Raw genomic sequence first — 69,184 nt, 5'->3', positions numbered from 1 at the left:
GACATCCTTAATGGAATCGGCAAAGTTAATACGCATGTGACCTTCACAGACGAACAGCTGCGAACGCTACCGGACCTCAACATCAGCAGCGCCAGGCTAACCCCCGGCCCTCTTATGTCTAGGATCACGAGAAGGGTCGCTTCTCGGGGCTTTCGCCCGCGGTTAGATCATCTAAAAATCAACAATAATAATAATTTATATTTCCGACACGAAAACAATTTCCCCATTGCAAATCGGTACCGATACATTGTTAGACATGCTAGACGCTGACATTATAGAATCAACTAGAGCAGATCAAATCTGTTCCCCCCTCTTAGTAATTCCAAAATCAAACGGTTCACCTAGAGTAATTAGCGATTTCTCTCAAGTCTCTAAAAACTTTTTACACTATCCATTCCGATTGAAATCTATACCTCTGTGTCGGCTAAACTAGACAAAGGTACCGTTAGCAATACAAGTCAGGAAATTCTTTGGCTTCAAGTTCGACGGGGCAAACTATGCCTATAAATAAAGTCCTTCCCATGGTAGCCTCCTTCAGCCCGTATTGTCTCCAGTCCATTATCCTGGAGGCGTGTGCTAAAACTATAAGGAGAGCGAACTATAATGTCTACCTTGATGACATCCTCATCGATGGGGAGAGCAGGATGTCACATGGTCAACCAGATCTCTAAGATGTACCCTGGAGGGTTGGGGTCTTGAAATCTCCCAAAAGAAGTCAATCCTCGACCCCACGCCACAAATAACGTACTTAGGGATGCCCATAGACCTAGAAACCACGATTACGGCAGACACTAACACGAGACGACTGGAGAAATGCCTAGAAGTCTTCAGAAGACATTCATACCAACACCTGGAGCTGGGGCGCCTTCTCGCAGCAAAGGTTCTAGGCGTTGTCAATCATTATGCCTACACAATTACAGGGATGTCCAGGTTATTTTCACCATACTATGTGACATTGAACCAAGGAAATCTGGCACCCATAGTCGACACATACCTCGCTTTCAGAAAGGCCAGTAATATCATCGAAGCCATGAAAACACTGCTTAGGAATAGGTATAAGGCTAATAACCCGGTTTACACCGATGCCTCTGGTCTGGATCCCACATCGGTATCTCCTTCTGGGGATATGATAACATGTTCGTCGCCTTTCACGAAGGATGCCTCCTGTTCAATGTCCCTACTCATGCTATCGAACACATCAATGCCAAAGAGGTTTTAGCAGTGGGGATGGGAACCATCATGGCTCTTCACAAGGACAACCAGCACCCAATAGTCTTCACAGACTCCACGGTCGCGTACTACTCCTTCAAGAAAGGCGGATCCACAAAATACATCTACATAGAGCCTTTTTATATATTTATACCCATCGTCTGCTCCATTCTTACCACTTACTACAGCAAATCTCAATGCCTATTTAAAATTTAGGGAGACGTATTATCGAAAAGACCGACCAGCCTAAGAAATCTATTTTTTTACGACAATGATTTGCTACCACTGTTATTCGCTCTATCTAAGTTTCACCTCTTCCATCGAAAAATCTCCCTTGCCTCCTTGTACTTTCTTCCTTTCTCCTTCCTAATTTCTTTTACTATTCTTTTTTAGACATCCTCTTTTAAAATTTCTTATTCTTTTTCCTAAATTCTTTTTTTAAATTTATCGTTTGTTAATTTGGTCTTATAAAATTAATATTTATATTCCATTACCTTTTCATAATTTATTATATTAGCTTAGCTATATTTACTCAAATAAAGAAACAAATAAAAAGTTAGAAATTTTTTTTTAAAAAACACATTTTACGGTTTTCAATTTTAATGATCAGCGAAACTCCTTATCATTCATTTTATTTATATATTCTGTTTTAAAAACATTTTATTTTTTATTCCATTGGTATACATGATTTTCTTCCATGAATAACTTAAGTTCGCATATAATCTACCCGGGCTTGGCTTGCAAACGGTACCTCTGCAGGTTTCTGATATATACACACATATATATATAGTATTTTGTTATTTTTTTTAAATTAATTTTGGACTAACTATCTGCTTTATAAGTTGGAAGTTGTTAGTTGGCCCCACTAAAAAAATGAGGGTCTAAATATAATTTTTAAAAAATTAAAGGACCAAGTATAAATCTATTAAATTAAAATGGAAATTTAATAATATGTCATTGTTGTTTAACAAACCTGGGTATTTTTTTAGAAAATCTTAAATAATTTATATCGCGCTGTTTTTAATTTTGAGGGGCCTAATTATACCAGAATAGTATTCAAACATCCAGGATTGGGCACATTACTCTAAAAATGTAATGGAACCTTTGCTCAAGGGAAAAATATAATGATTAAGTTACTCGCGTTATCTCAAAAAAAAGTTAACGGTTACATTACCATTCAAAACATAGAACGGATGTAAAAGCTTTTCGCTACATTAAAAAATATTTTTAATCATTCATTTATGCAAGTCATTAAAATAATAAAAAGGTAGTGTAAATTATAAACATACATTAGTTTATTTTTATTTTTTTATCGAAATTAATATAATAACAATGAAATGTTATAATTGTATCATTTGATAAAAGAATTAATTTTTCAGAAAATAATCTTTTTCTATTTGATCTACTAATCAAATATTAGAAAAAGAATAAAGGCCCTCGACTGAAAGGATAGTATTTTTCCTCATTTTAGACGTATCCAATGCTTCGGCAACATGTACTAAAATCATAGTGTATTCTTTCAAAATATTAATTCTTTTTCTTTGAAGACTAAGGCACTGCATTTTCCAAACAGAATGTCATAGTGAATAAATTTTTGAAAATACGTTACGTTCTATAAATAATTAACTGTTATAAAGCTCTCCGATACATTTTCAAATTGATAGAATTTAATGTACCTCTAGTTGTAACTTTTTGCCCAACCCTGCTATCATGAATAGATTACTTATCCTTTGAATATTAGATATTTTGCTGTTAACTTTTTAAATAATACACATTATATTTTATACATTTTTCATAATAAATTTAAAAAATGCTCAAAAATTTATGGTATTGTTTTATAATAACAGGATAAGCACTATATTAGGTTTGCTAAATGACAAATATTCATTATATAATTATTTGCATTTGTTTTAATCTAAATGAATATGCTATAATTAATAAAACTAATGTTTCTCGGAACCATTCATCACCATCGAATTTTTTAAATGCCACAGAAAATCATACTGAATAATGTTTAAAATTCTAAAAATTGTTATAAATTAGGTTTAAAACTTTCCTAAAATTATTTATTGAGATAATAACAGCTTTATCTATAAATCGAAAACGATAAAGTTTTAAAATTTGTTACCTTTGGTATTCTAGAAATATTTAAATTTGTAAAAATTAAAGGAATTTTAAGTATTTTATTCGTCAATTATGTATGGCACATTTAGCTATGTTAGATAAATTCCAATTCATATATAATGAAATCTTAAATAAATTGGAGTGAACTAACCTGCCTTAGTCCCCAAAGTTCTTCAGTTTTTCAGGATTCCGAGCCATACTTTTAAACCAATATTAACCGGTATTTTTTATCTAACCTGGACCTAACCTGAACCCTTTTATAACCTAACTTGAACTGAATCGCTAAAATTTCTTGTGAACCGGTATGAAACTCATGACTTTATGCTTATAAGTGAAAGTTATTAATAGTATAATTGCTAAAATTATCATTTATATCCGAATTGCTTTAAAGATTATTACCAAACAATAATTGATAAACAGCCACTATTTTTATAATGCTTGTATATTGGTATTTTACAACATTTTTTAAATATTTACTTCCTTTATTTATATTTAAATTTTAAAAACACTTTGATGTTTAGTCCAATTCCAGACAGAATGTTTTTCAAAGCGGTTTTTGGGTAATGTTACCAATCTTTTTTCTATTTCCAAACAAAGGATATACTAACTTGACAAGTTAATTTATATAATATAATATTTTTTTTAAAAAAACAGTCCAGATCCCGATTTTTTTAATCAGAAATAGAAAACAAACTGGTTTGATTAATAACGATTAAATGGCCTCTTAAAATGGGGCTCCGGAGTTATTTTTAAAATATAATATTATATAAAAATAATAAATTAGACAAGTTATGATAGGAAATAAAAAAATATCGCTTCTAACATTACCCAAAAACTGCTTTGGAAAAATGTTCTCTCTGAAAATGGCCGTAGGGATCAATTATATTTAATATATATAATATTTTTACCTTAGAAAAATTAGAGATTAGATATATTTTAGTTAATTAATGAATATCTTAGACTATTGGCAAAATCAGAGTACTAGATTCCTATAATTATATAAATCAGCGATCTTTTTTTAAATATACCCAGCGATTTAAAATCGGATAGTTTTAATCGGAATTAGTAGCTATAAAAGTTAAAGTAATATATTCTTAAAAAATCCGGACCTGGCTATGCAAATGGTACCTCTGCAGGTCTCTGATACAAATTCTCTAATGCTATACAGTGTCGGTTCATGTTCTATTTAAGCTTAATAAATTAACGAATTATTATAATTCTAATTAGCTAAGTGAAATTAACAAAGCTATTAAAGGAAAAAGATATTGGAAATATGTAAAAGACACAATTATTTATTATAGATATAATAATACTTACACTCCATTATATAAAATTTTCAATCTTGAATAGCAGCATTTTTATATCAGATATCTTTATAAATTAGAAAAAAAATTTTTTTTATTTATTTAACCTTTTAAATCCATTAAATATATATTTATGAGATAAAATCCTTGAATTCGTTATATTCGAAGTTGTTATGGATTTGAACACCTTTTCTAATTATTTAAATTGAAAATTTTATATCAGTACGTAATTATTATAATTTTTTAATATATAAGATATGGATATAAATGGCTAAGAACTTTTGGATTCTGGACATAGTTCAGCCCAGACAACGCCTAAATCTTTTTTAAAGAATTCGAGGGGAACAATTTTTTAAAATAACGTTTTCCGGGCTTAAAAAAAAGATAAGAAATAGAAAATATAATGTTGTCTCTTTTAATAAAGGAAAACGATAATAATTAGAATTTCCAAATCGATAAGGATTTTTGTTTATTTTTTTAAAACTTCGTTAAAAATTTAATATATATTTTTAAAGTTTTGGGCTGTGGTTAAAAACGATTTTTTAATTCTTAAAATAAATCGGTCCAGAACGGGCTAAAAAACTTGAATTTTTAGCTAGGTTGCTGATAGCTTATGGGTCATATTATTATTTATAAATTTAATATACTTACATATATATACAATTTGAAATACTAAATCATTGGTTGGCTAGGGTTAATTTTGATTATGGACAAGAAAAGTTGGCTAGGTTTAGTTAAGTTTATGGACAAGAAGATAATAAAAATTTAAAAATAAGCTCACAATCTATCCGCTTAACAATATTTATTTTTTTAACCCACCCTCCCCCCCCCCCCAAGAACCCACCCAAAACTGGTAAAATTAGAAGATTTTTAAAAGATTAGGGCATAAAAAAAATAAATAAAAACCCAGACAAGGTATTTAAAATCAAACTCGGGACCAAATTTTGTTTTTAAATCAATGTAAATGTTGATATTATTAACCAGTTGAAAATCTATCGAAAGATTTTTATCTGTTTTATTAAAATCAGAGACCTGCAGGCCCGGCCGTATCTTAATTTCCTTTACATATTCCCTGGCCATGCCTGAAATTAAATTTTTTTTAATACCCCTAGGCTTGAAAAATTTTATTAAAAAAATACACGGGCCGGGCCGTATATTTTAAAACAAATATTTTTAAATTGCCATTATTAGCTATAAAAATTAAAAATAAATTTAATATTTCTTAAAAAAATTCGGGCCGGGCCTGAAATATATTTTTTTTAAATGGTCCGGGCCATGTTAATGGTACCTCTGCAGGCTTCTGATTTCTCTGACTAAAATATTAGGTAGGGCTATGATCCCTAATTTTATCTTTGTATATAAAGAAAAAAAATTTTTCCCGAGTAGCGCCTGTATCTCAGTTGCTATAGATATTGACGAATCACTTTATCAACTTCAATCTGGGTTAGCAGGAAGGACCATGTCTTTTTCTGTAGCCAAACAACTTGGTGGTCCTGTGCCACAGGGTATGAGAAAGTAATAAAGAAAAAGAATGGTGCATTGAATATTGGAGGCGACTGCGTGGTTCCATGAATATAATATTAAAGAAGGTCTTATTTTTTGCATTTTAATAAAATGGGGGGACAAATCCCCCCCCCCAAGCCAAAAAATGCAGATACCGGATATATTTTTCAAAAATATTATTGTAATATTAATTTATATTTATTAATATTTATTCGTATCTCATATTAAATATATATTTAATTACATTTATTATCACATTTATCTACTAAGTTATTTTATCAATTAATTTCGATTTCAAGTTTTCCGGCGTAATATTTACTTATTATTTTCAAATTTTTAGTTAAGTATATTTATCTACCATTTTCAAATTTCTAGTCAAATAATAATTATTTCTGAAACTTCTTGTCCAACAGGGAAAAAGAAATTGCAACCTTGTCCAACGAGATAGAGTCTCTGCCATCAAGCAGTAACAGCTTTTAAGGAGTTAGAAGAGCCAATTATTTGCTATTACTGAAATATCATAATGGCCTGAAAGAAATATTTCCTCAGAAGCAAGAAAATTATTGGATTTAATGCTTATTCCAAATTTTATTTCTCATTAGAATGTATTATTTAATTATACAACTATTTTAAGTATTACTTTTCAAAAACATGACAATGACTTGATTAAGAAGATGAGAATAGCGGAGAGCATTTTATCACAACTCATGGAAATTAGGGCTAATGTTGATGAAGAATTTCATATTTTATTGTTGAGTCATAAGCAGAGCTATACGTGTTTAATATTTGTCTCTCTCGACTTGAAGCAAGGCAAGCTAATCGTTAAAACATTAATATAGGATCAGTAGAAGAGTATATCTTAAATACAGATACATTTATAACCCAAATAAATGAATTTTTAATTCATCATGCAGCACTAACTAATCTGCAAATATTACTTCCACATAAGCCTTCCCAACCTTTTTCAGATGGTGATAGAAAAAAAAATATTTGTTAGATTTTTATCTTATGATGCCTTACTAGCTGAATAACTATGTTTATATGATTAACTATGGATGCTCTGCATTATTTCAAACACATTTTAGATTAAATTCCCAATGTATTAAAAGGGTTTATAAACAATTCCCATTAGTAAACTAATGAGAGAACATTCTCTTTTTTAAGAAGAATAACAGAGGCCTACAGAAGTACCATTTGCATGGCACGGGCCGGATTTTTTTTAAAGATTTTTTACGGCCCGGCCTGGATTTTTTTTAAAAAATTTTCAGGCCCGGCCCGGCTTTTTTTTAAATAAATTATATTTATTTGATTTATATAGCTAATAATAAAGATTTCAAATATAGGCTGTTTTAAAAAATACAGCCCGGATTGGGTGTTTTTTTGAAATAATTTAGGCTCGGCTTGGGTGTTTTTTTAAAAAAATTTCGGGCCCGGCCCGGGTATATATAAAAAAATTAAAATACTGTCCGATACCAAGAAGTACAACATCTGAAAGTAGATTGAAAGGTTTGGATCTTTTGAATATTCAGAGGCATTTGACGACAAACAAGGATGAGATAATTGAAAAATTAGCTCAACCACAACGAAGATTGGATTTTACATTGTAAATATAACATACAAAATGCAATTATTCCTAAGAAACATTTTGTGTAAAGGCTCAAAAAATTCAAATTTCTATTTTGGGTCATTTAAGTGATTCTTTACATATAATATTTTTATAATTCACATTAATTTAAAATTGTGTATTAGAAATAGTTATTGGTCCTAATAAATTTATGCTTGATATTTTTAAAAAACAATAATATTTCTTAAAAAAATTTATTATCCCCCCCCCAGGCCAAATTCCTGCGTACGCGCCTGGTTTAGAAAATTGATATACGTCGACCATTTGCCTCTTTTCGTAAATGTCAAAGAAGAATTTTAAAGAAAAATTAGTATAAGTTTTTAACTTTTAAAAATAAGGACTATAATAAAAAAATTTTAGTAAAATAAAAAGGCATTTTTATAAAAAATAAGTGAAAACCTATAAATATTTTTATAAAAATATAATACATATAAGAAAAGGCCTACAATAAGTGGGACCTAAAGACTTCAAAAGAATTATGACAAAAAAATCCACTTAATAGCTCCCCCCCCCATAGAAAAATCCTAGATACGCATATGTTAAATTCCTTTTTTCTATTAGATTAAAAAAATATAAATAGCTTGAGAAGAATAAAATGTATATCCCGATATATAATTAAATATATATTTATTTTTTTTAAATTATGAAGATTCATTGAAAATATGAGCAGTAAATAAACGAGTCACGATCAGAGGTTTGTAAAAAAAAAAGAAGTCCTGGATTTTTGTCTTAATACCATTTTATGAACTGCTCCAGGTTTCTGAATCGGGTTCCGAGCCGGATTAGCAGGTCTCTACTATGTATTCTTATTAGAGACTTTAGGTAAATTACAGGGAGGGGTTAGTAAAAGATGGGAAGAATGGGGGTGAGGAAAAAGATATAAGCAAGTATGCCAAGATTAGTGACTTTTTAAAAAAGGCTCGATTAAGATTATAGCGAAAATAATATTATGTAAGCCTTGAGATTTTGCTCATAGGTAGAAGAAAGGTTTGGACATCTAATTGCCAAATCTCGAGGCTTACATAATATTACTTTGACCATAATCTCAATCGGGCCGTTTTTAAAAATCGACCTAAATCGGGCCCAAGATTAGCCATCATTTTTTATTTTTTTAAAATTTAAATTAAATGAGTTTTTATTTAAAAAAATAGGATTTAAAAATTTATAATATATTTATTCTTAAGATACTTTTTTAGCCAGAGAACAATATTTTTTTGCGTATAACTATTAAGAACTAGATAGTTCTATAGTTTAGGATATCAGATATTTAATTATTCGTTTACATTTAGTAATTTACTTGTTAATACATAATAAATATAATTATAAATAATAAATTTCCGCTTTTAGCTTTGAAAAACTTCTTTTTTATAATATAAATAAGTAAGCATTTGGTGATAATTTCCAGATTATCAAAAACTCATTAGTAAATTTTTAAATGAGTTGGCGAATATCTAAAATGTGTAGATTTTCGTTAGGTTTAATCTCTAGTACACGTGGACATTCTAAATTTAAAACACCTGATAGTAATTTTTAATATCTTTAGTTATTTTTTTGATTGAAGCTGCTTGATTTATAACGATAATGTCATTCGCTATTTTATGCGTCTAAATTTAAATCTTATATAATTTTTTTTATAAAAATCAAAATATTTTGCAAATTTAGGGGAAAGTAATTCTAGAATATCATTTAAATTTGATTTATAAAGCAGATTTTGTATCAAAATTAAATTTAAAGTTTATAATAACAAAATAAATCATATAAATTTTAGTATTTTTTATGGTATATATATTTATTATATTAAATTTTAAATTCTAAGAGCACCCTACCTCTGTCCTTTTTTTTAACTAGCGAGCTATGAGACTGCTACTAAAAAATTAGCGCGCTATAGTAACGCACTACTTATAACTCAAACTTACTTTGTTAATTAATTAGGCTGCCTATATGAGTAGGAGAGACAAAAATTTGAAATAGTGTGCTCTATTAAGCAACACTTTCATTCTATTTTTTTTTTCTGTTTAGAGAAAAATTTACTCATTCAAATAATATTTTATAGAGATATAATCCTTTAAACTTTAAGCTATAACAATAATCGGATATTTTACAATAATATTAAAAGATAGGGAGATAATGAATGACTAACTAGCCAGGCGTTAAATGGCTATTATAATCATAATATAAAATCAGATTAAGTTAAAATTATAATATTCCTTTTTTCTTAATTAAAACATTTGTATAATTTTAGCTTTTATTTCTAAATATCAAAAATAATTTTTTAATATAAAATTAGAAACAAATAGTTGATACATATCCCGACTAAAATTATCCAAGCTGAAAATATACCCCATCTTGGTTCCTCGGTAAACAGTACCAGGTAGATCAAAAAGTATAATGGTTTTTATATTCGGCTTAAGCTCTAATTAATCTATTAGCCGTAATTCTAGCTAACCTTTACTTTCCTAAAATAATACGTTTTTTGATCCACATCCTTCTTACTTAGATAATCATTTAATACTACTCTTCCATTAAAATTATATTAGAAACTATCATCAACTTGAAGCTTGTATAATCCGGGTTGGGTCCTTAAATTTGGAAATAAAATTTTTATATTTTGCATGAAACAAGGAGCCAATATTTTTTTAAATTTGTTTATAGAATGCTAAAGAAATCGATTGTTATTAATTTTTAAATTTTAGATAAATTTTGACCGGGCGGACAAATAATTTTTATTTAGAGTCTGAATTTTTGTGAGAAATAAGAGAAATTTAGTTTGAAATCGGACCGGGGGGTTCAAATAAAATTAGACCCATGAAGATCAATAATTACAACTGTAATCAATATACTTGGAAAAACTTAGTTTACGCAGAATGTATCTTGACTGGAAGCATTACGAATCGAAGCTTAGATATAAACAAATGAGAATAACCATAGGTCACCGAATTGGTAGTGATCTTGTCACAATGTTTCAAATATGAGTATATATTCATGCAAAAGATCTATTTATCTTTAATTTGGTAATTAATATTTAAACAAGATTTAGTTTTCAAAAAACAGTTTTGCGGTTTCCAACAAATGAAAATTTTTTTCCCAAATTTTGCTTCTTTTATTTTTATAAAAATTTTGCCCATTCTCTGTAAAAAATATACAATTATGAATTCAGAAAATAAAAGATTTATTAAATTGCTTATCATGCGCTACGCTTATTCGATAAGCTTTTTAAACATGCAATAAAAAAAGAGGCCTGATTTATTGAGGCAATTTTTTTATAAAATTATTTTCGATGTTCATTTTTCTATTCTATAAGGTAATAAATTCACAATATTTTATAATTTCATTTTTATCCATTTATTATATTATATAATCAATGATTTATTTATATTTAACAAAGTTTTTTTTAAAAAATTCTTATTTATTATAGATTATAAGATAATACTAAAATGTTAATGTAATAGATTACAAATATAATGGAATAGTTTATATACTTTATTTTCATTTTTTTTATACTCTTTATCCTAAACCCATAGGCACATAATAATAACAAAATAAATTATTAAAATATATTTGGTGGAAGGGATTAAATTATAATGGATTTAGTCACGTTACATTTGTTTTTTTATATTTAATTTGTTATCTTCTTTCCTGATTGACTAAATCTAATTAACCCTGCATTCACAGTTAGCGCGGATTTGATGCGAAGTATATAAAAAGCACAGTGGTGTCTGAAGGGTAAAAACCATCAGCACATCATTTTATATAATATATATTATTAGGATATTATCTTTATGGTAACAAGTGAATAGCGACTAGTAGAAGAAAAATAAATAAGCATAAATGAACTGAATCGCATTATTTTTGTGTTATCTGACAATTTTACCTCTTTCTGGATATAAATTAAATGATTTTATATATTTTTGTTTTAATTTTTCTATATATCTTTTTATTTAATGTTTATAATTATTCGAAAGTTTCAACCTTTAGAATTAACCTGCTAAATTTATATAAATCATATCTCCTTGTGTATGTATTTTATCGCACCTTTTTTAAAATATATTATTTCATTCTTAAATTTCGAAAATAGTCGATTTCTCGATTACTCTAAGGCGACTTTTTCCTTTGGTGGTGCCCAATTTGGATGCGTAAAATTAAAATATTAAAAAATTGATAGGGGAGAAGATTTTATGAGCCAGAGGTTCTTGAGAGCCTTGAAGTTTAATTCTAGAGTGCTCAACTCTATTGATCAATTTTTTAACCAACTATCCACATTATACGTATGCAACTATAAATTTTTTAATATATAATAATATATATATAAATTTTATAACAATATATATGATTTATACCCTCAAAACCAAAAGTAACTTTTTTAAATTGCTGTAATTTATCAAAAATAAGAAAGGTTTATCCAATAATATCGTATATAAAAGATTACACCCTATTCGATATAAATTTATTCTATATTTGAAATTTATTTAAACTACCATAAAATTAAAGTTTAAAAATATTGAGGGTCTAGGCCTACTTTTAAAAAGTTCATATGAGCTTTCGAGCTTTATTTTAAAATTTAGCTTTGTTTATTGAAATTTTGAATATGGTAAAATATTATATTAAAAAAAATAATGCATTAATATATTTAATGAAAATTCTTCCTTGTTACCCGTTATAGAGAAAAAAACTTAGGTTAAATACAAAAGAGATATAAATCAAGATTAATGAAACAACAAGATTTTAAATTGTCTACATCAAGACAATTTTTCAGGAAATAACAAGAAACTATATTATACAATTATCTAATAAATGCATTTAAAATGTTTAACGGGTCTTTGTCCCATGTAAATGGTTGGGCACTTGGACCCTGTTGCAACTTTATTCCATTCTTTATATGTTTAAATTGACAATTAATTTTACTAATTATTTATAATTATTTTCCACTACTCAAAAAAGCCTCATAGGAAAGCTCATCCTTTCCCAAATCTTTTTTTCGAAAAAATTTTATACTGTTAAATATTGGTTAAGCACAAACTGACTTTTTTCTCTTTGTTGGTGCCTGGATACACAAAAAACCCCATCACATCAAAATTTTATAAATACCATTCCTTACAAACGCCGTAGCGGGCAGGGAATCGCCCCTGAGCCGCCAAAATTAGACCGACTTAGGGGCTGCCAAATTTTATTTAAAGTGAATTGAAATTTAAAATAGGTATAAATATTACAAAATTATGCTTAACATTATTAAATTCAGTCTTTTGTCACAAATTATATTTTAGTACAATGTATTGCATATACTCTATTTATTCACGAATCTCACTATGGCGAGTTAAGGCTGCCCATTTATTTTTACCACGAGCCGTTAAAAGTCTTAGCACGGTTCTTTATGCAGCGGATATGCTATATTATATATTTAAATATAATGTTTAAATAGTTTTATGCACATAACATGTCAAAAAGTGCATTGCCATAAGGCCGGGGTTAGGGGGTGAACGAGTGGGGTAAAATAAGTAGATTTTAAATGTCACCAAATTTTGTCTCCTATGCATTTGGATAAAATATTTTTAAAAATTATAGACCCGCAAGGCTGCGCAGAAATTATGTCTTTGGACTTAAAAACAATTTTTGCCGGATCAAAAATATATAAACACAAACCCGAGCTTAGGCTCTAGGCCTTAAAATCAATTTTTAAAACCCGGACTATACCAAAGCAAATATTAAAGTTTACCTGCAGTGCCGAAATATGTTCACACATCCAATCCAGGCCTGTAAATTTTATTGGGTAACTTTAAAGGTGACGCTATCTATTGTTATAGCGGCTAGTTTTCACTTTAGAATTCCTGACGTTGTTCTGGTTCGGTTTGATTCGAATTCTTTCTTTAAAAAAATTTATAATAATTTTTAAAAAATAGATTTTATAATCCTTAGGGTAAAAGTTTATTTGGAATTTATTATTTTAGTATCTAACTAACTATCGGTGTAATTACATTTTACAAAAAATATCTCTTGAGGAAATTAAAATTTTATTTTTACCAGTAATAATTTAATAGAAATATTTTATAAAAACTTTTTTAAAAATTTTAAATTGAAAATGAGTTATTTTTTTGTTTTTAGTACACCATAAGCCATAACTCCATATAATTTTTTTTTAATATTGTGCAATTATTTCCTTATTTGAGTTTAATATTTCTAATATAAAAAAATTACAGGTTGGACTATTTGGTAATTTACAAATGAAATTTCGATCCAATTCATAAAATATTGTCATAAGATAGGTCGTATGGCCCGGCAAGTTTTCTTTGGAAATTTTGGCTCGACCTGTATTTTTTACCCCGCTCGTAAAATATATTTTATATAAGCTGTCCCGGACCTGTCCTGCCTACAATAATTTTTTATGAAAGTAAAAAAACATAAATTTTTCTAATTATCAGCTAAATCATTTTTAACTTCGGCCCACGTTTTTTAACAATTTGCTTGGCATGAAAGTTATATACTAAATATCTTGTAACCTGAGCGTACGCAGCGGGGTAGGGGGGGCTGGAGGACAAATCCCCCCCAAAGCCAAAAAATGCAGATGCCGGATATATTTTTCAAAAATATTATTGTTTCTATTAATTTATATTTGTTAATACTTATTCCTATCTCATATTAAATATTTAATTACATTTATTTATCACATTCATCTACTAAGTTATTCTATCAATTAAATTCGATTTCAAGTTTTCCGGCGTAATATTTACTTATTATTTTCAAATTTATAGCGGCGTAATATTTATCTACCATTTTCAAATTTCTAGTCAAATAATAATTATTTAAACTCCTTGACCAACAGGGAGAAAGAAATTGCAATAGAGTCTTCGCCATCAAGCAGTAACAGCTTTTATGGAGTTATAAGATCCGACTATTTGCTATTACTGAAATATCACAATGCCCTGAAAGAAATATTTCCTCAGAAGCAAGAAAATTATTGGATTCAATGCTTATTCCAAATTATTTTTTTTCTCATTAGAATGTATTATTTAATTATACAATTATATGTAATACTTTTAAAAAACATGAAATTGACTTGATTAAGAAGATGAGAATATCGGAGAGCATTTTATTAGAATTCAAGGAAATTAGGGCTAATGTTGAAGATGAATTTCATATTTTATATGTTATTGTTGAGTCAAAAGCAGAGCTTTACGTGTTTAATATTTGTCTCCTTCGACTTGCAGCAAGGCAAGCTCTTCGTTAAAACATTAATATAGGATTAGTAGAAGAGTATTATAAAACAAATGTCCCCTCTCTTAGATACTTATAACCCAAATAAATGAATGGTTTTTAATTCATCACACAGCACTTACCAATCTGCAGATATTATTTCCACAAAAGCCTTACCAACCTTTTTCAGATGGTGATAGAAAAAAAAATATTTGTTAGATTTTTATCATGAAGATGTTAAAGTATTTTATGATGCCTTATTAGTTGAATAACTATGTTTATAAAATTAACTATGGTTGATATATTCCCAAAAAATGCCATGGATGCTTTGCATTTCAAACACATTTTAGATTATATTCCCAATGTATTAAAAGGGTTTATATATATTAGCAACTCTTCACATTAGTAAACGAATGAGAGAACATTCTCTTTTTTAAGAAGAATAGCCCTGCAGAGGTACCATTGCAAGGCACGGCCCGGATTTTTTTTATGATTTTTTACGGCCCGGTTTGGGTTTTTTAAAAAAATATTTAGGACCGCCCCGGTTTTTTAAATAAAATTTTCAGGCCCGGCCTGGATTTTTTTAAAATAAATTATATTTCTTTTTGATTTTTATAGCTAATAATAACGATTTCAAATATAGGCTGTTTTAAAATATACATCCCGGCCCGGTTTTAAAAAATTTTCAGTCCCCGCCCGGGTGTTTTTGTAAAATAAAATTCGGGCCCGGCCCGGGTATATTTAAAAAATTAAAATACGGTCCGGCCCCAGGTCTCTGAGTAGATTGAAAGGTTTGGATCTTTTGAATATTCATAGGCATTTGACGACATGCAAGGATGAGATAATTGAAAAATTAGCTCAATCACAACGAAGATTGGATTTTACATGTAAATATATAACATACAAAATACAATTATTCAACTTTTTGTGTATTAATTTATATTTCCAACATTTAAATTTTTTATATATATAAATTTTAAAGGCTCAAAAAATTCAAATTTCTATTTTGGGTCTGATTCATATAGTGGTTATATTCACTTTATATTTTATAATTCACATTTATTTTAAAGTTTACCGCCAGTTATTCGTTTAATTTAATTCACATTTATTTTAAAGTTTTTTATATGAAGGTTTATACATATAATTTTTTTATAATTCACATTCATTTAAAATTGTGTATTAGAAATAGTGATTAGTTCTAATAAATTTATTCTTGATATTTTTAAAAAACAATAATATTTCTTAAAAAAATTTTATTATCCCCCCCCCCAGACCAAATTCCTGCGTACGCGCCTGCTTGTAACAGTACAACGCTTTTATAACTCACACAATTTACCAACACAACTCTAAAACTAAAATTAGTAAACTTTCAACTGCAAATTTTATTGGCCAAAAAAATATATACACAAAAAAAACATTAAAAAAATAAAAAGTTGCTATAATTATAAAATCTCGTTTTATACTTTTTTGGGACAAAGAAATCACGAGTTCTACACGTGATATATAAAATCAGGTGACTATTTATAAATACGATAAATATTAAACTAAATAATTTTTAAAAATAAATATATTTATACGAATACATTAACATTAGTATCCAATATAATTTTAAATAATAATATAACATGCCTGCCACTAACAGATCTCAACTTACTCTTTAATAGAATTCTCTTAATTTCTTAAAACTTACTTACTTACTCTCAATTACAAATATTATCTTCTTAAAATTATTTCTATTAGAATTGACAATTTTTTAAATATTTTATTTAAAAACCCAAATGTATAAAAAATTTCATCAATAAAACAAAGGAATCTAAATTTATCGAAGAGAAAAATATTTATTAAAAAAATAATCATTTAATTTTTTAATAATAATATTTTTCATTTTTTTCACCAATGACTTTTTCTTTATATATTTATATATGTATATAATTATTTATTAATCAAACGAGGCGATGACAATGCCCTACATAGAGCTCACGGCACCCATAATGTTCGCCCCGTTGTGACTTTAGAGTATACATACTTTTAGAAATCTAATTTATCGTGGTTTCTCTCAATCATGTCAAAATTCAGTTTTATAAATTTTAAATTTCAATTACTAATTTTCATTAATTCCAAACTATTATTATCTATTAACTATAAAATATGATTTAAAATTTACCAGAATATATTTTTTTTTCTTCTGACCCTTCGATTCCTTATCTGCATAATATAGAATTCCATAATATTTCATAAAAACTAACATAAGAATTTATGCTCCTTCCAATATCAGTGTTCGTATGGTGGTTTCCTTTTAAAAATTACATTATTTTCGCTGAAGTAAGCATTGGCTGGATCGTTTATGATCGGATATTAGGACCCAACGTTAACGATTCGCCTCCATAGTCCTCATCGAGTTTCCATATTTCTCATAATTTCACTTTCCGTGAGTTGATAATTTATATCTAATTAGCACAATCAATTCTTGGTTTTTTTTTAAAAATAAACACTATTCCGCCCTTTTTCTTTATTAAACAAAAAAAAATCATCGCATATGATCATCGATCTGCATCCCATCACTATATTTAACATTCACTTTCCTTTCGACTTCACCGCTTTATTGAAAATTATCCAAGCAGAATATATTACACTTTTACAAAAATTTTAAACTCTTTTATGTTTCTTTCCTTTTTGATTTCAACCCACATATACATATTTGTGTCTACTCTTTCCCCAGTGAGTCCCCCAATTTTCTCCTTAAAATTTCCCCCGCTCATATCTTATACATATTTGGTGACTCATTTAAATCAAAAAAAATATATAATCCACTTCTTATATTATAAATTTCTGCATATAGAATTAAAGGATAATTTAATAGTCTCATAAATCAACTTATAAATTAATTTTTTCTTTCATTTCGAAAATCTATACATTTTAAATATTCACCAAATCATTTAATATATAGTCTCCACACAATAAATTAAAATATCAGCTGTCCTATTTAGTTCTTGTTCTAAACTCAATTTCAGTCACCTATGAACTCATATGATTTAATAATATTATCCAATTTGAAATTATATTGCTACTTAATTATAACCAAAAATACTTTCCAAATTAATTTTTTTTTTCTCACCAAAAATTATTTATTTTATCAACCATTTCAATTCTCTTTTCCTTCACGTTTTTATTGCAAAATTAAAGGTAAAAAAAAATTCAATATCTTTCTCCTTATAAAAAAAATATTTTAGCATCCTAGATATATTATTTGCAAATCATCGCCCTTTTAAGACACCCCCTTTATTTTAATGAACATTTTTTCTCGCATAATATTTATCGTAAATCTTAATCTCGAGTGAATATATTTTTCTCTCTTGGAGCCTATTCATTTTGTTTTATTATTTTCTCCTTCGCCTCCGATTTGTTATTTTAAACCATTAATACTCACCTCACTCCTTTTTTTTGCACCGCATTTGGCTTTTTTTTCCAACGTTTATTTTTTTTAAAAAATTGCTATCTCTCCTTGTGAACTCGAACGCTTTATTATTTTGAAAAAAACTATTTTAGCTTCGCACCATATTCATATAAAAATATTTTTTCTAGCATTTGCCATTTTCTCTTTTTTATTTATATTCAACGTTATTTCGTAATATTATTCTATACTTTCGCCGCTACATTAGTTTTCGCACTCGTTAATTTAAAATGCTCACTCTCGTTAATTTATAATGTTGGCTCCTACAGAAATTAATATACCTAAGCGCATTAATATACTGTTCTCGTTATTCATTATCACACTATTCATTGAAATTTCTAAATATTTGTCTCGCACGATGATTTTCATTATTTTAAAAAGGTACAACGCTCATTTCTAAACTCGAAACCAATATAACTCCACTCTCATTATATCCCTCGTCGTTGTTATATTTTTTTGTGCAAAATATATCATTATTCCTTCACAGATTGGTCGCTAAAATACCGTTCTTCTCTATGAAAACCAAACACTTTTAAAATTTACATCTCTTTCCCCTTTGAGCTCTAACTTTCGACAGAATTCTAAATTTCTCTACATATTTTCACTCAGATTTTTATTTTTCACTATTAATATAAATATCTCCCACACGTGGTATAATCAGTAGCGTTTCTACTTTATTGTTGGCACCATGAATTTAATATAATCATACCATCTGTATGAGAGTTTAGCGTCAGAAGCTCCTGATTCCTTGCCCTCATACATATTTACCTTAAACTAATGTATGATAAACCATCTAATACTAATATAGAATTCTTACGGTCCATTAAGGTACAAAATTTTTTAGTAACCTTATAATCTCAATTTTTAAAATTATAATAATATCAATTAATGTAGCCTAAAATTATATAAATATAAATTAATATATTCGAAAATTATATAAAATATCATTTAATATATTCTAAAATTATATAAATATCAAATATATTCTAAATTATGTAATATCAATTAATATATTCTAAATGATATAATATCAATTAAAATATGAAATAAATCATACTTATAATTTTGTATCCATTTTCAAATTTTAGCGCAAAATTAAAAAAGTATAGAAAAATCAAACAAGTTTGCTTTTTTATTAACGCTTGCCATAAAAAAATCCAACTTTTCCTCTACCATCTAAATGCATTATTAGTTTTAAAACGGAGCGTTGCAACGCTCAATTTATGCACACTATAACGCGCCATCATCCCACATTAAAGGGATTTGGCTCTGGAACTTTAAAATAAAATCCTAGATACGCCAATGAACGGGGACATTTTGTATTATCAGATTAACCACCTTATGAAATATACAAGAAATTCTGAATAGTTCAATATTTTTCATAAACCCAAACAAGTCCTTACCAGCCTGACCCCTACCGCTAAATCGGTATTTATCCTATTTACTGAACCTAAACAGAATTTGAATGGTGAAAGTTTAACTGACTTGAATCTGTACTGAGCCTCTAGAAAGGTTAATGAACCGGGTTGAGACTTTTAATATTTGCTGTTTTAAAGATATCAATCGATTTTGATTGGTTATTATCAGCTACCATTTTAAATCTTTTTGTAATTAACTATTTGACGTGTTAACTACCCAAGTTAACACTTAGTGCCTCAACCATAGACGATTTTACTTTTAGATATATTTTGCAGAACCGATAAGATTATTTTACGAACTGATCCTAAAATTTAAACTGTTATTTTTAGCTGAACCAGAATCTAAACAGAACCGATATTTGTTACAGTTCTGATCATTGATTAATCCTCTATCTGTCATCCTAAATATCTCATTCAAGTCAAAGATATATAAAAATTTGGATACCGCCAATATAACATTCGAGTATACAATTCCCCTTTCCACCCCCTCATTTATTTTTGGAAAATTGAATAAGATCTCCATATATGTCGTATAATATGGAATCCATCTGGTTTCGGTATCCCTCAAATTCATATCATTTGAAAGCGATTTTTGAATTTGTAAAATCTGATTTCACTGGAAATGTATTCCAGCTTGTTTAGACTACCCACCCTATAAAATACAAATTTGGCCATAAACATTTGTCATTTTTCCAATTTAATTAAAAATCTATATAAAAACAGATATAAATTAAATGCATTTCGACAGATTTAGTGCCACATTGTCTGAAATCGACAATGTGAGTATTCTGCATATATTTAAGGTCAAATAAGAATTTCAGATTTAAAAATCGCTCTCAGCAAAGGATTTAACATTGAGAATTCAGAAATCTCAATGAATTCCATAACCCAATGCGAATATTATATCTATATTTTTTTTATATGCTATAATATGTTTATTAAACAGGACAAAACACAGATTTTAAAATTTTCGTAAATGTGAAAAAAAAAATTATTTTGTTAACTGTAAAAATATAAAAAAAAGTATATTTTAAACCTTAATTTTATTATAACATTATATAACTTGTCATGAAATAATTTTTTTTAATAAAGTTTATTTTGATAATTATTATAAAATTATGTTAAAAGGTGTAAAATCTTTTTGTAACTTCAAAACAGAAACGGGTTTGGAATAGTATCAACAAATAAACTATAACAAAGTAATATGAAAATGAAAATAATACAAATAAAAATGTAAATTTTTGACATATAACTTACATTAGGCAATATAGTTTGATGATACTTGCTTTGTGTAAACTATAGTAAAAGCAAAGTTGACATGTTTTTTTCCGTTCGAAAATGTTTAAATAATTTTAGATCTCTTTAATCTATTTTTTCATTTCTTTTAACATAAAATAATTTAAATTGCAATGAATTGTCAAAAAAAAATTTGTGTAAATAATTAAAAAAATGTAGGTAATATTCTAGATCATTTTTAACCAATAATGCGCCAGATTGCGTAGAAAACTCCCTCTTTTAACCAATATTTTTTAAATCTATTTATGGTTTTATAAAATTGATTCGAAAAAGAATTTATATTTTATGAATATTAATACAATTAGTAGGAAACACAGGTATTTTCCACTGTTTGGTTTTTTATAACTTACCATTTAAGTTTATTCGATTATTATTAATGGGGTAATGGCATTAGCTCTTAATGCATGCTGCTTATGATTATTTTAATCAAGGCTTGGATTTGATTAATGCTTCCATTCATATTGCAAGCTTCATTGCACATTTGTCTGAATATAATCTAACTAGTTATTTTCAATCCCTATTCTTATTTTGTTTTCAATCATATATATTTTTTTTTAAAGATCCATTTATAAAATAGTAAATTATAGATGCAAATGATGAGTAAATAATAATAATACTCCAATAAAAAAACTATACTATAAAAAATTTTAAGACACAATAATTAAATAAATGAAAAAATAGGAAATAGTTAGTCATACTCCGAGCTTCATTTCCAAATGAACAAGATTTTCAAAATATTTGATATTATATGTGCGCATTTATTATATTTTTTCTTTTCAGCTATTCCTTCGAATCATGATTCTGGTGTGAGGGAGCAAAAATCAATGCAAGCAAAATCCCCACACATTTTGTGCCCTTATTCCATGTTATAAGGGTGAATCCATAAAGTCTTTACACAATTATCCTGTTTTTAAGTATTTATTATCTCAAATGCAATAATAAATATTGATTATGTCAAAACTGGATGTCATAAAGCTCCATCTTGTCGTATTTGTCTATCAGATAATATGCGAAAAGGCACATTTCACCTTTTTACCAATATACAATGTTTGATATAAGTATATTTGTAAGACAGAAAATTCCAAAGAGAAAATTATAAAACTGTATATACGCGTCGAGGCGAAAATGCAAATTTATAAAATAACCCTACTGAATATATCGAAAGCGTAGTTAGTCATAAACAGAGCAAAATTAACAAAATTTATGCAATATCTTATAATAAATCAACTCAAACAGTTGAGAATTCCCCCGTTTATCAACATGTAAAATGACAAACATAAAATTCAGTTTGATTTTGCAGAAATTAACTATTTGGTTTTCAATTTTGTAGCGGGCTTTAGTTTAGTAATTGTTATTAAATATGATATAAATGTGAGCTAAGTTGTTTTTAATAGGAATTTATTGTTTTTTTCTTTAGGTTATTATTATATAATATCTTGCCACGAATGCACTAAGCTACCAGTCTATAGTTCCAGATAAATTAGGTTAGGAAGAAGTTCTATCTTCTACTTCTAATCTCTTCCATTTATATACTTACATTTTATTACTATATTATCTTTATCTTGGGCTTGAATGTCTGCCAAGAAAAAATAGGAAAAATAAAGAATAAAACTATTCATTTGTTTACGAAAAGAAAAATTATAATTATGCCCTCATTTTCTTTTGGTAATCATTCCCGGACTTAATAATGGAAGATTAAATATAAACAGGGACCTGAAACAAAGGCATTGCGCGGTGGTGCTAATATAAATTTAAGTGTCAAAAAACCCTCTTAAGACAAATTTTGCAATATTATCTATTCATTTTAAATATTTTTATAAACAGTTATAATAAAATTTTTATTTAAATTTATATTTTTGGAACATTTCAGAACTGTTCCGAGAAAGTTCTTAAAATAACTGTTCCCGTTTCGTTGTCGTTCCATAATTTTCTCCAATTTCCGTTCTCGGAACATATCCGAAAAGTTCAATTCTATCTCCCTGGATACAATTAATAAAGAGGAATGAATATAAATTTATATTTAAAAAAAATATTGAATATAGTTTCATTTGTTTAAAATATCGCTATTTAAATTGATATCTAGTATTATATTAATATATACAGAGAATGGCAGTGATTAAATCTATATACAACCATGAAGTGATATTTGATAAGATTAAGGATTACAGAATATAGATATGCAAATGAAAGTAATAAGTTACATGATATTAATTAATACCTATTTCTTTCTTTTCAATGTCTTCTTAAATACTTATTCTGACATAATTCATATCATATTTCTATTTTTTAAGTTATTATGTGATATGATGTAATATGATGTGTATAAATTTATTATATATAAAACTGTATATTTATTGTTCGCTATTTCAACATGATCCTATTGCAAATAATGTAATTAATACATTAATAATGAATGACATAAGAATACAATATTAATTAAAATATAATTAATCTTATAATTTTGAGACTGTTCTATTATCCCTAAATTGAGAATTTATAGTAAAAAAATTTAATTAATCAAATAGGTAATAATCCCATATTTTTTATCTTATAAATATTGAGTATATAATAATATTATCGGAGAGACGTTCGTTCTAATATTAATTTTCTTTTATATAATAATTCTTTAAAAATATAATAAAGTAAAATATTTTACAATAATTCTTCAAAATATCTGTGACTGAAACTAGTTACTCCAAATATAAATTAATATATATGGACACACTCTTAAAATGGAGGTATCATTTTATGTTCCATAAAAATAGCATATATAATATTATGCTCAGATTATTTATTTTATTGGGTCTACCTGTTCTAGAATCTTTGGGACAGCATAATTTATAGAAAATTTAAGCTGTTCAGGCTAGTTTAGTTAAAAGGAAATATATTTTCATTTTATTAACAATTTTACTGATTTTTGAATAACGATGGTCTGCTATAAATTTGACGTATTACTACAATATTCATCAATTACAGAATGCATTAAAATATTGTTTACAAAATATTTTTCATGCAAATGACAAAGCATGTAACGCCTTTAATCAAATTATTGAAATCAACCTACGTTTTATCACGGAAGAAAATCATTAGTATATGCACACGTAAATGATATAGTTAGAATACAGGGATTCGAACCCGTACCCGGGAGAAGAAAACCCGGGTTTTTGAAAAGAACCAGAACCGAACATGAACCCTGTTTATAAAATTTTCAAAACCCCGAACTAAACCTAAGAATTTTATTTGAACCCGGGTTCAACCTGGTTCAGTGTATTGTTTAAAATCATATAATATATTTGTATAATTGTAAATACAAATATTAATAATTTAATTGAGATTTTATATTTTCAAATTTCCAATAAAGTGGAATGTTAATATATTTTAAACAACTTAATTCATTTACGCCATTTTTAAATTTTTTTTAAATACTCAAAGTTTCTTATTGGAATGTTAATAAATTTTAAACAATTAAATTCATTTACGCCATATTTTTAACTTTTTACTTATTCTCAAAGATTAGAAAGTGAACAAGTCAAAGTTAGAATTAATATATTATTAGATATTGTTAATTTAAAAAAATCTAACTTAAAAATTGTTAAACAAAGATATAGGGCAGTTTTTGTAAACTTTTGTATTTTTAACTATATTTTGCCTATAAATAAAATAAAAAATTTATTTTTTTTACCAAATTTATGTCTAGTTTTTTAATTATGATTTAAATATATAATTTTTTTTTTATCAATTCAAAAAATCTTAAACCCGAGCTGAACCCGAAACCAAACCCGGGTTCAAAAATATTTCCCTGAACCGAACCCGAGCTAAAATTTTGATGGTATCATTTTAATTGTAGGAATTAGCGAATTAGGAATAGAAGTATCTTTATTAAATCAAACAACGGTAAATTTCCAATAAAATAATTTTGAATAAAAATTATATCACTAATGTAAAATAATATCAACTTAACGTTGTTTGTTTACAGAATATTAAATCATCGTAAAAAATAATTCTGCATTCTAAAAAAAAAATTGTAAGGGGGGAGCTCACGAAAATTATTTGGAGAGGGGGGGGGAGCATGATTGGGTAAACTATTCATAAATGTATTTTAATTACAAATTATACTAATCGACTTTCCAAAAGAAAGTTTTAATACTAAAGGCTCCTATTTTCCATTTCAAAAATTAATCAGAACTACAAATTATTTATTAAAAACCTACAATAAATTACAATTAGTATATAGTTACTCGTTTATACTAATGGACTTTCCAAAAGAAAGTTTTAATACTAAGAGCTCCTATTTTCCATTTCAAAAATACTCAGAACTACAAGTTATTTTTTAAAACCTACAATAAATTATAAATTCAGTATAGATCTGAGAAACTGATAAAGATAATATATATTTGTAGAAGCTTATTTTTGTTTTTATATTGTAGGATTTAATATACATTATATTTCTTTTTTATAAAAATTTAATAATAATTATTTTTCAAATAAATTGATTTTTGAAAATTCTGTCGATTAGATGTGGATAACAATGCTGATCAGAATAGACGTTCCAGGGAAAAGCATGCAAGACAACTCAGAGCTTGGGGGGGGGGGCTAAAAATAAGATAATGAAACCGGGTCGGGCTATAATTAAATTTTTAAAAAATTTTTAAGTTTCAGGAGTATTTTTTTTTTAAATTGGACCTTATCAGAATCAGATTTAAAAAATTTATTTTCGTTTCGCTTCTTTTATGCAAAATGATAAGATTTAAATCTCTCTGAAATTGGGGACACCGCAAATAATAATATTTATTTTATCCAAAAATGCGATTAATTATAAAAAAAATAGTAAGAATATATTAAAGATAACATATATTATAATATAAAAAACATGTAGGCTATTTTAAAAAAAATTTTAAAAACCATATTAAATTTTAAAAAAATATAAGGCTAGAAATAACAATGATTTATTTTTTTTAAAAAAAATAAAAGAAAGCTCTTATTGAGATCCGAGGAAACTTAAATATTTGCCTAGAAACATAGCTACTTGTATTGATTGTAAATAAAATTTTAAAAGAGGAAAAATCTTTTTCTAAAATCTTAAAAAAATCATGGCCTAGACTTAAGGACCATTGGAAGAAATAACTATAGAGATAAGAAGATCTAGAAGGTCTTGGTATTTTATAATTTTTGATTGTACTAATCAGGTTAATTTTTGGGTTAGAAGGAGAACTGGGAGTCACGGGTGAAATCCCATAAGGTATTTTCCTCTAGACCAAGAAATATTGGTAAGGCGATCTAGTCTTTTTTATCAGACAGGGATAAGCGAACGGTTAGAAGAGATTAGGGTAGTTAGCCAAACCTAATTTATTCGAGATTATAATGTTAATAACTCTGTTGAAACTGAACCGCCCTTTAGATAATAAACAACTTAGACCATGCTTGCCCTTTCGATCGAAATATATCCCGCACCCTTTACATTTATGGGTAGATATAGGTCGCAGCCTAATCTATACCCTAGGGTAACTCAGCTTCTGATAGAAGATGGTGAAGACTATACACTAGAAAAGCTTCGCGTCATTCGTGACCCGAGTAGAAGGGCTCAAGATCTAAAAATAAATTCAAATTTGGGGACAAAAGTTGAATTTCGAAAATAAAAAGTCCCAGGTATTGGTTCCAGAATAATTGATTATTTTATCATCAACATACGTAAGAGCATCTAATTCAATATCATTTTGGCAGCCAACAAGGAACATATGGTTAAGTGCAATTCTGGGTAAATTGTGAATATAGTTATAAAAAAACCTTATTGGACAATTATATTATCTCATTTTTTATTTCGTAGTATATAAATAATAAAGCTCAATAGTAAAGGCTGGATAGCGTTACTAAGATGGCGGAATTAGCAACCTAAGCAAGTTATTAAAAAAATGCCTTAAATTATTTATTTAATCCATTTAAGATGGAATAAAAAATGTTAAACAATTCGAAGAAGATATTTTAAACTTCAATAAAGATTTTCCTAGTCTTGGATTGGTGTTTACTGCTTTAATAAAAATTTTATTCTCCACTTGGTGTCCTATAAAATATGGCTATGTAGAGGATAAAACTTTACAATATTCTTGGGAAAAGTCAATTTTAAATTAAGGTAAGTTAGACTTATGAGTTAAGAAATTGCTTATTGGAAAAAAATCACTAGCAATGGATAGTTATTAAAGTTCAAATTTTTAAAAAAAATATATTTCACTGAATTTTCGGTCCTATTGTGATGCATTCTAAATTGGCATAAATATAGTATAAAAGCATGAAATATTTTAGAAATATAAATGTTTTAAACTTCTTTTTAACATCTAAAGTCGTTATCAAGCTAAATAATATGAAACACTTATATTCAATTAATGTGAATAGAGAATTAGAGTATATAATCTGGGTCTTCTTATATAGATAGATTCTATTTAACTATTTTCTTATTTTTTAAAAATAATTCTTAAATTATATTTTGCATAATATATCATTTTACCTATTTTTAAAGTCCAGGTGTAAAATTTATATATTTTAAAAAATAGCTACTAAAACCAAACAAAAAATTTTGTCAAAACTTTATTTTACATAAATAAAAATCCAATAAATATCTGTTTAATTATAACATAAATGATTAAGTTTTTTCTTATGCTTTTTTAAAATAAAACTAAAAATTGTAGGCATTGAACACGAATTTTAACCAATAACTCTTAGAAGTCTGCAAAAGTATCTGGGGTTTGCCAAACCTGAAATTCAGCCCCGATCTAAAAAAAAATGTGGTGCCCAACCCATTCCAATACAAACTGAGCAGGCATTATAGATCAGTATAAGATCCAGGAATACACACAATTTTTTTCCTCTTCATTGTAATTTTATTTTTCTTTCTAGTGATGTTAAACGGCTCGATATGAGCTTATTTATTAAAACGGCCAACTCAATATTTTAGACAGAAAAATATTGCATACCTAGAGATTTCGCTAATAGATAACCAAACATTTGTACCATCTATATACACAATCTTTAGGCTTGTGTAATATTTTAAATATTGAGTTATCCGTTTTTAAAAATCGGTTCAAATCGAGCCATTTAATAACACTATTTCTTTATTTGTTCTATTATTATATAGTACCGTGATTTAAATTATATTATTCGAAGTTATTTCATGTAGAATAAAAATAATAAGAAGAAATTATTAGAATAATACCTAGACTTTAAAATAATTTTAAAAAAAGGGTTCTATTTTATTCTCTAAATATCATTATCTAATGTTTTGATTTTTATATACGAAAAATTAATAATATTTATTAAATTGGACAAAAATTAATATTTAACAAATAATTTTTATAAATTTAAAGTTTTATATTTGAAATAATGTAATTTTAGTTTTATTTTTAACAAATGACAATTTTTGATAAATTTTAAATGTTTTCTAATGTATGATTAAATATCTTTCAGTTATCTATACATTCCATTACGTATATTCCATCAAAATTTTACCTATAAGAATAAATTTCCCAGTTTAATAAACCTAAGATTGATTTCATATTTGTAACGGAAAAAGGAAAAAGGAAAAATGAAAATTCTTATTATTTTGTGCTTATCATTATTGGTCGCGAGTTCTCCGAGTAAATGATTAATATAAATTTAATATAAAGTATATCGATTTGGAGTGAAATCATCATAACTTGATATTGATGTGTTAATAAATTGTTAATAAATAAGTCTTATGCCTCGTTTACAGTGAACTAAGAAAATAGTGCGACATCATATCACGCTACTTAAATCGAATTGTAAAAATATATCTCGTTAAATTATAAAGCTATGCTAGTGTTTAGCTATTTAACATCGCTTAGCGTAACCATCATCGCGGTCACTATAAATGGGGCCTTACACTGCATTTAGAGTAAGCGCGATTTTCGCTACGTAATTTTACATAATTAAGCTATTAATTAATATAATTTTTAATAGCGTAAAAAACATATGTTGCGATTCGATTACGATTAATTTCGCATTGCCTGACCATATCGCGCTTACTATAAATGCAGTGCAGCATTAGGGGGACTTTATTTTAAATTTGATGAGAGTATATATGTTAGAGGTAATGTGTTTTTTCCGGCAATGTGTTATTTTTTCAGCTTTAAATCATTTTTTGAGCACGTTTTATTAAATTTAAGATGATTTTACCGGAAATGTATGCCATCATGTTTGGAATAACCTACCCTATGAATTTTAGATAATTTTATCATAAAATTTCTAACTTAATTTAATTAAAATTCGTTTTACCATAGATTTTTGACATAGATTATAAATGACTTGAAAATTAACGGTAAAATTACCTACAATTCCTAATATAGGTATTTTAAACATGCTGGAATAAATTTTTGGCAAACTTGTATTTTTAAATTTTAAAAACGCACTCAAAAAATGAAATAAAGTTGTAAAAATAATATATTGCCGGAAAAAAAAACACATTACAGCTATCAATTTAAAATGGATTATAAACTATTAAATCAATATATTTAATTTAGCTATAATGATTATTTTTTTTCTTTTGTAACTCTGGTATATAAGAACGATTCACACATTTTTTTTTCTTCAAAAAATGATACTTTTCAAAATATTTGAAATCTATTTCCTATTTATTTTAAACGCCTTTATTTGAATTCTCTATTACGGGATTGCGCTCTAAATTCTAAAATACAGTGTTGTGCAGATTTAATTTCCATATTTTTTTATTCATTATAAATAAAATTATTTAATTTGTTGATAAGAATATATAAATATACTAGTAGATAACTCCAAAAATGATGGGGAATGATAATTTTCTTCTTACTTTTATGATATTGTTACCTGTTATTTGAAAATAATATCCAATTTTTATTTTTTTTACCCATTCCCCCTTCAGGCCAGGTTCAATCCATTAAAACTAAGTGTAAATACTATGTTTTGAGTAAAAATAAATTTAAAGCTTTTACTTGATAATACCAATATTATTTGTAAAATATTACTGATTACTTATACCTAACTAGCCGGGGAGGGGGGGGGGCAAGGAGAAATCCCCCCCCCTTCAGAAATTTATCACTTTTTATGAATATCATTTTAAGCTAATAAGAAATATCCCCCTTAGTCCTCTCTACTCCCTGACCCCCAAAAATGTATGCAAATATTTTAAACAATAATTTGAAAGAAAGAATGTAAAAGTTGATATTTTTTTATAAAACTATTCATCATAATTTATACATTTTTGGAAAAAAGCATTTATATATAAAAAAAGTGAATCATAAATGCTTTTTAAGAAATGGAATATAAGCCAAAGATAAGTCTTAAGACAAAAGTGAAATGTATTATAATTATTAATAATAGATCCATAAAATTACTAAATAATATAATATATCAAATATTATTTTTTATAAAGTGAGTAATTTTAATTTATTTATCTTAATAAAAGTAAAATATAATTATAAAACTATTGAATTAAATCATAAATTAAATAAAAAAATTAAAGCACAATACAAACAGTGGAATATTATATGTCGTAGATTTACAGTATATCTAATTTTATCAATTATCATATGACAATCAAGTAATTTTTACCAATATAGCGAATTATATATTTTACATATAAAATATTGATAAGGACATCAGAAAATATCTTTTAAAGTGGGATGAATAAAATAAAGATTAATTTTTAATATCATTTTTAATTTAAAATAAATAGATGGCGTTAAATAATTGAATGCAAATTGTTGCTATATTTATTATCAAGAGCCTTGATTAGTAAAATTTGTTAAAATATTAATTGTAATAGGTCAAATATGTCTGTAAGTGGAATTTTACCTATTATTTTGTAACTAATTCTATATAATAGAGAAATATCAACTATACGTTTACTTACTTTTTATAAATAAACTCCTTATACTTGTTTGGAATAAGTGATTACCATGCTTTTGTATTAATGTATATACAAGTAATTTATTATATTTTATATAAACTTTTAAAAATATATTTCATATCTGTTCTAGGCTTATTTTTTTTATTAAAATTAACCTCCTATCTTGTAAAAATATTTTATGACTATATATAGACTAAAGTAACCCGGCCGAAGGACGGGGAAAAGCGGGCAGAAGCCCCGCCCAAAATGGGGTCTGGGGGCGAAGCCATAACTATTTTTTTAATTCCCCTCCCCTTAAGAAAATTCTGGCTACGCCTATGATACCTAATATTTAATATTAAAAAAAATTCCCATGCAAAGTACAATGCCATAATAATTTTAAAAAATTCTTCCAAGCCCAATGAAAGATGATAATAATTTTGGTAGTTGAGAACTAAAATAAAATATTTAAATAATCATAATGAATTTAAAAATACAATCAAAATTCAGATTTTCATGGGCCTTGGTTTTTTGATCAGGCCGAGTCCAGGCATGCAAAAAAATTTGTTTTAGGCCAATATCTGACCCATAGTTAATAATAAAAAAATTCTCAAGCGCCCAAGCTCATAATAATTTTAAAACTATTTCCCCAAACCCAGCCCAATATAATTTATAAAAATATTTTCCAAGCCCAGCCCAACCTATAATAATTTTATAAAAAAATATTCTCAAGCCTGGCCAACCCATAGTAATTTTCAAAATTTTTCCTTAAACCTGGAAGGTAAATCTCTAAAAACCATATCTATTTTTTATTCTATTTTAACCCAGCTCACCCCTACTTTAGACAAAGGCCAACCCATTAAGACTAAGAGTGAATACTATTTTTTTGAATAAAAATATATTTAAATTAGGTTTTACCTGAGGGCCATATAAATATCCTGTGGTAAATATTATACCTATGCCTAATATTAAAAAAATTCCCAAGCCAGGTCCATACACTTGCGAAAATTTTCTCAAACCCACCAAAGACCATAATAATTTTGATAGTTGAGAACTGAAATAAAATATATTAAAAGTCACAATGCATTTATAAATACAATCAGAATATGAAAGTTGTATGGGCCTTGGTTTTTGAACCGGCCTGGCCATGTCTTCAAAAGAAATTTTCAGGCCAATTTCTAGCCCATATTTAAAATTAAAAATTTTTCAGAAATCTAAGACTATATTAATTTTGAAAAATGTTTCTCAAGCTACGTCCAAGTCCATATTATTTGTGAAAAATATTTTCCAGGCCCAGGATAACCCAGAATAATTTATTTTTATCTTGGATCCAGAAAAATAGGTCTGATGTAAGGGTTTATATAAAGTAAATCTTTCTAATATGTACATACTTTATTTTGCCATTGGGAAAAATTTTCAAAATTATCATCAAATGAAGCCGAAATATCTGATTTACCTATCATTCTACTTGTTAGCTCTTGGTATTTATATGAAATTCATGAATACATATTAAAGTACCAAGCTGAAAATATGTTTATCCTAATTTAATTTTAAACAAACCACCACCCTTCCAAATGATTTATTACTTAGTTACAAAATATAAAATTAAATTTAAAACATAAGATATTCTAAGTTAACAAATAATAGGAGGTTAACTTCAATCATAATTAAATTATATATATGTAAAACAAAAAGCTTATACATTTAATCAAAAATGTTATAATAAATTATGAATAACATACATTTTACAATTATGAAGTTATGAGGAAATATACAACACTATGGAATGCATGTAGAAAGGCCGAATTTTCAGAAAAGATAAAAGAGATGCAAATATTTACTTATGCACAAAAATTACCTAATTTTGCAGGACTATTTTTTTTATGTGCTTACCATCTAATGAGCCAAGGCAGTTTGGAAATCCATGTTTCTCAAAATATAAAATGTTTTATTTTCTCACTCTAAAATAAATTAAAAATTATTTATTAATATTAAAAATTTACTTTGATATAAACTACTATTTCTGAAAGTGCCATCATCACATCTATATATATATAACTTTATTAATTGAAAAAAATTGCAGATTTTGCAGGACTTTTGATTTTTATGTGCTTACCATATAATGAGCCAAGGCAGTTTGGAAAATCTGTTTCTCAAAATATAAAATATTTGATTTTCTAATTCTAAAATAATTAAAAAATATTTATTAATATTAAAAATTTACTTTGATATATAAACTGCTATTTCTAAAAGTGCCATCATCACATATCAGCTAAACCAAGCCCAAGATTGAAGAAATTCTCCATATTACAAATCACATGGGAATTACTATTGGCTTAAAATTGCTATGATGATTATCATTGGACAAATATTTGTTAAAGAAACACTATGTTAAATTTGATTGACATTTTTTGAGGATTATTAATAATAGATTATTTTAACAATTTTTTGCAAGTCAAATAATTTTATTTTCAAATAAATTTAAAAATATGGAAATGTTTTAAATTTAATTTGCACAACACTGTAAATACAAAAAAAAACATCTAAAAAAGATGAAGCAACCCCGATAATGCATTTTATTTAGCCATAATAAAATATGTAGTGTGTTACATATGCAAAATATAAAAAAAAATTAAAGTAAGTTCTAAGCATAAACCTTAAATATGCATATTTTTTCTAAACATTGACTTCATACATAATCAATTAAGTTACTATATTTAAAATGTCCGAAATTTTTTTTTAGAAAATCTTAAAAAATTAAAGAAAATGTCTACCAAAATTCCTCTTATTACTAAAAAGCCCTTGATAACGACTGGAAATCCTAAATCACATAAAATTATAAATAGATGCTCGGACAACAAAAGTGTTACTTATGAAATCGTGAAAGTGAGATATGGCGCTAGTGCAGTTCTTAACTGTTCCAAGATGATCAAAGCTATGAAATTGATTAACAAAAATGGCAAACTAGTATGGTTCAAATCCAGATGTTACATGATGAATTCACGAGTGAACGTTGCCCCTGTTAAATCCGATATTTCGGGAAAATATGGCGAATATTTGAATCTAACTTTCACTCAATTGGTAGGGGATGATTATATATTTTCCTGCCGATTTAACCCACGGATAGGAAATAAGACTAAAAAAAGCGGGCCGATTGTTAATATTCTAAAATTTAATATCTCTGTCGTCCTCAAAGGTAAATTTTTTTTAAACATTCGAAAGATAATGATTAAAAACTTTCGCAATAAATAAATACCACGTTTAAAGAGAATAGTAGAGAAATGTTAACTAAAATCAAAAAATAAATATTACTATAAAAAGAGTTGATATTCGATTAATAAATTTAATCAAAAATATGCCAATTGGCTTAAATTTAGGTAAGACTTAGAAGCTAATTATTAGCCTAATCAAGTAATTTACAAATTAGCATAAATAAATAAAGTGATTTACTTTTTATTTTTGTCAATATCATCCTTTCCTAAATAGTAAAAATCTTTTTTGTTATCTCTTTTATTTTCAATGATACATAAAGTTTATTTGGATCTTTTTTAATATATGTATTTTTCGTATTATAGCAGATAAAATAATTCCGGTCATTAAGATCAAAGACACGAAAAAGTCACCATCGTCTATCAAGATGGACAAGATTAATCTTAACACAATCAGTTCCGACATGGATATAGGTAAGGTCACAAAGCAAAAGGGTAACACTCATGTTTTGTACGCTGAAATCGGTGAGCAAAAAAGTTTGAATTGCTCTTTTTGGACAAAGAATGATCCGAAGAATGATAAGCCCGGTAAATTGGATTGGAATAAATTGTTACCCGCGTCACCTTGCATAAAGCAACGGCTAAATAAAAAGGCCGTGGTGGAGGGAAAAACTAACAAAAAATTCGAAATATTGAGAATCCCTAACTTCGAAGTCAGTGATTATGGGATATATCAGTGCGAGGGTAGAAAAAATAAAGCGATAAAGTCAAAGTCTAAAGATATATTTGTATCAACTTATTTCGTGATTTTGCCAAAGCTAAAAGGTTATATTATATTTATATTATTGTTGATAAACTCTTAAATCGATCATTACTAAGTAAAACTTATTTATATTCTCTGTTTGTTTTTGATATGCAAAGTGTTGTAACTTTTTTGGTCATCCAGATTGTTCCAACATATAGATCTAATTTGTATTGATTCCTTTTTAATCGTCCAGTAAAGGGTCCCGGATTTTATGGTCGGGTGAAGTGGATCGCTTAGTTAAAAAAGAAATCTTAGAATTATTACTTTGTCCCCCAAAAGTACAAGAGGCCGAGGATCTTATGAGCCCGGGGTTCTTGTGAAGGCTCAAATTTTCTTCTAGAGTTTTTAATTCTAATGGTTTTAAGAATATTTGGCTATACAAAAAATTTGATCTGGATTCCATATAATAAATATATAGATTTAATTTAACCCTTAAAAGCAATATCAAATATACTACAATTTTTCAAAAATAATAAAATAATATTCAAATAATCTAATAACTATCTTATTACAATAGATTATCTTATTCTACATAAAATTATATCTTTATACAAAAAAAATATGTTTCAACTACCTTAAAATAAAATTTTAAAGATAATGAGGATCTCGCGCTAGTCTCCAAAAGTTCATACGCGCCATTTATGCAGATAGCTATTTCAATATTGATAATTATGACCATAAATTGATTTTTAAGTTTTATAATATTATTTTTACATAAATAAATATTTAATAAAAAATATATAATTAACAAAAATTATGAATTTCTTAGTTCATAGTATATAGGTACAACCTTCACCGGGTTTACCTCATTTTTTCCTAAAATTTCCTTTTCGGTAAAAATTATTATAGCTAAAAGTAGAATACATTTTTTTAATAATTCTTTTATGATATAAAAGTTAATAAAATGAGATAGATATTATTTATTAAAAATTATAGTCATTTTGATTATATTACAGTTTGCCTTTTAGGGCTGACGTGATCCCCTATCTCCCTTACCCGTGTTGCCATCCCATTTTAACATGTACTTTAAACGTGAAATTGTAAGTTTATCTATAACATTTTTTTAATCTGAGCTAACATTTATTTACACAGTAAAACTTGTTTAACATTAAAAAATATTTCTTCCTTTTTAACAACCAATGTTTAAAATTAATTTTTAAACTTATCAAATTATTTTTTTTAAAAATTTGAATGTTGGTGCAAAATTTTTGGAAGATTTGAAAGTATAAGTGGTAATACTGTATTGTATGGATAAATCATCAACAAAAAAATAATACTATATCATACTGACCAGGCAAATTTTTTATTTAATCATCTTTATTTCAGATTCTATGAACCTTAAATCTCAATAATGATAGCAATCATAAAGACTTACACTAAAAAATTTAAACTTAAGATCAGCCATGCCCCCCTCTTTTTCTTAAAGCATATGGACGTCTGTAACATTTTTCGAAATGTTACGCGTACAAGTACGTGCGGCTTGCCCACAAACGTGTAGAGGGCTCCTCATATTTTTTAACTTTACATCACAATTAACTTATGTTCCAATTAGATGGAAATGAGGAAAACCTAGCGTAGCTCTCTTGTATTCAACGTCATAGGGCATATGCGCTATATATCACGGATCACGGAATACAAATTATATAAAACTTATTCTTTTTCAGTGTTTAAAGTTAATTCTAAAGGCTACATTTGAAATAAAAATTGAAAGCATTTAAAATTTCTTTGATAATTAAAATTAACAAAAACATTCTTCGTATAAATCATATAAGGTTCTGAATCGAACGGATATAGTTACTCAATGAACTCTAGCCAAGGATTTTACGATAGGAAAGAATCCATGGGTTTAAATCTTAACTCCAAGGTAAAATTGGACTGCACTGTATGGCTCAACGCTTTAATTGGTAATAAACTGAACGAAAAATCGGGTAGCAAAGCCGGTAAGAACTCTCCTAAAAGCAAATACGATCTGCATTGGGAAAAGATAGCTGATATGAAAACTGGTATATCCCCCAAAAAGGGTATTCCTAAATCGTATAAAGTTAAAAAAATCAAGGGACCCATCCTGAACATTGCCCGCATAAGTAAATCCGACTACGGCACCTACCAATGTGTATCTAGCCCTCCCATCTCTTATAACTCTTTAGCGGTATCCAAGATCATAATTGTCGAGTTAAACGAATTCAAATCAGAAAATTTAAGTGATAGTATGGAAAACGATATCGATGATGACTTTAAAGGATTTTCTTTTCCATCTTTTCGAACGCCAGATATAAAATTTCCTAATTTCAAGGACTTTACCTTACCTCCTTTTCCAAAATTCCCAACCTTTCCACCACATTTTTTTCCGAATATCAATGTCCCAGATTCACCGAACGCAAGTTAGTTTTTTTTTAAAAAAAACATTTATCTTCAAAATATTTATTTTTATAATTATTAAATCTATAATAAATAAAAAATTAAATAATAGATCCCTCAAAAATACAAAATAATTTTATTTAATGTTTTATTTCTATTCATTTTATATAAAAAAAAATTACAAAAAGTTGTAAAAGCGTGGTCCCAATTCGTCAAGATAGGCACTAAAGCGATATTAAATTGTTCCACTAAATTTAATAACTTGAACTCTAACATGAAATGGGCTAAGGTAATACCTACAATCTTGAGTGGGTTGTTTTTAATTTAATTTTATAAAACATTCGAACTAAAATTATAGTGTTGTGCAGATTTAATAGAAAACATTTCCATATATTCTAATTTATTTATTTGATTTGTAAAAATTGAAAAGAATGTATAAATAATATTGTTATTTAAACAATTTTTGCAAGTCGAATAATTTTTAGACAAATTAATAATTATGGAAATGTTTTTTTTCCCATCAAATTTGTACAAAACTGTATATTTTGCCATAAATATTATTATATAGGCTTCCCTTTCAGAGGCATAATCTTAATGCGAAACCACTTATAACTGATTAAATTTAAAACACAAAATATTTTTATTGGTACTATTAAAATTTATAAAATCATATACCATTATGTAACAAAAGAGTTTTTTTTAAACATAAGTCTAAATATGAATATTATGAATAAGAAAATCATTCTAAACAGAAAGTACTAAAAATATATATAAAAATCGACTAAATAAATGCGTCTAAAAAGGAATCATACCAGGGGGGAATGGTTTCACAAGAAATGAGCCATAGGCTTCTAGAGAGGTATTTTGAGGTAAAACCCCTTATTGTGATATCCAAGTCGAAGTTATTTATTTCCCCATCTCCTAAAATGCTTAATATGTTGGTGGGAGGCCGGAGTATTTGTTTTTAAAAATTAGTCCCATAAACCAAAGTCAAGTAGAATTATTAGACGGCCAAGAATTCTATACAGGGAAAGTCCCAATCTAAAAGCCAAAGGTAGGTCGCTAAACTGGGGTATTATATGGCCTTTTGATAACGTTGATAAGATTATAACGGGGCTAATGTTTACAATGAGTTATTTCCCATGTTATAAGTTATTTTGCAGCAGTTGATACGACAGTTAGATGTCATTATATAAATACAAGGCAACAGTTGTTTAGCTGAGAGGAGAAGCATGAGGAACTAATGATAACCAAGGCATTCACAGCTCGTTTTGTCTTTCAAAATGATCAAGTTATTATTAAATTATTTTGTGAAAATCGGCATTTAGCGCAACGGGCAATTTATTTACTAGGCAGGAATTAATTTAATATGACATTTATTTTAAAATGTATACCAATATAGGATAAGATTATATCCTTCATTTTGTTGGAGGCAATTTTGTTTCAGTTTATAATTATTTTAAATTCAAAAGGGGACAGATTCCAGGCGACCCTAACGAAGGATTGCTAGAGGGGTAATTTTTATAATTTTTTTCATAAAAAACGTTTTGCAAGATATGTCAAACTAGAAAGGTTTTTAAAAAGATAAACATGATAAGAAATTAGATACAAAAATACATCTTCACACCAAATTTAATGTGTTTATGCTCAATGGTTAAAAAGTTATTCGCGTTAATATTGTAATTGTTTTAACCCGGTCGTCATATTTGATTTAATAATATTTTTAAAAATATACATATAAAATTTTAGAGTAGAGGGCCCATAAATTTTCTTGCGAAAAGGGTTACTAGCCAGCTGAACCTTTTCTTGAAAAAAGGTATAATCCTATTTTCTAATACGGGATGGAGCAGTAAATAAAACTTGGAAATCTGAAATTACATTTTAAAAAGAAATATAACAACGCATGTGCAGTCTTAAACTAGTAGCGGGATGGGCAGGGTTAGCTTATTTTATTTTTTATAAAAAAGATTTAAATAAAATAACCAAACTAGGCGCTAAAATTATTTGAAAAGAAAGAACAAGTGAGTGGGCAAATATTTTTAAACCAATAGGTAAACGAGGATTTTTTCCCGCCAAAATCATAGGCGGGCGGCGAATCAAATTTAAATCAAGGAGGGTAAAGTATAAACCAACTTTTGGAGACCTTTGTATATTCCAAATTTGCGATAATATTTTTATACTTTGAAAAATTAACACATTTATAATTACATGTTTATTTAATTATAAAGATGAGCAGAGTAGCTAACTTTGATAAAGCCCCGTCCAAAAGTGTTCTGAGGGTAATCTCGAAAGTGCGAGACAAAGATTTGGGAATTTACAAATGTTTTTCTGCTTACAGGAACCTTCAGTTTGAAGGATATATCTTGCTGCATAATAACAAGCTTTTGAAAAATGGTTTTTTTAAAAATAAATATATATTATCGATTAAAGTATTAATATTTTTTAAAGTAAAATCCCTAGGTGAAAGACATATTTCTTCTACATTTTTTTATAGCTATAATTCTATTAATCAGGCACACCATTGGATATTTCCCCGTTATTACAAAACCCTCTTCTATTCGACAAAATCTTAATTCGCGTTAAACCTAACTCAGGAATAAGTATAAGTCTTAATTGTCCTTTATACGGTATAAACTTCCCAAATACCCCTTGGAAAAAACTAACGAGTTCGGAGATTAAGGGAGTAGACACTCATAGTAAATTAGTAAAAAGACCTCAAAAACCGATCAAAAAAGCAAAATATCTACCTAATGGATCGCTTTTCATGTCGAATATAACCAAGGAAGACCTAGGACTGTACGCTTGCTACTCACCCTACGACGATAATCAACAAGCGTTCGTGGAAGTAAAAGCTATGAGTTCTAACATCACTTGGAACTTTGAAACTTTCATAAAAGCCATCAGGTTATTGAAAGCGGAACTCAGTATGGGCGAAAACATCATGCAAATAAATATGTTACCGAGTAAATATATATTTCGTCGCATGACTATTGTTGATTGTTGAGGAATTTTTTCAAAAAAAATAAAATGAGCGAAAAGTGAAAGTAATTTTATCTTTTTTAAGTAGCAGAGCGAGTATATTTTACTGGATGGTTTATACATATTTATTAAAAAATAATATGATCAAAATAAAGAACCAATAAACTAGCCAATCAAATTATTTTTAAATAACCGGCGAGTGAATATCACGTTATAAAACGATTGGGCGGTCTTATGGCTAGACCCGCCATATGATATAGGGTTCTAACTCTAACTACCTTCCTTTTTTAGACAAATCGTTTTTCTGTAAAACTGAATGGATATAAATACGGATAAATAGATTAATTAGTATCTAGATATAGATGCACCTAAAATTGATTTTTCCAGATAGATTTAAGATATCTTTTTAATATAATCATTATAAGGTTGCATAATGTCAAAATTGACAACTTATCTTTAAAACTTAAATTAAAGCTTTCATCCCCAAAGCATCCGTTAAACCTTATTTTAGCAAAAGAAAATCGTTAACTGGTACGCTGGAAGGTAAGTAGGGTAATCTTTAAATATAGGAAAATCACAACATTCATTTATAAAATATCATTCAAATTTTGATGGGTGATAAAATTTATATCCATATCCTCTTGGAGGTGTTGAAAAGATATATTAAATTTTTCGATTTTTTTCCTGTTTCTCTTTGGTAACACTTGGAAACTTTGAAAGTTTCATCGACTAATTTTGTGTAAATTCTTTTTATTTTCCGTAAATGAAAAATTTGCAATTTCTTGTATTGATTGTTTTATCTTCTACTTCTTCTTTATCAGTAACATTAATATTAATCATCTAAAACCATATATTATAAAATTGTAATACAAGTTACCAGAGTTGTTAAAAGATACTTCTAAAATGGATCTAGATACAGATACATCGTCTAATAAATTATCTAGATACAGATACAATTTTTATTTTACCCTAATTTAGATTTGCATAATCCAAAATTAGGATTCTATTGTAAAATTCATGAAATGAGGTAAAAAATTTATTGACTCGATATCACATTTATCAAAATATAACTAAAATAATGATTTTTAGATTTTAATATTATAATATATGAAAATATATAATTATAAATAATTATTCAATTTCAGTAATAAAATATTTTCAAAATTTTGGTCATTAAGGCATCCTCATTTATCTGTAAAAACATTTTTAGCGCTAAAAATCTTTCTACCATAGCGCTTGAAGGGATTGTGGTGTTATATTTTATGAATAACAATTTTATATCAGGAAATTTATTTGTGGTGTTAATGTTTTGATTATTTTTATAAATCAAGGATTTTCAACATTTGAAAAAAGCCAGCTATAATTCATCTAAAGTAGTCGGGAAAAATATCATCGGACGTTGAGATTAGTCCAATATTTTCTTTAATGGATTTATTCTCTTTTCCCTTTTTTATTTTTAACAGTGTTTGATGTTTTCTCTTATAATTTAAAATTACAAATGTAAACATTAATTTAGTATCTATACTCTTAAATGTTTTAAAATGTTGCAAGTTGAGGTAATGCTAACTGATTTCGTATTTTTTGGTAGACAAGACAATTTTACTATCAGAGATTTATTTTCATTGGCCATGGAAAAACAACGTCTGAACTTATTGATTATTTTCTTCATCACTATTAATATTAATCTAAATAAATTTTTAAAATTAGTATAATAAAATAAAATTAACCAATTCCATTGAAAATAAAAATGGAAGATTCAGATGTATTGTAATCAAGTATCCGGAGTGAGAATGTGCCGCTAAACCGTTATAAATATCTGAACCGTAACCGAACCGATATAATAATTTTTTAAATGTAAAAAGTTAAACCGGTTACAGCCAAAATAAAATAATTTTATATTTTTTAACATTCTTTTCCTTGGGATGTATTACATATTTTACCATTTTTTATAATTATTAAATGGTCAAAATATTTGTTTAATATCCAAAAAAAGTATGTATTATTTTTCACTATGACTTCAATTGATCCACAATTTTTTAACAGCTTCATATAGTATTAGAGCATTCCTATTTCCTATATTTTAGTATGCAAAATATCTAAATAACCAATTTTTGATTTAGTTGCATTTAATTAATCTAAAAAATCATCAGTTTTAATTTGAATATCCAGAATTTTATAAACTTGCTCTTTTAGTACTTGCGTTTCCCGCAACACAATTTCTGTTAAAAGAGCCTTTTTGGGGTTAAAATTTGTGCAACTAACAAATATGACTTATATCAGAAAATATATTACTTACACGTTTAAATAATGTATTTAGAAATGAGTTATGATTATTGTATATTATTCATAGATACTTATCATAAAAATAAATGAATTTCATCTATTTTATAAATAAGCAATATATTAACTTAAGTGATGGCAATAATTTTAATAAATAATATTCATAATCATTATACGATGGTGTTGCTTCAATAAAAATAATCTTGAAAAAAATTTCTAACCGTAATGAACCTTTAGCTGAACCAACCCGAAACTTTATAAAATTTTTCTTAAAAACCCTAATCGAACAGTAACCATTATAATTTTTTACATACTGAACCATAACTAAACTGAACCGGTATAAATAAAGGTTCGGGTCCCTGATTGTAATATCAAAATTTGTCTGGTTTATTGATAAACTCGGACATAATATTTAATGAATATTTATATTTTTTTTTTATATATAAGTTTTAATATTTTTTTATTATAGTAGTCTTAAAATTTTTCAATATATATATATATAAATTATATGCTCATATAAAATAAATTAAATTTTGCATTCAAGTATATTTATTTATAATATAAAAAAGCGTTAAATAAAAGTATATCAAAATGTATGTTAAAAAGTAACTAAAAACAAATACAGATACCTCTATAATAATATCTCGATATAGATACTTTTTAAAAAATCAATCTTGAAACAGATACCACATTATTATATCTAGATACTTTAACAACTCTGCAATTTACCGTATTTTAGTCATTCATATCCGTAAAATAAAACTTGTTTTTAATTAGAAATAAATAAACTCGAACAGATATCTAATAAATTTATTACAAAAATTAGGATTAAATATAAATATTTTTAATATAGTTAATTAAACGTAAAATAAAATTGTATCGATTAAAGGTATTTATAAATAAATATACCTGGATAATATACATTTTTATCGAGATACTTTTAACAACTCTGATATATAATATCAATTACTCAAGAAACAAAGTTAAACATGACCCAAATAAAGGTGAATCGCACGGTGTTCTTGAAAGAAAGCGAGAAAAAGGTCGTAGCTAACCCCACGTATGTTAAAGAGAAGGACACTCTGGTTCTCAAATGCCCGGCTAAAGTAGCGAAGAATGTAAAAAACGCGAAAATAAGGGTGCAAACTAAGAGAAGTATAATAGAATGGAAGAGAATTTTAGCAGACGGTGTTAAAATGCCAGATATTATGCCCAAGAGAGCCAAGATTACAAATGGCGGATTTACGCTCACTATTCCAGCTATCAAATCATCCGATTACGGAATATACAAATGTTTTAGCGCTAATTCTGAACACTATTTCTTAGTGCATCACAATAATATGCTCAAAAGTAAGCGCAGTAGTTTTTTTTTGCTATTTTAAATAAATAAGTTAAATCTTATTAACTTTATCTATCGTGATGTAATGTCGTGTTATTCTTTCGAGGTTAGCATGAATGACTCATAAGTTGATCGCTACATTTTTGTGATTAACCATTTTTTTTTAAATCATGCATAGGAATCGTGTATATTGCATAGTTTCATAGGTCTTTTCGAAAATCAACGAACTGTTCGTTGTATTCGTATTCATACGAATAATAATTTAGTAAGTTTCGATTCGAATTATTCGTTTTTACCTTATTAATCACATTATCTGAAACATTGATAGGTAGGTTATCGACAAGTGACTAAATTTTATTATAAAACATATTAAATATTCGATCAAATCATTATAATAATTCGATTGGACTAAAACAAATTATTCAAATAATTCGTCAATTATTGTAATTAATCGTATTCAAATCGAATAATTTATTCGAATTCGAACAAAACGAATAATTAAATATTCGTTACTACTAATATTTGATTTGTTTTGAATAGGCATAACCCCGATTAAAAACATACGTAAATAATATTAATTATTTATATTTAAATTCAATTTTTCTTTAAAAAAAAAATAAACCCAAGAACATGGTGCTACCGATCTCGATTTTTAAATATCAAATAAGAGCTTATCACATAATTACAGCAATCATTTTCAATTTTATATTGTATACATAAAATATTAAACATATAATATTATAATATTAAATTTTACCTTCATTTTGTACAAATCACTTTTAAATAACAATATTGGGTAGATATTTTTAAAAAAAAAATGCATACAAGTATAATTTCTAATACATAATTTATTTCACCTTTTTTTGACAATTTGCATTAATTATTTACTGGAATATAAATATATGGATCGAATTTTATAGCGTATAACCGATTTGTAAATAATATTTAAAATCATTTAATGAATTTGTATTATAAATATGTTTTATATAGTATAATTTAATAGGTAATAAAATGAAATCTTCGCAATAATTATTTAAATCCTGACTCTAATTATTTTTTGCGATATATATTATGTTGTACACCTATTTGACCCATATAAAGTGTTGCACGAAATGAAAAAAAAATATATATGATGAAAAGCTATATTTTACATTTGAAGAGGACTAGATTTAATCATTTTCAATATTTTTTTTTAAAAAAAAAATTTAATTGAAAATTACTTATAATCATTGTGAAATTAGATTAGTATTGTAATGCTCGATTTTTTTTAAAAAAAAGACTAACGTTTAGAAAACTTTCTCGTAGATGGCAAAAAAGTTAGGACATCTATTAAAGAAATTTCGAGGCATACGTAATATTAGTTTGGCTAAAATCTTAATTTAAAATTGGTAAAATCGCGAGCCATTTAACAACACTAAATTGGACCCCATAAAATATCTATTGATCTTGATTTGGTAATTATAATTACAAATACCTTCTATAACTACCAAAATAAAAAGACAAAATATATTATTTATAACCTTTATCGATCGTTTAAAAAATAAAGTTTAACCTAACACATATTTTAACCAAAAAAAATGTTTTAGATAAAATAATGGTTTTACAAAAAATTTTGTTTAATCTTAGCCACTTGTGCTTTATCATAGCCAAGTATGGCAGCCAGTGCGTTTATATGAGCATCTTTAACATTCGTTTTCAATGTCCCATTGTTTTTATGGATAGAATCTTTAGGAATATCACTATTTATACAATTCTCTGAAGTGACAGGGTTAGAACTATTGCAATGGTTATGGCTATGATTTTCCTTATGAGAAGCGGTTGTCAGTAAATGAAATATGACATCTTTAAGGAATTTCAGTTTCGTTTCGATTTCAATATTTCTGTCTGACATTATTTCCAAGGTTAAGCATCGTTCGTCCAAAGTTTGGAGGGTTAAATCATTGAGATCGGATACGGAGATAATAAGAGAATTAGTTTTTGTAGACAGGTTCGAGAGGTGAGAGCAAAAGCTTGATTTGGGGTCGACCATTAGAGATTGAGAATTTTGATATGGGTACTCAATATTTGATGAGTAGTGAGGCTGAAGAGATTTGCTGACTTTACAAGGGCCATTACCAAGAAAATATGAATTTTTAACTGTTGTACAATATTTAGATTCTATTGGGTTATTGTTATAATCTTTTATGTGACCTAAGTCATTTGAAACGGGATTTAATGCTAAAGTATCATTACTTTCAGTAGATTTGGAATCACAGAGAGAGCTAGCTGGATTATGGTAATAAGGTAACATAGGATTCTTCTTTAATCTGGCAATGTTAGAAGGCAATAAAGTTGTATTTGATCTTAGTTTGAGAAATACTGGTTGGGTATCTTTCATTTTCTATCAAGTAAATAATTTATTTTATATACTAAAAAAAGTGTAATAAAAAAAAAATATGCTTTTAGGGTCATTCCATGTTGAATCATTCTCCAGGATCTATTGGGATTTGAGCGTAATTTACATAAAACTAAAGTAGGCGCAGTGTTAAATTTTCACAACCTCGCTCTTATATTTTTAAAGATACCAAAGATCGAATTATATAAAATGATCACCTATTTTTAAGATTATTATTTGTTTTACAATAAAAAGAAGATTTACTAAAATAAAAATACAGAATTATAAATAATTATAAAAATTTTAAACTATGGGCAGGTTAAGAAATTTAAGCAATGGGCAGATGGGCTTAAAAAATTTAAATCATTTTAAGTAAATATTAATTAAAAATGGTTCTTATGAACTTTTTGGATATTAAATATTAAAATGTCCTTTTTTGGTATCATAAAACTTTTTTTGTATATTTAAAACTACTTTGATGGAAACAACAAGAAAGAGATTTGCCAAAGCTATCAAGATTAGCAAGAAAAATATAGGCAATTCCTGCAACTAGTGCTTCTTCTGAACGAGAATTTAGCATTGCTGGAATTTAGAACAAAGAAGAACATATTTGAATCCAGAAAATGTTGATTCATTTTTTATTTATATTTTTTCATAAGTATTCATAATTTAAATTAATTATTTTTTCAAGCTTAATATAGTATTTCCATAATTATAAAACTTCTTGTAGAGGTGTAATGCTGAAATAATTTTAGTCAACCCATCTTTTAAATAGATAATACAAACCACCAATCCAAATCATCAAATTATATTGGGGTTAGAGCTTCCTCTTAGATGATATGATGGAAGCTAGATAAGTAGCCGAGAAAATTATTGTGAGATATTAAATTTCTAAAAGATTTATCTTCCATTTTTAATGATACATAAACTTAACTCATATCAGAAAAACATTTAAAATCTTTATAAGAAATTATGCAAATATATTGAAGCCTTGAGTTATTTACATGGCAAGGATGCCATAAAAGAGATGAAACATTTTGTAACTATATAATAAGAAACAGAATGATATGAAGAAAGCAAATAAGATTTTATATATAATCGTCGCACCACCTCAAGTTGGTATATTATATCTTAAAATAATAGTAGTTTGTAATAATATCAAAAATATACTCGTATTAAAAATTTAACTCAAAACTATTTTTCAAAGAAGAAAAAATTAGCTTTCCTAAAAACACGTAAAAAGGAGAAGAAAAGATATCTAATTTATTACATCCAATGAATAATAAGATGTTTCATTTTAATAATAATTTAAATTAGATAGCGTTAAAGAATTTAATGCAAACTGTTACTTATATTTATTATCAAAGGCATTTATTAGTAAAATTTATTAAAAAATAAACTGTAATTTATTATATAACTGTCAAATACGTCTGTAAAAGTGGCATTTTACCTAATATTTTATAATCAATTATATATAATAGAGGATTATTAACAGAAATCTCTTATACTTATTTGGAGCTTGAAAATATTTTTAGAAAGAGGCATGGTAATTAAATTTAAAAATGAATACTATAGTTGATTAGTGATTTTAAACTCGGCTAATTACAATATTAAATTTGTTAATTTTCAATTAATAAATTATTATATTATTTAATTAGGGTTATATAAAAATCTAAATATAAAAGTCAATTAAGTTTCAACTGTTAATGCTAATTTAGTGAGTGATATTGATATTCTATTTTTAATACAAATTTGATTGAAAGCTGACATAGTGAAAATATAATTTATATGTATTAATCTAATCTAATAATTAAAATAGTATTCATTTAATAAAAATTTATATAGTCTTATTAATTTTTAAATAATAAAATTAAATCTATATATTACTTGATAGAATTATAAAAGAAATCGTTAAGGAGGCAATGAAAAAAAATTTATTTTTAGTTCATGGGGATATTAAGGAGCCATTAAATTAAAATTTGCTTCAGGGAGCTATTCAAATTTTTCAGAGTGCTCGAGCTCCTGCGCACCCCTTCCTAGTGACGCCACTGTATCTATCCATGCATTCATTTGAAGGATCTGCATATGGTTGACCCTCTATATTTTCTAAATGGGCAATTAACCATTCTTTTAGCTTTAAATTTTGTGGCAGATTAATAAAAGGCCAATTGAGCTTAAATTATGGGTGAATTATTGATGCCGATATATTATTGTCATCGAAATCTATAATTTTTATTATATGCATATTGTTATGATCTTCATAAATAATAAAAATTGTATTTTTAAAAGAATTAATTACTTCTGAATGCCTCTTTAGGTTTGAACTGCTAATCTTTGAAGAAGATATCTTGTTTTTGCATAAAGAGAATTTTGCACATTGTATGGTTACTTCCATCCATTTCACATAAAGTAAAATACTTATGTAAATTATGAAATGGTAAAAGATTCTCATTCTCACTTATATCTGCTATCACATCAATAGAAGTAGATGTATCATCTTCTAAATTTATAATGGAGAACATTATTAAAACCTAGAATTTATATTATATTATAATATAATTAATAAATAAATAAAACTTGTCCTTACAAAAAAATTGGGATTGTTGAAATATAAAATCTGGTAGAATGGTGGTTTATAAAATATGATGTAGATAGATATTTTTTTTAATTAATATTTAAATTTCAAAATTTATATTTTATTTATTGCTTTTTAAGTAAAAAAAATAATTTTTAAAAGGATTGGGATCTAATATTTAAAAAAATGATCTCGATCACGATCCACATTTTAAGGTCAGGATCTTAAATCCTAGAAAATTGACAAATTTAGGATAGAATCCAGGTTCGGCGATCTTTTGATTTGAAACAAATCTGCCTATATACAATAGAGTGACAACTTATAAATGGTGCCTATGTCTATATGTGTTGAAGATATGTAGCCTTTAAAGTTTTTTTTAATATATTCAATTCATTAGGTAATGACAAGGGCATAATATAAATAAGAATTTTTTTATAAAATAATTAATTATGGATTCTCATGATTGAATTCTTATGTCATTTTCAATTATATCGTTTTCTATTATTCTATTTCAATTGTATTATAATGTATAGTTTTTGTTTAGTAAAGTAAATAAGCAAAAAATAATGTCAGTTAGAGTAAAGCTAGAATTTTAAGTTATTAATTTATATTTTATTGATTAATATGTTTGATTAATTAATTATATTCTATATAAATTAAATTATCTTTTGATTTGAAACAAATCTGCCTATATACAATAGAGTGACAACTTATAAATGGTGCCTATGTCTATATGTGTTGAAGATATGTAGCCTTTAAAGTTTTTTTTAATATATTCAATTCATTAGGTAATGACAAGGGCATAATATAAATAAGAATTTTTTTATAAAATAATTAATTATGGATTCTCATGATTGAATTCTTATGTCATTTTCAATTATATCGTTTTCTATTATTCTATTTCAAATGTATTATAATCCCAAGTTTTTGTTTAGTAAAGTAAATAAGCAAAAAATAATGTCAATTAGAGTAAAGCTAGAATTTTAAGTTATTAATTTATATTTTATTGATTAATATGTTTGAATAATTAATTATATTCTATATAAATTAAATTATCAAATATAAAAATTAAAAAAATATGTATCATTTTTAAATTTAAACTGACTAAGATACAAACCTTCAAAAAAAATTTATCTTAATGATACTTTTCAAAATATTTAATAAAAAATACAAATATGCAACATACAACAATATGTAATAATAGTTTTACCATGCTGTTATTATATTTCAAATATTGAGAATTGTATAAGCCTTTAATATATTTTTCGTAATTGTTCAAACATGTAATATCATTTTTAAATGAGATCAATAAATTATTTATAATATTTTGCTTGGCAGTTAATTCTTTAAATAATAAATGGGTATCTTCTGAAAATAATTATGAAACATATGTAGATATTTTTATTTCAACCTAATTTTGTATAGTTTGGGCAAATTATATCAAGTTTGTTCTTGAGCCTAACAATCTTTAATAAATAGAAATAGAGTTAACTGTTGTATGAATATAGTTGTTTTATTCTACTAATAGAAAATGTATAATAATTATAAATATTAAGAATCAAATGTTGTATGTGTATATTTGTGCTTCATTTTATTAACAGTAAATCTATAATTATCATAGGTTAAAACATACTTCATTTTCTAATTGTTCAATTTTCTGCTTTTGTTTGAGATCTTCTTTTGTATATTCCTTTACTTTAGTTTTATAATTTTTCAGCAGTATATTCTTTCTTTGTAATGGAGTATGATAAATATTATTTTCTAATGAAGTCTGGCAATGACAATGATAATCTGACTTATATATTTGTCCTATAAAATGGTCCTATAAAGAAAAACTCGTATATTTTTACTATCATGAAATGTCAAGGAATTAGATGATAAATTGTAAATATCAGATTTATTAATATCCAGAGATTCTAGGGACTCGCAATTGTTTAATGACATCAATATGCTTGTTTTGTGACACGAAAATTGTTACATATGATTTTAAGGATAGATATAGACAAGGTTAGGTATTTGTAAAAATATTTTAAAAACATCGTATTTGAATTGTCGACTCAAAACTGACTGGTTACTAAATATTTGAATGATCAAAGGTGCTAGTAATATCCCATAAAAAATGTTCATTTATATGCATATAAAACAAAAATTGGATGACGCCAGCAATGTAGTATTTATCATATGGTCTGATTATCCGTCCAACAAATTTTAAAAATATTTCTTTAGATTGTTTACAAGTAATTACAGTGATATAGAGCAAAAGTAAAGATTTCTAGATGGATATTACTATGAATGCAGTATTTAGTCCTCGGTAAGTTTTTCGTTAGCAATCAGTCAAATCACATTATTTTAAAGATATTTTTTATGACGTTTTACACGTGATTTTGAAATGTCAACAATTTTTGACTCCACCTATTTTAATATGTCAAAGAAACTTATCTTTTTTTATTTTTTATATATATTTACACCAAAATATTAAAAAAGCGCTAATCAAACCAATAATCATTCGAGTTTCCTAGTATATTTTAATATTTATGTATTTAACGCCCCCTTTGGATATATATTTATTAAATTTGAAAATTATGTTTGAGTTATTATTAGCTAGCAAATATATTAATATTAAATAAAAATAGATTTATATGTAAATTAATATTTAATATCAAGTTTTATTTGATAAAAAATTGTTAACAAAGATTGTTGTTTTAAAAAAAAATATTATATAATATGCATATTCAAATTCTTTTCAAATATTTTTTTCAAAATATTTAAACAGCTTTTATAATTAGTTAAGAACTCATACCATTCCATATCATAGGTGTACTTTGATATTTGTTTAAATAAGAATTAATAATTTTTTCTTCATAATTTGAAAATATTGATGGGTTATGCAATGTTATGTTTTAAATAACTGGAGTTGTTATTTATAATGATAATGAATTGCCTATATCTTATATAAATAAATCCGATATAATTTATAATTGTGTTATGTATTTAAATGAATATAATGATATGATTAAGAAGTTCAGTCAAGGTAAAATGTTTAAAATCCTAAAATTTAATAACATAAACAGTTATTATGTTATTTATTAGATAAAACAGGAAGAAAATTGAAGAATTTAGCATATTTTTTGAAAAAAAAAATATAAAAATAATTAAATATTATATCTCAAAATTTTTATTTAAAAATTAAAATTTTAATCAAGGATAAATTTCAAAATGAGGGAGATCACTGCATGTAAACTAATAAATTTCGGGAGTTTCCCGCTAATGGGTGGAGATTTGGCAATCTTGGTGTCAGTGGCAGGGCCTAGTTTAAGGAATAAATTTTTAAGGGCATATATGAATTTAATTTTTCTTTTATCTCTGTTACCATAGTATTTATTTTTTTACTTCTATAGATTTTAAAGAATATCATATTCTTGAAAGAGCAATAAATAACCTGTTTAATTTCTTTTTACAAAATGATTCTTATTTTGTTTTATTTAAAAAAAAAAAATTTAAATCAATAATCTCTTAACTTTATACAGTATTTTAATTTAATATTTATTTCTTTCTTCATGCTCCTACCCCCCCCCCTCCCCCTACCTTACTTTCTCCTTATACTTTTTATAATATATAATATAAATATTATACAGCCTCTTATATTTATTTGTATTAAATATTAAAATAATTATTCTTTAGATGATTAATGTAAAAAATATACAATAAAATATTATATTGAGTTAAAATATTATATTATATTAAACTAGTTTTGGTTTGACACTTAGTCTATAGATTTGGCAGACGAGATTGACCTATTTAGTTGGGTTGTGTCTGGCTTTTTTAGACCAAAAACCAGAGTCGTGGTCGTCTAAAACAAGCCATTTAGCCACACTACCATATATAAAATGATTCTAAGTTTACAAAAAAATATTATAAAAATATTTTTAATTAATGTAACTGAAAATCTGAATGCTATTGTAAGAGAGGACTATAGTAGGACAGCAGGTAAGAATTGCGCAAACCACTTTGTTATAGTTACTTTGTCAGTCAAATTAAAGTCAAGGATAAGAGAATATATTAAGTCAAAATTTCGCATGAGCCCCCCTTTTTCGGATTATTTAAAAAAATATTATTTAGTTTTCTCATTTAAATTACCTCTCTAATTATTATTTTTCATATTTCTACAATTATTTTCAAAATTCAACATCATTATAATTTACAAATAATAATTTTTATATGCAAAATTTATTGTGAATGAAACATATTATTATTTAATATACAGTATATAGCGTGCATCATTCATCTTCATCCTTTTTCTTTCGAGCTTTCTTTTTAATATTATTTTTGTGGGAACTTTTTGGCCTTTTATATATTATATTTAAAAAGGCATGAAATAAGATTATAAGATAATATTTATTGTTAACATATCAAACTAAAATCCAAAAATATGTCTCATAGTTATAATAATTATCGATTGAGAATGGTAAGGGGGAAAAAATAAGATATTACGTTTAAATTATTTCATATATGAGCTATTATTCGAATAATTAAAAAAAATTAAAGTCACGTTACTAGAGGGGCCAATTAGTTTAATCAATAAATTATATTTAAAACACATTTGCAAACGTTAAAAAAAATCGATTATCGGTAAATACTTGTATTTTTCTTCTAACTCAGAATCACCCAACTCCATCATGATTGCCTCTTCTTCGCTATTTTCACTCTCGTCGATTTGACCTAGGTGGAAAAAAAATATATATTAAAATAAGACCAAAGAAAAAAATGTAATAATTACATTTTTTCTGAGAAAAAATAATATGATCAAATATGAATGTAAATAATTATCCCTCAACAATCCCCCTACTACTCTCCCTCCCTGCCACTATACAATATATCACTAATAACAAGAATTTGAAAGAAAAATCGAGTAAAAGTTTTCTTTTTTCTTTTATTTTAAATAATACCTATATATACAAATTTTTAGAAAAATAAAACATTTTTATATTTAAAAAAAAATAAATAACCAAAATTATTTTTTTTATCAAAATCTAACATAGCCAAAAGTTTACAAAAATGTGGACCTAAGGACCTCCAAAAAAAAATCATAGAAGAAAACCCACATGGCAAACTGGCCAAGCCTTTTGAAAACAACACCTAATGATCATATATGAATATAAAATTTTGAGGAAAAAAACTTTGCAAAAAAAAATTATAATGGGCCAGGCCAATTTTTTAAAAAAATATAAAGGGCCGAGCCTGATACGGGCTGGGCCGCACAACTTGTGCAAATTTTTTTATCGAGCTGAAGCAAACCGGACTTTATAGACCTTTACTTTGTACCAAAAAATTATGAATTATTTTATAATTTTAGAAACCTATCCTGAAATTCAATCCTTTTATCAAAACGATATCATTGGCTTCATCGGGCTCAGTATTTCCTTTATCGCTAACACTTTTCTTATTGGTTTCTTTGCCCCTATTAGATCGATCTAATTTATTTCGCTTCTTTTCGTCCTTCTCTTCCAAACATTTTAAATCGGGAATGTCACTGAACCAAGCGTTGATATATTTAGATTTTATTGGTTTACCGATTGATTTTACTTTTTCTTCATTTTTAACGTTATTGAGAGACGGGTCTAGGTTGCACGAATTGTTGAAGCTATTTTCTAAAGTTGATTTGTTGACTGTTTCATTTGTGTGTTAAAAAGTTAGAATTTATGTAATAAAAATGATAAAATTTATAGATTATCGATGGGACCTTATATCGATCTACCTATAATTAAATTACACGTTAAATAATAATTATATTTTTTTTTAAAAATTGGAAAAGGTTTCACATACAATTTTACTAATGATGCAAAATGGTTCTATTTGAGCCGATTATTAACAATGGTTAATTCAGTATTTTATCTAGAAAAATATTAGGCAAGTCTGAAGATTTTTCACAGAGATAACACTTAGATTTAGACATAGGAAATCTCGAAGCATAAACAATTTTTTTTGGCTAAAATATCGAGCTACGGCTTAAATGGAGCAATTTTGTTTCACTATATTTTACTATCGACTGAAAAGTTTCTTTCAACCCAACGTTTCATTAACTCCGATTCTTCCGAACTACCATGCCAATCATCTCTAAGAGTATTCTCTTTTTGTAGAGCGGATGTAACCATGTCTTCAAACCATTTTGCCTTTTCGTAAGCCTTTAGTGAGTATTGAGTTATCTAGTGGGATATTTTTTTTTAAAAGTTTAATACTGTTTTTGGCAAGTATTCAGGTGAAATAATCAATAGTATTAGATCTATTAGTTTAAAAATATCTAAAATGCAGAAAGGACAAAATCAGATTAGTTTAGATATGAGCTTATAAAAATAGATTAAAAAGTTCCCGAAAGTCTAAGAAAAAAATCAATCATATATTTTAACCTGCCATGATAAAAGGAGGTAAGGTTATATCACATTATAATTTTCTTAAGATAATATTTTCAAAAAAAAATTAAATATATTTTACACATTTTTCCCTTTTCAGATCTTATTAGAGCTAACAGGTAAATATATAGTATGAGGATAAAATAATATACCATATGTTTATCTATACGATACCCGCAGTGCATCCTATTGCTGCTACCACTGCTATTACCATCAACGTTCCCGTCCGGGTTAATATTTTGAACTTTGAAATAGCAAAGCTCTTTGTACAAGTTTACGGCTAAGGTGAGTTGAGCGGTGCAATTACTTCTCTCTATTGCCGTCCCGTCTATCACGAAGGAGCCAGGATTGCGCGGGTTGTGGGAAGGAAATATTAGCCAGGATATTAAATGAGGGGAATGATTGAAAGACAACGGGATGGGTTGTCTTTCGTCTGAAGGGTAAATGATCAAATCTGTACCACTTAAAGAGCTTTGAGGTAATCTTATAATTAAAAAAAAAATTAAATATTACAAAATTGGTAATATAAGTGCATAATAGTATGGGTCTATATTTGTATCGGATTTTTATTTTTTGCTAAGGCTATGACCTAAATACATTTGAAAAAAACTTCAAAATTTGAAATTCCTACCAAATTATTTTTAACTTCTTATTTTAATTTAAATACTTCTTATTTTAATTTAAATACTTCTTATTTTAATTTAAATACTTCATATTTTGATTAATATAACTGTATAATTCTTATTATAATTTAAAAAATATAAATTAATGTTACTTACTTTTTTTTTAAATTTCACAACTTTATAAACTATTTCACCTTCTCGCGGCTTTCTGTTTTTGGGTTCGGTTCATAAGAAATAATAAAATCGGTTTAGTTTGAAGTTCTAAAACCTGGTTTAAACTATTTAATTTTTTTTTAGAATTATGTAAAGAGAAGGCACTTAAAATTTCATAGCTATTCCCCCCAAAATATATATTGATGTACAATTATAACATTTTCAATATTCTCTTTATAAAGGGGTGAAAAATTAATGGTTGAAAACACTTTTATAGGCCAATATGAGTAGTTGGCAGGGACAAATAGCAATATATAAAAATATATAATGATACCATCAATCATAATCGATTATTAATCTTTAAAAGAGTTAAGATATAATAAGTTTCAACCTGGTTGAGAGACCTCTTTAGAGGTTTGCTTCAGATTCAGGTGACAAAATTTTTAAGGGTTCAAATATGCTATTTTTAATGGATCAGGTTCTGTAAATAATAACAGTTAATACTGGTTCAGTTTGGATCTCTAATTCTACGTGATATAACTATTATAATATGGCCATTATATTTTATATACAAATATAATAATTTCATAATTCTTAAACATAGCTATAAAAAAAATATCGTTATTAATAACCACACATATTATAGTTAGGGCTGTGTTGCTATTAAATATTGGACAAATCGGCACCAATATTTCGCGTTTTCAAAAAATATTGAATCGAGCCAATATTTTTAAACAAACTGATACATACTTTTATTGTATTGGGTTGTTTTATGATTGCATATAATATAATATATAAATTTTTAAATAATTTTATAATAAATTAATGAAAAGAGTGAAAATATAATTTATTTGGTGTAATATTTTAAAAAAATCGTTTTGAAAACTATTTTTTGTCATATTAACTGCAACAATAAAAGGATTTTAAAATATCTAATGAGTAACGTTGTTAATGGCCCATTTTAGCCAATTTTTATAAAAGATTCAAAATTTAACCAAAAGTAAAATCAGCTTATTTTCCATTATTATTTATCTTAGTAATGGATGTGGTGGATAGAAAAATGCATAAAGGACTTCCCTGGGAGCTATTATATGCAGATCTTGTATTAATGGCAAGCAGTGAGGAAGAATTTAGTGATAAAATTGGTATATGTCAGATTATGGAAGCAAAGGGCTTAAACATGGGCAATGAAAGTGACCCATGAAAATTAGAATGAACAAAGATGAGGATGATTAGATGGATGTGTGGGGTAGAGATCTGCAAAGTTAGGCCCGGCCCACACCTGGCCCGGGCCTAATTCTATTTAAAATAATCAGGTTAGGGCCAAGCTGGGCCTAATATTTTTTAAAAAAACTTGGGCCGGATCCAGTCGGACTTTGGAATTTTTTTTAAATATATCTAAATTTTTCAATTTTATATTGAATTTTTTATGTCAAATAAAAATATTTGATTTTATTTATTGAAACTAAACGACATATAACATATGTCTTTTATTTTGAGTAATTATAAAAATTAATTTCTATATTTAAATAAATTCGGTCCGAGCCAGACTGGTAAATTTTTTTAAAAAAAATTTCGGTTTCGGGTCAGGCCGGCAAAACATTTTAAAAAAAATTTCAAGTTCAGGCCAGGTTGTCAAAACTTTTTTAAAAAAATTTTGGGTTGGGCCGGGCTTGAAAAATTAGGCCCGATGTAGATCACTAGTGTGGGGTATCTCTGAGAGAGAGAAAAAAACTAGCAAGGTATTGCGAGCAAGATTGGGTAGAGAAATGATTGGAGTGGTAATGCAATGAAATAGACTTAGATGTTTTGGGCATGTGGAATGTATGACAAAGATGATTGGTTAAAGAGATGCACTTTGATGGAAGTAGGAGGATCAAGACCTAGAGGAAGGCCCAAGATGACATGGATAAATGTGATAGCAGTGGATATGAGAAACATGAATCTTACATATATTGATGCTCTGGATCATCAAAATGGAAAAGAAAAATCAGAGGGAAAACTTGCCTACTAGAGTAAACCTGGAAATTGGCATAAAACGGAGATCTTTTTTTATACAGATAGATAATAATATTTTGTTTAAAATCCTGCTTTAGCTATTTTTAAATATCAGCCAAATAAAGCTATGTAACAACACTTTATTGGCCCATAAACATTGCAAATATTTTAAATAATATTGTAAACTTTTAGAAAATATTTAAAAAAACTAATCACTCAGTTATTTTTTAATAAAAAATATTAATATTTTATTAATATTTTTATTACATTCATAATGATGATAAACAATAGTCATTGTTTTTTATTAATATCATAAAATATAGAATTTGTGAAAAAATTTATAGATTGTCACAGCTCTAATTATAATTACAAAAAACTTTTCATAAATAAAAGGGTAAAAAAATTAATAATAGTAAACCCCTATAATTATTTTAAATATATTACCCTAAAAAATATCATAGTAATACAATTAAAATGATTGATTATGTTAAATATTTTATAAGAAATAACCTAAAATGATGAAAAGCTATATATGAGGCTAAGTACGCACAATCTATAATATTTCCATCATCATTCAAAAGATGTACATTAAGCTGAATCTGCCAAACCTTTTCTTCAGCTATTAAACACAAGGATTCTAAATTAAGTGTATTGTTACTTTTAAAAACTTTTTCCAACACTCTTCTAACTTCAACACTATTCCTATAAACAAAAACAAAATAAATATATAAGTAAAAATTAATAAAACCTTTTATCATATTCAAGTGCATTATTAGTGAAAGGAGAAATAACTTCTATCTTTAATTTACCCTCACTAGTTGAGGCCATAGCAGGTGTTGTAATGTGGCATGATATCGATGACAAAACTCTAATTTTATTATTCAAAAATGAATATAAACATTCAATAAACCTGGTATTTCCAAATGTAACTTGACAAGAACCCCTTTCTGCCCCAAAATTTATATTTATATGTCTATATTCATCTTTTGTTCTACCATCAAGTCTCTTAATAATAAAATAAATAATAATGGAAAATATTAAATACCTTATCAATATCAATTAATTCCTGAATAAATATTCTTTGGGAATTAACGACCATAATAAATTAAACCGGTACCTTAATGTTTCAAAAACATATGTTTAAATTAAAAGCAAACCATTTTTTTTTATTTTAAATGGTTGTAATACTTCATGGGCAGCAGACAATTACTATATGTCATTGGCAGCAGATGATAGTTGTTTAAAAGTCTAGATTATATTAAAAATTATATCAGTGATGAAGGTTACATAGGAGCAAGGGAAGTATTGCTTCCCTTGAAATTTTTCCTAAAATATTTTTAAATAAACTTAATTAATCTTTATGTTATAAGAAACTAATTTCGTTAAAAAATTAATAAAATTTTTGAAATTATGAAAATATTAATATTATTTTTACTACGTTAAGAAATATAAAAAAAATTTGCGTCTAAAGAATTACAAGTGATAAATAGGATTAATTAATTCATACATATGCCTCAATTGATTATAGTTTTTAAAAACCACATAATGCAATAATATAATTCTTAGCAACTCACATTGACAAAAGGTTATCAAACTAATATAAGTCTCTGTTACCATTTTACAAGTTTATAGAATGGACTAATAAGGAAAAATTTATAGGCCTAAACCAAATCAACAATTCTTGAAGAAGAGAGTATAAACGACCAATCCAAATCATAAAACTATTAAGTGGTTATTCCCTTTAGATGACATGATGGTAGCTAGATAAGTAATCGATAAAATTATTGTGAGATATTAAATTTCTAAAAGATTATCATCCATTTTAAATGATATATAATATATAAACCACTCCACAGTTGACCATTATTGTTTATCTAAAATATGCAGTGTCTACATGAGCGGGGGGGGGGGGGGGTAGGAACAGTTTGCATCCTAATATCTATAAAGGGGTAGGGGGTAGGTGGTAGGGGTGAGGTAGGCATTTTGGGGGGTAGGCTATAATAATCTAGAAAATTTTCCATTACATTTTTAAATTATCTATGGATAACATTTTGGTATTTTTAGGGGGGTAGATATATATTTTTGAGGGGGGTTTGCATCCAGTGTATATACTGTCATGTAGACGCTGAAAATATGGAATCACATGCTCTCAGACGTTGTAGTAATAATCTTAAATTACATAGCAACACAAATAATAGATGCTGGTTAATTTGCAATAATAGCCATGACACTCACGATGTGAACTAGTATCAGAATTCATTATGTTGGATACATTGATAAAATAAAAACATTAAAAATCTTTGGAAGAAATAATTCTGCATATATTGATGCCTTGAGTTATTTACACGGCAAGGATGTCATATTAGAAATGAAACATTTTGTAACAATAAAATAAGGACCAGAATGATATGATGAAACAATTAAGATTTTATATATTGTCGCACCACCTCTAGTTGGTGTATTATATCTTAAAAAATAAGTAGTTTGTAAAAATATCAAAAATATGCTTGTATTAAAAATTAAACTTAAAACTGATTTTTTTCAAGTGAAAAAAAGCTTTCCTAACGTAAAAAAGAAAAGAAAAGATATCAAATTTATTAGATCTATTGTAGGATGAATAATAAAATGTTTAATTTTTAATATTATTTATAACAAAATAGATGGCGTTAAATACTTGAAAGCATATTGTTACAATATTTATTATCAAAAGCATTTATTATTAAAATTCATTATAATATTAGCTGTAATATATTATAACTGTCAAATACGTCTCTAAAAGTGGCATTTTATCTAATATTATATAATCAACTGTATAAAATAGAGGAATATAAACTATATGTCTACTTACTTTTTATTATACTTATTTGGACTAGTGTTGTTAAATAGTCGAGTTTTTACGACTCTGAACTCAAGTCTGTGTCGCGAAACTCATTTCAAATTGAGCGGCTCAATGAGCAGCATGAGTCGGCTCGATGAGTCGGCTTCAGAGTCCCTCTATATATTATACTCATTAAAGTTGTTTACTTAAAGCCGACTCATCGAGCCGACTCATGCGGCTCATTGAGCCGCTCAAATTGAAATGAGTTTTGCGAGTTAAAACTTGACTACATTTTAGGCTAAGTCGACTCGACTTAGCCGTTTAACAACACTAATTTGGACCTTGAAATATTTTTAGGAATAGCTATGATAATAAAATTTAAAAATAAATATACAGTTGAGTAGTCATTTTGAACTCTGCTAATTAATATTAAATTTTTTAGTTTTCAAGTAATAATGATTATATTTATTTAATTAGGCTTATAAAATTATCTATATTATAATTTCCGATGTCCTCACTACGTCATCGTGACGTCATGTCATCGGTACTTATTTTTATTTTTTTTATTTGTTGATTTTATTTATTCATTTTATACAAACAGAGGATCCTATAACTTAAGTTTTCTATGCAACTGTAGGAGGCCATATTAAAAACAATTATCAAAGTAATACATTATTTACTAAATATTCATAGATTAATTGGTAAATCAGAGATTTATCATTCATTAATTATAAATTTAATATCTCTAGAGTTGGGAAATTTTTTTCAAAATTTATGCAACTGTAGGAGGCCATATTAAAACTAATTGTCAAAGTAATACATTATTTACTAAATATTATAAATTATTATAAAAAGCCCATCAACATTGATGGGGAATGAGATATTTATTCATTTTTTTACGATAGATCTCATGCCAGGTCCAAACTCACAATATTAGGAAGCATGTAATTATAAAAAAGTTTAAGCTCAACCCTTAATAATTTGTAAAAGATATTCCCATTTCAGGTGTAAGCTAATAAATTTTGAGGTTCCAAGCCCAGTCGTATCCAATATAATTTTGAAAATTTTTTCCCATCTCGGAGATGGTTAAATTTTTAATTGATTTATCATCACCTGAAGAGGAAATATCTGATTTACCAATTAGTTTAAGATGTAAAAAAAACATTTTTGAAGTTATTTCCAATAACACGAGGTAATATTTTTTATTTCTTATAATAATATTAGGGCAGACTTTATTTTATCATGATTATCTAATAAGTGCTTTGTCCAGGCTTTCTCAGTTTCCCTTATTACCAATTCACATGTTTTTTTTGTATATATAACTAGGAGTTAACTCATAGATTAATTGGTAAATCAGAGATTTCTCATTCATTAATTATAAATTTGATATCTCTAGGTTTGGGAAATTTTTTTCAAAATTAACTGTAGGAGGTCATATTAAAACATATTGTCATGTCCAGGCTTTCTCAGTTTCCCTTATTACCAATTCACATGTTTTTTTGCATATATAACTAGGAGTTAACTCATAGATTAATTGGTAAATCAAAAATTTCTCATTCATTAATTATAAATTTAATATCTCTAAGCTTGGGAAATTTTTTTCAAAATTATTATGGGTTGGACTGGGTTTAAAAAATATTTCTCAAAATTAATATTGGCTTGGTTTTCAAAATTATTAGGGTTTGAGGTGGGCTTGAGAAATTCTTTTTAAATTATTTAGGATGCTTGAAAATTTTTTCCAAATATTGTAGACTTGAATCTATATTGGGATTTTTTAATGTTAAATGTTAGTCGTATGATAATATTTTTATGAAGAAATATATTTTACCTGTAGACAAATTGGTAAATCAGAGATTTTAACTTCATTAATTATAAATTTAATATCTCTGAGCTTGGTTTCAAAATTATTATGGGTTGGATTGGGTTTAAAAAATATTTCTCAAAATTAATATTGGCTTGGTTTTTTAAATTATTAGGGATTGAGGTGGGCTTGAGAAAATTTTTTAAATTATTAAGATCTTGGATGCTTGGAAATTTTTTCCACCATTGCTCTATTATCCCTGCTGATTATTTTGTATAACGCAAAAAAAAATATACATAGTACATTATTTTTATTATAAATAATTTTATATATGATTTTATATCTATTCCAAAAAATCGAATATTTTTTTATAATTTAAATAAATATATATTATTTTAAGCATCCTACGTATTTTTAAGGCTATCCATTTTGTCGGGCCGCACAATATGCCCTTTTATCTCTGATGAATATTTTATCTAACTGAAAATTATACAAAGTACATTTATAAAATTTAACTAAATTAATATAAAAATTTTTATGGATCCTACTTTTTTAAAAGCTTACCATTTTGTCGGATCCACTATTGCTCTATTATTCTTGCTGATTATTTTGTATAATGCTCAAAAAAATATACATAGTAAATTATTTTTATTATTATTATTTTTATATATGATTTTATATCTATTCTAAAAAATCATTATATATTACAATATTTATTTTTATTCAATTAAAATTATATATTTATTCTTAAGGTTCCTATCTTTTTTAACAATACTCCTTTTTATTCTTTCAATAAAAAATACTTAACAGGGTTTTCTATTTTTATGATTTTATATTTATTCCAAAAAATATACATATTATGGTATTTATATATTATTTAAATTATTCTATACCTATTCACAAGGATCCTATTTTTTTTTAAGTTTGCCAATTGATCTCTCCGAATGGTATTTTATTTTATTCCTACCTTATAAAATTAACTTGAGAATTATTTTTTTTTATTTTAGAAAACTATCTTGTTGATTGATTATATATTTAAATAAATTTAAATTTGAATAGTTAATTTTAGTTTTATTTGAATATTGTTTATTTTTAAAATATATTAACGTTGATTGTTTAATATGTTCAATTAACTTTTTATATATATACTATGTTTTTAGATATAAAATAGAAAATAATAATAATAAAATTTGATTTAAAAAAAGAAGTAATTTAAATAGTTTCTTAAATCTAAAATACTTTCTTTTATGGTGCCCCGGTTACGGTGGTACGTTTTTCGTTTTAAATTAAAGTTAAATGATAAAAGTTTTAAAAAAAAATTAAAAAAAAATTAAAAAAATATCCTTACCTTGATTTCTTTTGTAAAAATAAAAAGTAAACGAATTACTTATCAAATTCGTCGGTAGATATTGGAGATGATAAAAGGACATATAAAATTTTTTTGACTTTTCTTTTCGATAGTCAAAATTTTATAAAAATTTACAAAATTATAAAAGGTAAAAAAAAATTTATTTAGAATAAATATAACTTGTTAACTTCTTGTTTCTTTTATGGCGCCCTGTTATGTTTTTGTAAAAAAAAAAAAAGAATAAAATATAGAAAATTTGCCTAAAATTAAAATAAAAAAGTATAAATTAAATTAAATTTGAAATTGATGCCTACCTTATTTATTGATTTGACTACCTATTGTGACGATTGCTTAATCCATTGAGATGACTCTATTTATATGACTACCTATTGTGACGATTGCTTAATCCATTGAGATGACTCTATTTATATGACTACCTATTGTGACGATTGCTTAACCTATGGAGATGACTACCTATTATGACTACCTTATCTATTGTGACTACCTAATCTACTGAGATGACTATCTAATCTATGGAGACTGCGTAACCTATGGAGACTGCGTAACCTATGGAGACTGCTTAACCTATGGAGATGACTACCTATTATGACTACCTTATCTATTGTGACTACCTAATCTACTATGACTATCTAACCTATGGAGACTGCTTAACCTATGGAGATGACTACCTATTATGACTACCTTATTTATTGTGACTGCCTAATCTATTGTTGATATGACCAATGCCTAATCTATGGAGATGTTAGCACGTTCTTTCATGCAAAAAGCTTCTTTCTTCATGGTGTCCCGGCTCTGGATGTTGGACTGGAATATGATAACCAGCACCTAACCTAATGTGACAACCTAGGAAGAATTGATATGGAAGTTGAACGATAGGTTATGAATTCTATTTTGTGAAACCAATGATATTAAAGTGTAATTAAAACATATGAATTAAAAGGGATTGATTTAAATAACCCTTATAAGTAATACTTAATATAACAAAAATGTTTTTGAAATAAAGCTTTTGAAGACAAAAGGTTATGTAAAAATTAAACATCATTATTTTAGAAAAATATTGTGTGAAATTTAAATTTTTTTTTAAGAGAGGGAAATGTGCATAATATTTGCATATTTTAACCTCGGAGATTGAAAATAAATAAAAATAAATTAAGTATTAAAACGCTACTAATTAAATATGGAAACGCTAAAAAATGTAAAACGCAAAAAATATAAAACGCTAAAAATATAAAACGCATAAAACGCTAAAAGTATAAAACGCTATGATTAACTTAACACCTAAGAAATAATATAATAATTTATCATTCCTTATTCTGGATTAAAATTTTATTCCTTATTCCATAAATTATCATTCCTTATTACATATTGTTCCGAAATTCAAAATTTTATTTGTGCATATTATTCATATATTTGATCAACTATTCCAAATTACATATTCCGATTTATTCCAAATTCCAATATTCGACTGGATTAATTATGAAAAATGATAATAACAATTTTGAGAAATGTGAACAACATACGATAAGGATATCAAACCAACGATAACGTTCAACGATTTTACCAAACCTACGCGATTGATTCAAGCCTACAAAAAACGTACAAACTCACGCAACTCTAATAAACGATTTTATCAAACCTACGTGATAGAATCAAGCCTACGAGAACATTTGAGACTTATGCGCTAACCAAGATAAAACAGAGTACAATCGAAACGGGAAAAAACTTCTGGGACAACAAGCTCTCGATGACTGCTGAGAAGAAGCTTAGTTCTTTGTAGAAGAGGGGGAATGTTGATTGATTATATATTTAAATAAATTTAAATTTGAATAGTTAATTTTAGTTTTATTTGAATATTGTTTATTTTTAAAATATATTAACGTTGATTGTTTAATATGTTCAATTAACTTTTTATATATATATACTATGTTTTTAGATATAAAATAGAAAATAATAATAATAAAATTTGATTTAAAAAAAGAAGTAATTTAAATAGTTTCTTAAATCTAAATACTTTCTTTTATATCTCCATCTTATTTCCTCTTTATAAATGTTAAAAAATTGATATATCAGCCATTAATAATGAACAAATGCAAAATAAACTTTAGAATATCATAATAAGCTTGATAAGCCCCCACCCCCCAAAAAATTTTTTTTTTAGATGATATCCCTCCAACTACTAGATATGTGTGTGTATCTAATATTGACCCATCTACTGGTTTACAGTATTTTAATGTTCGTTTTATTTCAATAATAATGTTTATTTATATTTTTGCCTGATTTCTTTATTTGTCTAGGCTAACCCAACCTTAATCCGTCACATTGCTACTAAACATGATGAATCTATTAAAGATATGCAAAGAAAATAATGACAAATAAACAGGCGCCTTGCCCGTTCTAGAGTTACTGGTAGCCAAAATAATAAAGAACTACGCTTGAAATTAACTCCTCTGCAGGTTTATTTTGTTTTTTTTTATTTTATGTTTTATATTTATATTTATATGTTTATTTTATTTTCACCCTGTTGCCTCCAAATGATATTTCTATCATCACTACCACAATCCCTATGCCACCTCTGTCTATTTTTTAACAAATATAAGCATTCAATTCCGTACTATCACTCACTTCAGTAGGAGTTATTATAAATATTACTTTATCTGATTCTCTGAGAAACTTTCATGATTATTTAGAGGAATGTTCAAATTTGAATGTGAAGTACGGCCATTTTCATCAACTTAATTAAAGGAAAAATATGCAGTAGTTCTGTCGTGGCCTTTATAACAATTCTTACTACCTTTTTATGGTTGAGTTAACTTGTCGTTCTATTTTAGAGGGGCTACCAATGCTGACATTGACAGAAATATCATTTTGCGTTCTTCTTTTACCAATATCCCAAGGCATAGGTATATGCCTCATCTTTATCAGGATGTAATGTGTTTTGTACACTGCTTTGGTAATCCGTCATTACTTTCATCTACAACCCTAAATGATATGTAAAAGAAACAAGAAAGATATAAGTTATATTTTGTTTTAAATAAATTTTATTTCTACTTTTAAAAAATAAAATAATAATAATAATAACATGTATAATAATCAACTGGTATATATACTAAAACATTTCAATCAACTGGTATATGTAACAAAACATTTAAATTAATACTCAATAAATTATTTCACAAATTTGAATAAACAACACAATATGTAATAAAACATTTAAATTAATGCTCAATAAATTATTTCACAAATTTAAATAAACAACACAATTAACAATATGAACTGAAATTGTATATTAATTATTTCCTTTCCAGACGACCTTCCAAATTTATTTGTTGCTTTTTCCATCAAAAATAAAAATGTCAACAAAGATTTGTTCTTAATTTTATCAAATACACAACATAATAATTATTCCTCATTATTTTTTAAAAAAATTAGCCTAAATTTATATATCAATAAAAAATATTTTCTTAAAAAATATATATATAATTTTGCATATAAGTTTTATTAGTGTTTAATGGCATTTTTGTAATTTAAATAGATAGCATTTTTTTTTACTTAACATAAAATTATAGACAAATAATTTGGGAAATGCAAGACCATTAAATTTATCCGAAAAGCTACAATAACCCTATATAATAAACAACAATTTATTTTTTATATATAATTTTAATTGATCATATTACCAAAAAGTATGAGAGTCGGTTATTTTTATTTTATTTGTCATGATTCTCTAATAAGTGGTTTGCCCAAGCCTTCCCAGTTTCCCTTAATACGGAATTCACATGTTTTTTTTACATATTAAACTAATTGGTAAATCAGATATTTCCCCTTCATGTGATGATAAATCAATTAAAAATTTAACTATCTCCGAGGTGGGAAAAAATTTTCAAAATTATATTGGATACGACTGGGCTTGGAACCTCAAAATTAATATTAGCTTGCACCTGACATGGGAATATCTTTTACAAATTATTTAGGGTTGAGCTGGGCTTGATAAACTTTTTTATAATTATATGCTTCCTAATATTCTAAGCTTTGACCTGGCATGACATCTATCGTAAAAAAATGAATAAAAATTTCATTCCCCATCATTTTTGACGGGCTTTCTTCTAGTTTAAATAATATAAGTCAATTAATCGTCAACTGTTAAAATGCTAAATTAGTATTTAGTGAGTAATATTGATATTCTATTTTTAACACAAAATTTGATTGCTAGCTGACATAGTGATTATATGTATTAATTTAATCTAATATTAAAAATAGTATTCATTTAATAAATATTTAGATAGGCTTATTAACTTTTAAATAATAAAATTAAATCTATATTTTACTTAATAGAATTATAAAAGAAATCATTCAGGTGGCAATCAAAAAAATTTATTTTTAGTTCAAGAGTTTAAGATTCTATTTTTTAAAAATTTTTGCTTCAGGGGGCTATTCAAATTTTTCAGGTGGTTTGAGCCCCTGCGCGCCACCTCCTAGCGACGCCACTGTACAAAATATACTATTATATTTAATATGTTAAAAAAAACATGAGGGAAGCAAATTTAATATTGTTTATTCTTTTTAAATAAATAAAAGAAAATAAAACGAATGTATTGTGTAATTTTATGTTTAAAAAATAAACATTGGGGAAGCAAAGAAAAAAAATGTTCATTTTTTAATAAATAGAAGAGAAAAACAAATTTATATTATATTTATTTCCTTACTTTATAAAAAAAATTTTTTTCTTTTTTAAAGCAATAATTATTGTTTAATAATTCTAATTATATTATAGATTATTTATTAAGACTAGTAGATAGCCCGTCAAAAATGACGGAGAATGAGAATTTTATTCGTTTTTTAAGAAAGATGTTACCTTTTATTTAAAAATCATATCCAATTTATATAATTTTTAAACCCCCCCCCTCCCCATTTATGTCAAGTCCAAGCAATGTCATTGAGTCCAACCCATTAGGACTAAGAGTGGAAACTATTATTTGAGTCAAAATATATTTAAATGAGCTTGTACCCAATACCAAAATTCTTTGTAAATATATTACTGGTTACATAAGACTAACAATTAACATTAAAAAATTTCAAGCCAGGTCCAAGCTCATAATATTTGGAAAAAATTT

At 26.4% G+C, this 69,184-nt stretch overlaps 3 protein-coding genes across 4 annotated transcripts; 1 reads left to right on the top strand and 2 right to left on the bottom strand.

The window, feature by feature from the left end:
• Positions 1 to 18,125: 18,125 nt before the first annotated feature.
• Positions 18,126 to 44,741, top strand: LOC135930571 (uncharacterized). The gene is made up of 9 exons (XM_065467402.1): positions 18,126 to 18,132; positions 33,729 to 34,181; positions 34,561 to 35,019; positions 36,772 to 37,380; positions 37,546 to 37,646; positions 39,586 to 39,751; positions 39,871 to 40,320; positions 43,592 to 43,966; positions 44,583 to 44,741. The coding sequence occupies exons 2-9, from the start codon at positions 33,752 to 33,754 to the stop codon at positions 44,609 to 44,611; spliced, it is 2,619 nt and encodes an 872-aa protein (XP_065323474.1). The 5' UTR covers positions 18,126 to 18,132; positions 33,729 to 33,751; the 3' UTR covers positions 44,612 to 44,741.
• On the bottom strand, positions 44,717 to 50,983 carry LOC135930572 (uncharacterized). The gene is made up of 5 exons (XM_065467403.1): positions 50,755 to 50,983; positions 50,538 to 50,713; positions 50,316 to 50,370; positions 50,115 to 50,272; positions 44,717 to 46,335 (listed from the first exon to the last, which is right to left on the bottom strand). Exons 1-5 carry the CDS (start codon positions 50,846 to 50,848, stop codon positions 45,556 to 45,558), a joined length of 1,263 nt encoding a protein of 420 aa, XP_065323475.1. The 5' UTR covers positions 50,849 to 50,983; the 3' UTR covers positions 44,717 to 45,555.
• Positions 50,984 to 53,112: 2,129 nt separating this feature from the next.
• Positions 53,113 to 59,267, bottom strand: LOC135929572 (exosome complex component RRP45-like). 2 transcript variants are annotated; one of them, XM_065466220.1, is made up of 9 exons: positions 59,131 to 59,267; positions 58,996 to 59,090; positions 58,834 to 58,953; positions 58,596 to 58,787; positions 55,464 to 55,794; positions 54,945 to 55,107; positions 54,262 to 54,570; positions 53,542 to 53,623; positions 53,113 to 53,248 (listed from the first exon to the last, which is right to left on the bottom strand). In XM_065466220.1, exons 1-9 carry the CDS (start codon positions 59,182 to 59,184, stop codon positions 53,182 to 53,184), a joined length of 1,413 nt encoding a protein of 470 aa, XP_065322292.1. In that variant the 5' UTR covers positions 59,185 to 59,267; the 3' UTR covers positions 53,113 to 53,181. The 2 variants fall into 2 exon arrangements, with proteins under 2 accessions (XP_065322292.1, XP_065322293.1); XM_065466221.1 differs by lacking the exon at positions 59,131 to 59,267 and having other exon boundaries at positions 58,596 to 58,693; positions 58,744 to 58,787.
• Between the last annotated feature and the right edge of the window lie 9,917 nt (positions 59,268 to 69,184).

The sequence above is a fragment of the Gordionus sp. m RMFG-2023 genome, chromosome 5, assembly GCF_954871325.1.
Source record: "Gordionus sp. m RMFG-2023 chromosome 5, tfGorSpeb1-WG-v2, whole genome shotgun sequence".
NCBI classification, from domain to species: Eukaryota; Metazoa; Nematomorpha; class Gordioida; order Chordodea; family Parachordodidae; genus Gordionus; species Gordionus sp. m RMFG-2023.
Note: the sequence above shows the minus strand (reverse complement) of the source record. Positions and strands in the feature narration are given on the sequence as shown.

What these genes read in the sequence shown, in the direction of transcription:
- LOC135930571 (XM_065467402.1), top strand. Translation starts at nt 33,752, where the DNA reads ATGTCTACCAAAATTCCTCTTATTACTAAAAAGCCCTTGATAACGACT. An exon ending in CCCAGATTCACCGAACGCAA is followed by an intron (nt 37,381 to 37,545) that starts GTTAGTTTTTTT and finishes AATTACAAAAAG; the next exon opens with TTGTAAAAGCGTGGTCCCAA. An exon ending in GCAAATAAATATGTTACCGA is followed by an intron (nt 40,321 to 43,591) that starts GTAAATATATAT and finishes CAATTACTCAAG; the next exon opens with AAACAAAGTTAAACATGACC.
- LOC135930572 (XM_065467403.1), bottom strand. Translation starts at nt 50,848, where the DNA reads ATGTCATTAAACAATTGCGAGTCCCTAGAATCTCTGGATATTAATAAA. An exon ending in TTCCTTGACATTTCATGATA is followed by an intron (nt 50,714 to 50,754) that starts GTAAAAATATAC and finishes ACCATTTTATAG; the next exon opens with GACAAATATATAAGTCAGAT. An exon ending in CCCAAACTATACAAAATTAG is followed by an intron (nt 50,273 to 50,315) that starts GTTGAAATAAAA and finishes AATTATTTTCAG; the next exon opens with AAGATACCCATTTATTATTT.
- LOC135929572 (XM_065466220.1), bottom strand. Translation starts at nt 59,184, where the DNA reads ATGGTCGTTAATTCCCAAAGAATATTTATTCAGGAATTAATTGATATT. An exon ending in AAGAAACTTTTCAGTCGATA is followed by an intron (nt 54,571 to 54,944) that starts GTAAAATATAGT and finishes CAAATGAAACAG; the next exon opens with TCAACAAATCAACTTTAGAA. An exon ending in GAGTTAGAAGAAAAATACAA is followed by an intron (nt 53,249 to 53,541) that starts GTATTTACCGAT and finishes AATATATAAAAG; the next exon opens with GCCAAAAAGTTCCCACAAAA.